This window comes from Triticum aestivum, chromosome 2B, assembly GCF_018294505.1.
Source record: "Triticum aestivum cultivar Chinese Spring chromosome 2B, IWGSC CS RefSeq v2.1, whole genome shotgun sequence".
NCBI lineage: Eukaryota > Viridiplantae > Streptophyta > Magnoliopsida > Poales > Poaceae > Triticum > Triticum aestivum.
The window spans coordinates 651,196,355-651,268,443 of NC_057798.1; the positions used below are offsets into that span (position 1 = coordinate 651,196,355).

General features: G+C 45.0%; 1 protein-coding gene and 1 long non-coding RNA gene across 3 annotated transcripts; one reads left to right on the forward strand and one right to left on the reverse strand.

The window, feature by feature from the left end:
- The first annotated feature begins 18,533 nt into the window (after nucleotides 1-18,533).
- On the forward strand, nucleotides 18,534-25,286 carry LOC123041901 (ent-kaurene oxidase-like 3). The gene is made up of 8 exons (XM_044464459.1): nucleotides 18,534-18,669; nucleotides 22,046-22,206; nucleotides 23,531-23,692; nucleotides 23,797-23,931; nucleotides 24,052-24,312; nucleotides 24,430-24,588; nucleotides 24,664-24,858; nucleotides 24,963-25,286. The coding sequence occupies exons 1-8, from the start codon at nucleotides 18,534-18,536 to the stop codon at nucleotides 25,284-25,286; spliced, it is 1,533 nt and encodes a 510-aa protein (XP_044320394.1).
- A 32,498-nt stretch (nucleotides 25,287-57,784) lies between these two features.
- Nucleotides 57,785-58,882, reverse strand: LOC123041903 (uncharacterized). Of its 2 annotated transcripts, none has more exons than XR_006418662.1 (3): nucleotides 58,619-58,882; nucleotides 58,429-58,535; nucleotides 57,785-58,253 (listed from the first exon to the last, which is right to left on the reverse strand). It is a non-coding gene; the product is annotated as an uncharacterized lncRNA (long non-coding RNA). The 2 variants fall into 2 exon arrangements; XR_006418663.1 differs by having other exon boundaries at nucleotides 57,785-58,207; nucleotides 58,619-58,877.
- Nucleotides 58,883-72,089: the final 13,207 nt, after the last annotated feature.

Genomic DNA, 72,089 nt, shown 5'->3' on the forward strand with positions numbered 1-72,089 from the left:
AAGTCGTGAATCCTATTACAAGAACATGATCAATCTCATACATCACATATATCATTCATCACATCCTTTTGGCCATATCACATCACATAGCATACCCTGCAAAAACAAGTTAGACGTCCTCTAATTGTTGTTTGCATGTTTTACGTGGCTGCTATGGGTTTCTAGCAAGAACGTTTCTTACCTACGCAAGACCACAACGTGATATGCCAATTGCTATTTACCCTTCATAAGGACCCTTTTCATCGAATCCGTTCCGACTAAAGTGGGAGAGACTGGCACCCGCTAGCCACCTTATGCACCAAGTGCATGTCAATCGGTGGAACCTGTCTCACGTAAGAGTACGTGTAAGGTCGGTCCGGGCCGCTTCATCCCACAATACCGTCGAAACAAGATTGGACTAGTAACGGTAAGCATATTGAACAACATCAACGCCCACAACTACTTTGTGTTCTACTCGTGCAAAGAATCTACGCAATAGACCTAGCTCATGATGCCACTGTTGGGGAACGTAGCAGAAATTCAAAATTTTCCTACGCGTCACCAAGATCTATCTATGGAGAAACCAGCTACGAGTAGAAGGGGGAGTGCATCTACATACCCTTGTAGATCGCTAAGCGGAAGCGTTCAAGTGAACGGGGTTGATGGAGTCGTACTCGTCGTGATTCAAATCACCGATGACCAAGTGCCGAACGGACGGCACCTCCGCGTTCAACACACGTACAGCCCGGTGACGTCTCCCACGCCTTGATCCAGCAAGGAGAGAGGGAGAGGTTGAGGAAGACTCCATCCAGCAGCAGCACAACGGCGTGGTGGTGATGGAGGAGCGTGGCAATCCTGCAGGGCTTCACCGAGTACCTACGGGAGAGGAGATGTGTCACGGGAGGGAGAGGGAGGCAACCAAAGGCCTTAGGTATGATTGCTCCTCCTTTTCCCCACTATATATAGGGCCAAGGGAGAGGGGGGAGGCGCAGCCTTGCCCCCTCCTCCAAGGAAGGGGTGCGGCTAAGGATGGGGAGGAGTCCATCCTCCCCAAGGCACCTCGGAGGTGCCTTCCCCCTTTAGGACTCTTCCCTTTTTCCTTTATCTTGGCGCATGGGCCTCTAGGGGCTGGTGCCCTTGGCCCATGTAGGCCAAGGCGCACCCCCTACAGCCCATGTGGCCCCCCGGGGCAGGTGGCCCCACCCGGTGGGCCCCCGGGACCCTTCCGGTGGTCCCGGTACAATACCGATAACCCCGAAACTTGTCCCGATGGCCGAAACAGGACTTCCTATATATAAATCTTTACCTCCGGACCATTCCGGAACTCCTCGTGACGTCCGAGATCTCATCCGGGACTCCGAACAACATTCGGTTACCACATACAAGCTTCCTTTATAACCCTAGCGTCATCGAACCTTAAGTGTGTAGACCCTACGGGTTCGGGAGACATGCAGACATGACCGAGACGTTCTCCGGTCAATAACCAACAGCGGGATCTGGATACCCATGTTGGCTCCCACATGTTCCACGATGATCTCATCGGATGAACCACGATGTCAAGGACTTAATCAATCCCGTATTCAATTCCCTTTGTCTATCGGTATGTTACTTGCCCGAGATTCGATCGTCGGTATCCAATACCTTGTTCAATCTCGTTACCGGCAAGTCACTTTACTCGTTCCGTAACACATCATCCCGTGATCAACTCCTTGGTCACATTGCGCATATGATGATGTCCTACCGAGTGGGCCCAGAGATACCTCTCCGTTTACACGGAGTGACAAATCCCAGTCTCGATCCGCATAAAACAATAGATACTTTCGGAGATACCTGTAGTGCACCTTTATAGTCACCCAGTTACGTTGTGACGTTTGATACACCCAAAGCACTCCTACGGTATCCAGGAGTTACACGATCTCATGGTCAAAGGAAGAGATACTTGACATTGGCAAAGCTCTAGCAAACGAACTACACGATCTTTGTGCTAAGCTTAGGATTGGGTCTTGTCCATCACATCATTCTCCTAATGATGTGATCCCGTTATCAACGACATCCAATGTCCATAGCCAGGAAACCATGACTATCTGTTGATCACAACGAGCTAGTCAACTAGAGGCTCACTAGGGACATATTGTGGTCTATGTATTCACACGTGTATTACGATTTCCGGATAATACAGTTATAGCATGAATAAAAGACAATTATCATGAACAAGGAAATATAATAATAATACTTTTATTATTGCCTCTAGGGCATATTTCCAACAACGGCCTGTAATCAAGTAGACTTTATGATAGTAAAGGCACTTTATGTGGGGCGTTACCAGTAACGCCCCAGACTTAACTCACCTTAAACCCTCTCCTGCGTGGGCTGGCTAGGGTCCTGGAGCACTCTATATAAGCCACCCTCCTCCACAGGCAGAGGGGTTCGGCACCTTGTAATTCATACATTCATAATCCACTCGACCGCCTCCGGGCTCCGAGACGTAGGGCTGTTACTTCTTCCGAGAAGGGCCTGAACTCGTACATCCTTTGTGCTTACAACCTCTCCATAGCTAGGACCTTGCCTCTCCATACCTACCCCCCACTCTATTGTCAGGCTTAGAACCACGACACCTGTAACTAGTCCTTTCCGTAAACTTTACTCACCAAACCCATTTTTCCATAAAAATCAATCGACTTCATTTTAAACACAACTAAACATAACATAAATTCCATGTTCACCAACTTAATGCTAAACACATCACATAAACTACATGATTAAGCATAATTAAACATGAACTCAAACCTGGCGAAGTACCTCTTGTGTCCCTTAATAGTGTGCCACATAGAAATCATCACTTATCTTTTTCTATTGGCTTCCTCCCTTTGTACTCTTTGGGGATCAACACGCATTATTGGGGTTATCATTGTCGAATGAGGAAATCACCACGTTGACATTGCCCTTCACCGTGATCTTGGGAGCCTACCCTCAGCAATCTCAACCTCTAGCTTGCCCAAACCTCCTTCTGGCCTCAAAGGCGGCCCTTGCAGCTGCCTCGCCCTTAACCATGAAGGTGGCAATGGTGGAGTTGAGTGCTTCCTCTTCCTCGACATCGGCCACTACACCAGGCTTGGAGGTGGCAATGGCTGAGGCAAGTGCCTACCCCCTCCCCCCTGCTGGAGTTGACCTCTAGCCTCGTACAATCAATAACATCGGCCTCGAAGTTCGGCATATCTTTAATCACTCCTTCGGTGTCACGACCGGTGGAGGAGGCGGCGAGTGGGGGTGGAGGGATGACAAAAGGCTAGGTCGCCGGATGGGGGCCTTGCTTCAATCTTGGCGATGACCCACCGAGGCGCGGGAGTGGTTGACAAGTGCCAGTAGGCAAGACGGTGGTCACACGGTAGCAGCAGAAGGCGAGGCGGGTCACAAATATGGCTACCAGCGGCGAAATCAGGAGCAAAAGTGGAGGGGGCATACGGTGGTTGAAAGTTCTCCCAGCTACTCCCTCCATTCCGATTTACTCGTCGTGGTTTTAGTTCAAATTTGAACTAAAACCACGACGAGTAAATCGGAACGGAGGGAGTATTTTCTAGGCTTTTGGGAGGGAGAAGAACATCCCTATGATTAAGGGCATCTCTTATTAGGACATGATGAAGGACGAGGGCACTTGCAATGGATTGTATCTTAGGGCATCTCCAGCCGCGCCCCCAACAGGCCCCCCAAGGCGAATTTTTAGCACCGGTGGCCGAATATCGGCCTAGTCGCGCCCCCAGAATCTCATTTAGCGCCGGTTTGGGCGAAATCCAGAGCCGGCGATCCCGCCCCGAACCCAAGCGGCCGGGTGTCGCCTGGGCGCGCCGGCACAAGCGAAAAGCGGCGTGAGGCCGCTCTGTCGGCGAGTGGAAGCCATTTTCCCGCAGTTTCCTCCCCACTAGTAGAAAACAGGGCTTTCGTCCAGGCCAGTTTAGCCCATTAGTCCCGGTTCAATCCAGAACCGGGACCAATGGAGCTATTTGCCCCAGTTCGTGAGCCCAGGGGGCCGGCCGGGCCACGTGGGCCATTGGTCCCGGTTCGTCCGGACCTTTTGGTCCCGGTTGGTGGGACGAACCGGGACCAATGGTCCTGGCTCCTGGCCCACCACTATTGGTCCCGGTTGGTGGCATGAACCGGGACCAAAAGGGTTACCTTTAGTCCCGGTTCATGCCACCAACCGGGACCAATGGTGCTGCCTATATATAGCCCCTCGCGCAAGAGCAGAGCACACTGCTCTGTTTTTTCTGGCCGAGGGGGAGAGGGCTTGGTGGTGCTCTAGCTCACCTCCTATGCACACAAGGTGTTCGATGGAATGCCCGAGCCACACTACTTAAGGTTTCTCCTCTCCAAGCTCGACCGCCAAGCTCCATTTTCCTCAATATTTATCTAGGTTTAGCGGTCCGTCACGCCCCGTCCCCGTCTTCACCGCCGTCGATCACCCGCGCCGATCTCATCGCCGGCACCACCGTGGTGAGCCTCTTGTTCTTATCTTCTTTCTGAAAGGAAAAATATTATTACTTGTTTGTTTAGATAGATACTTGTATTATTTTCTTACTTTTATTATTGCATCTTATATAGTGCGCCGATGGTTTTGGTATCCGCCCCCGTCGGCCCTCGTCCTGTCTATGATTCGGATGTGGTATATATTATCTTTTCATAACTATTGGTTCATTTATTGTTTATGAAAATTATGCCGACCAACGTGACATAGATTTTATTTATCTAGGAGGTTGTTGAACCGGAAATTCCAACCGACCCTATTGTCGAGAGGTTAAATTTAGTTGAAGAAGAAAACAATTTCTTGAAGGAAAAAATAAAAAAACTTAAGGAGGAGAAGATGATATTGGAGTTGCATGTTGCGGATGTCGTCGATGATCACAAGATCAAGATGGATGCAATGCGCTTGAAGATGAGAAAGATTAGAAAATATGCCATTCATACCGAGGCTTGGTATCATTATGCCGTTGGATCAGTTGTTACCTTGGTTGCGATTATGATCGCATTTGTTTTCGCATTGAAATGTTTTACATAGTTTCAATGTATGGTTTAATTAATTTAGATGCTCTGCAGAGCTTTATGTTGTTAGATGAGAACTATGTATCTACTTTGGTTTTTATGTGATGATGAACTTCTATTAATTTGGTCACTTAATTATCTACTCATGATGTTCTGTAATGATTTTTGACACACTTAATTATATATAATGCACGCAGATGAACCGGCAATGGATGTACGGTGACAGACACACCTCCGAGTACATTAAGGGCGTGCATGATTTTCTCGAAGTGGCTGAGGCAAACAAGCAGAATGGTTTTATGTGTTGTCCATGCCCTATATGTGGGAATACGAAGTCTTACTCTGACCGGAAAATCCTTCACACCCACCTGCTTTACAAGGGTTTCATGCCACACTATAATGTTTGGACGAGGCACGGAGAAATAGGGGTTATGATGGAAGACGGCGAGGAAGAAGAGTACGATGACAACTATGTGCCCCCTGAATACGGTGATGCTACTGAACATCAAGATGCACCAGACGATGTGCACGATGGTGCTGCAACGGGCGAAGCTGCTGAAGATCAAGAGGAACCAGACGATGTGCCCGATGATGATGATCTCCGCCGGGTCATTGTCGATGCAAGGACACAATGCGAAAGTCAAAAGGAGAAGCTGAAGTTCGATCGCATGTTAGAGGATCACAAAAAGGGGTTGTACCCCAATTGCGAAGATGGCAACACAAAGCTCGGTACCGTACTCGAGTTGCTGCAGTGGAAGGCAGAGAATGCTGTGCCTGATAAAGGATTTGAGAAGCTACTAAAAATAATGAAGAAGAAGCTTCCAAAGGATAACGAATTGCCCGACAGTACATACGCAGCAAAGAAGGTCGTATGCCCTCTAGGATTGGAGGTTGAGAAGATACATGCATGCCCTAATGACTGCATCCTCTACCGCGGTGCGTACAAGGATCTGAACGCATGCCCGGTATGCGGTGCATTGCAGTATAAGATCAGACGAGATGACCCTGGTGATGTTGACGGTGAGCCTCCCAGGAAGAGGGTTCCTGCGAAGGTGATGTGGTATGCTCCTATAATACCACGGTTGAAACGTCTGTTCAGAATCGGAGAGCATGCCAAGTTGATGCGATGTCACAGTGAGGACCGTAAGAAAGATGGGAAGTTGAGAGCACCCGCTGACGGATCGCAGTGGAGAAAAATTGAGAGAAAGTACTGGGATGAGTTTGCAAAGGACCCAAGGAACGTATGGTTTGCTTTAAGCACGGATGGCATTAATCCTTTCGGGGAGCAGAGCAGCAATCACAGCACCTGGCCCGTGACTCTATGTATGTATAACCTTCCTCCTTGGATGTGCATGAAGCGGAAGTTCATTATGATGCCAGTTCTCATCCAAGGCCCTAAGCAACCCGGCAACGACATTGATGTGTACCTAAGGCCATTAGTTGAAGAACTTTTACAGCTGTGGAATGGAAACGGTGTACGTACGTGGGATGAGCACAAACAGGAGGAATTTAACCTAAAGGCGTTGCTGTTCGTGACCATCAACGATTGGCCCGCTCTCAGTAACCTTTCAGGACAGACAAACAAGGGATACCACGCATGCACGCACTGTTTACTTGACACCGATAGTATATACCTGGCAAGCTGCAGGAAGAATGTGTACCTGGGCCATCGTCGATTTCTTCCGACCAACCATCAATGTCGAAAGAAAGGCAAGCATTTCAAAGGCGAGGAAGATCACCGGAAGAAGCCCGCCATGCGTACCGGTGATCACGTACTTGCTATGGTCAATGATTTACACGTAATCTTTGGAAAGGGTCCCAGCGGACTAGCTGTTCCGAATGACGCTGAGAATCACGCACCCATGTGGAAGAAGAAATCTATATTTTGGGACCTACCCTACTGGAAATACCTAGAGGTCCGCTCTTCGATCGACGTGATGCACGTGACGAAGAACCTTTGCGTGAACCTGCTAGGCTTCTTGGGCGTGTATGGGAAGACAAAAGATACACCTGAGGCACGAGAGGACCTGCAACGCTTGCACGAAAAAGAGGGCATGCCTCCGAAGCAGTATGAAGGTCCTGCCAGCTACGCTCTTACGAAAGAAGAGAAAGAAATATTCTTTCAATGCCTGCTCAGTATGAAGGTCCCGACTGGCTTCTCGTCGAATATAAAGGGAATAATAAATATGCCAGAGAAAAAGTTCCAGAACCTAAAGTCTCATGACTGCCACGTGATTATGACGCAACTGCTTCCGGTTGCATTGAGGGGGCTTCTACCGGAAAACGTCCGACTAGCCATTGTGAAGCTATGTGCATTCCTCAATGCAATATCTCAGAAGGTGATCGATCCAGAAATCGTACCAACGCTAAGGAGTGATGTGGCGCAATGTCTTGTCAGTTTCGAGCTGGTGTTCCCACCATCCTTCTTCAATATCATGACGCACGTCCTAGTTCATCTAGTCGACGAGATTGTCATTCTGGGGCCCGTATTTCTACACAATATGTACCCCTTTGAGAGGTTCATGGGAGTCCTAAAGAAATATGTTCGTAACCGCGCTAGGCCAGAAGGAAGCATCTCCATGGGCCATCAAACAGAGGATGTCATCGGGTTTTGTGTTGACTTCATTCCTGGCCTTAAGAAGATAGGTCTCCCTAAATCGTGGTATGAGGGGAGACTGACTGTAAAAGGCACGCTTGGAAGGGACTCAATAATATGCAGGGACAAATATTCTTGGTCTCAAGCACACTACACAGTTCTACAGAACTCTACCTTGGTGACCCCGTATGTCGATGAACACAAGAACAGTCTGCGCTCCAAACACCCGGAGCAGTGCGACGACTGGGTTACATGTGAACACATCAGGACTTTCAGCAGTTGGTTGGAAACACGTCTCAGAGGTGACAGCACTGTTTGTGATGAGCTGTACTTGTTGTCCAGGGGACCATCTTCGACTGTAATGATTTGGAAAGGATACGAGATAAATGGGAATACATTTTACACGATTGACCAAGATGAAAAAAGCACCAACCAAAACAGCGGTGTCCGCTTTGATGCAGCAACCGACAATGGAAATGACACATATTATGGTTACATAGCAGACATATGGGAACTTGACTACGGAGTAGATTTTAAGGTCCCTTTGTTTAAGTGCAAATGGGTCAATCTGTGAGGAGGCGGGGTACAGGTAGACCCACAGTACAGAATGACCACAGTGGATCTGAAAAATCTTGGGTACACTGACGAACCGTTCGTCCTAGCCAATGATGTGGCACAGGTTATCTATGTGAAGGACATGTCTACCAGACCGAGGAAAAGAAAAGATAAGGAAGCGAATACATCATACAATGAGCCAAAGCGCCACATAGTTCTTTCAGGAAAAAGGGACATCCTGGGAGTGGAGGGCAAGACAGACATGTCTGAAGAGTATGAAAAGTTTCATGAAATTCCCCCCTTCAAAGTCAAGGCTGACCCAAGCATCCTGATAAACGATGAAGATTATCCATGGTTACGGCGCAATAAGCAAACGACACAAGCGAAGAAAAAGTGAAGACTTTCTCCCGCAACTATTATGATGATAACATGCCAACTTTGTAACAGACGAGTATGATACCATTGTCCGTTTTGTACATGCACATGCTATGCCAACTTTTTCAGAGTTCATTTGAAAACTATGAATTTTAAAACCTCGCCAACCGAAGGGCGCTCACACCGGTTTATAAATAAAGCAACAAAGAAAACAAAAAAAGAGTTTCCAAATTTGAAAACTAATGGCACTAACAGAAAGTTTATAATTTTTTTAAAACTAAAAGCAAAAAGAATTAAAAAATAAAGGAAAAAACAACAAAAATAAATAATGCAGAAAACAGAACAAAAAACTGAAAAAAATAAAAATAGCAACAATAAGTATTTTGTTGTAAGTAGAAACAAAATAAAATAAATAAAGCAACAAAGGAAACAAAAAAAGAGTTTTCAGATTTGAAAACTAATGGCACTAACAGAAAGTTTATAATTTTTCTAAAACTAAAAGCAAAAAGAATTAAAAAATAAAGCAAAAAACAACAAAAACTAAATAATGCAGAAAACAGAACAAAAAACTGAAAAAAAAATAAAAATAGCAACAATAAGTATTTTGTTGTAAGTAGAAACAAAATAAAATAAATAAAGCAACAAAGAAAACAAAAAAAGAGTTTTCAGATTTGAAAACTAATGGCACTAACAGAAAGTTTATAATTTTTCTAAAACTAAAAGCAAAAAGAATTAAAAAATAAAGCAAAAGACCAAAAGAAAAATAAACCAAAACCAAAATAAACTAAATAAAGCAACAAATAAAACAAAAAAACAAAAAAAATGCCACCTACTGGGCCCCCACGGCCTGGATACGACTAGAAACCCTATGGGCCAGGATTCAGGCCCGTGGAAGGCCGAGTAGGCCCACAGGCACAGATGGCAGAGTTAGGCCCGAAAGCCTGCTTTACAGAGGAGCTCGAGAGGGGAGCCGCACCGCACCTTATAAATTGGTGCGGCTCCCTCTCAACTAGCGAGGTGGGACTAAACATTTGGCGCGGGGCAACACAAGGCCTTTGGTCCCGGTTGGTGGCACCAACCGGGACTAAAGGGGGGCATTAGTCCCGGTTGGTGCCACCAAGCGGGACTAATGCTCAGTGTATATAAACAACACTTGTGAAAATTTTCAGTTTCATCGCGCATTTGCCCCCCGACGACGCCGCCAGGCTGCCCCGCCGCCGTCGCCGTCGCCCGTGCCCCCGAGCCCACGCCGTCGCCGGCCGCGCCCTCGAGCCCAGACGCCGTCGCCACCCCGCGCCGCCCCGACGCCGTCGCCGCGGGCCACCCCGGCCGCGCCGTCCCGACGCCGTCGCCGCCCCGCCTCTGCCTCGCCGTCGCCTCTGCCTCGCCGTCGCCTCTGCCTCGCCCCGCGCCGCTTTGGTCAGGGCCGGCACCGCCCCCCTCTTCCCCCTTTTTTTTTGCAAATATAGTTTTTTTCCTGATTATGTGTGTATATGTATGAGTATATATGTATATGTGTATATCTGTTTATATGTCTTTTTTTTAGATTTTTTTGTTTTTTGCATTTTTATAAAAATGTATATATGTTCTCTGTGTATATATATGTTATGTTTATATGTATGTATGTTATATGTTTATATGTATGTATGTTTATATGCAAAGCATATGCAAAGAAAAATGTATGTATGGTCATATGCAAAGAATTTTTTTTTGTTTTTTGCATTTTTATAAAAATGTATATATGTTCTCTGTGTGTATATATGTTTTATGTTCATAGATTTTTATTTGAACATTATTTAAAAAAACAAGCAATACAAGAAGAAGAAAAAGAATGAGAGGAAAAAGGAAAAAAGAAGAGGAAGAAAGGAGAAGAAGAGGGGATAGGAAGAAGAGGAGAAATAAATAAGAAGAAGAAAAAAGAAGAAAAAGAAGAGGAGAAGAAGAAAAGAATAGAGGAGAAGAAGAAAAAATTGAATTTTTTTTCTTCTTCTCCTCTATTCTTTTCTTCTTCTCCTCTTTTTTTTCTTCTTTTTTTCTTCTTCTTCTTCCTTCTTCCTTCTTCCTCTTTTCTTCCTTTTCCTTATTTTCCTTTCTCGAGGGATAAGAAGAAAAGAAGAGGAGAAGAAGAAAGAAAGGAATAGAGGAGAAAGAAGAAACTTTGACACGAGGGGGGGGGTACCGATACCCCCTCCCCGATAACATTATTTTCCCATGTATATGTATGTTGCGTCGTTGTCGATATAACGAGGGTGTCGAGGATCGCCGAGGGGTCGAGGGTCGGGAACTAGGGTAGAGGGTCGAGGGTCGTTAAGGGGTCAAGGGTCGAAGGTTTCAGGGTCGAGGGTTCCTATAGTGTCAAAGTATTGAAGAAATCCAATAGCTTGTGGGCGTCGATGCCCACGTCACTTGTGGGACATAGATGTACTGTTCAACGCCGACCCCCTCCCGATAGCTTCAACACGTGGGGGGGGGTCGATATTACCCCCTCCTAGCTTGAAGCGTTGTCGAGGCCACCCCCTAACCCTTGAAGCGTTGTCGAGGCCACCCCAAACCCTAGAGAAGCAGCGTCGAGGCCACTAATATGATTCCTTATTGTGATTAGCTAGCTAGTTCTACGCTTGCCACTAATATATCCATATCTGTCATGTTTGAATAATAATTGCCATGTTGTAAATATTTGTAGAAACTATGGACACCCCCCCGAGACGAAGCACACGAAGCGTTGTTGAGGGACATAATCGCAGAAGGAAGTGATGCCCTCTCCTCGATGTTTCTCAACGACAACGATGGTCTGGAAGGAGAGGGTGAAGAAGCAGCTGGCCCTCTCCTCATTGATTTACATGGCTCCGATGACCCAATGCCGGTGCAAGAAGGAGAGGGTGAAGAAGTAGACCGTGAGGACGGCTCCGGTGATCACCAAACCGAGTCCGGCCAGGTATATATATTAGTTAAGCCTGTGCTGACTAGCTAATTGATGCATTCATTGTTTTGGTATGTACACATATTAATTAACTCTCGTCTTTGTTCTTTTTTCTAGCCCTCCGGATCGAGCACAACTTCGGTAAAGAGACGAGGCCCGAAGAAAAAGTTGAGCTCGGATGAAAAGTTTGAGATCATACAAATCGCGCGCGACGGCCAACCGATTGAACCCTACCGGACAAAGAAGGCATTTGTTGCTCAGTGTGGGGTTCTGGTTAGGGACAAGATCCCGATCAGCATCCAGCAATGGTATAAGCCTAAGAACGAAGACCCTGAGGTGTCTTATGTCAATGAGATGCAGAAAGAGAATCTTTGGACTGAGCTGAAGTCAAATTTCACCCTACCGCCGGAGGATGATCCGGAGAAGCCAGTTATAGAGCCATTAATCAAGTCTTTTGCTCTGAGGAAGATGGCAGACCTATTCAGGAATTGGAAGAAAGACCTCAATAGGTATGTCGAAAAAAATGAGACACCAGAATTCATTGGCAAATATGAGAAGATCAGAGATGACTGGCCCGCATTTGTGGCCCACAAGACATCGGAAAAGAGTAAAAAATGTCGGCGACAAACAAGAGAAATGCTGAGAAGAAGAAGCTTCACCATCGCACGGGGTCAGGTGGCTACCTCGTAGCCCAGCCTAAGTGGGCCAAGGCTGAGAATGATCTGCTTGATAAAGGGATCGAACCAGAGACAATGAACTGGCCAGAACGTTGCCGGACTTGGTTCTTTGGGGTCGGCGGATCCTTGGACCCTATAACAGGGAAGTGCATTTGGACGGAGGAACAATTGGACATACCAGTCAAGAAGCTTCAGCAATATATCGAAGCAGCGCAGCAAGGGACGTTCGTTCCAGACAGGGAGAAGGACGAGCTCACAATGGCCCTCGGCAATCCTGAGCACCCTGGACGGACACGAGGCACGCCAGGCTCCGTTTCGTGGAAGGCTGGATTTCCGGACGCAGGGGGTTACAAAACCCACGAGAGGAGGAAGAAACTGGAGCAGAGCCAACTGCAGTCGCTGCACGAAAGGGTAATGGGGCTAGAGGAACGAGAAGCAGATCGCAGCAAACGACCTGCCGAAGCTTCCCCCGAAGCTACCCCGCCATCTCAGCGGAAAAGCAGCGTGGCTTCCACCGAGCTGCTTCAGCCAGAGCATGCCTTGACGGCTCCTGCCAGCTATCCCGTGGATGCTATCACGGATGCTGAAAATTGCCACCTTATGGCGCAATGGAGCAATTTGAAGGTCAAGGCGGCTGTTGGCTCTGTTTATCCTACTAAACCCGACTCAACTTTTCACTGCCGGCCGATTCCAGAAGGATATGCTAAGGTGATGGTCGATGAAATAACGGAGGGATTTGAGGACCTCCGGCTTGACCACCCTACCGGTGAAGGGGAGTATCGGCTGGGTTCTGCTCTGAAGACTCCATGCCTATGGCGGAAGGATCTCATCAACCTTCCGAACTGGACGCCTCCGCCTCCTCCTCCTCCTCCGGCGAGTCAGGGCACTCCGCCTCCTCCACCGGCGAGTGACGATCAGGGCACTCGGCCCGCTCCTTCTCCGGCGCGTGGCGGCACTCCGCCTCCTTCTCCGCCTGCGCCGGCGCGCCCGAGCAGCCAGCCTCCTCCTTCTCCGCCTCGTCAGCAAGGGCGGAAGAGACCCGCCGCCGCTCCGGCTTCTACGGCGCGTCGCAGTCCTTCTCCTCCACCTCGTAAGCAAGGAAAGAAGACATCCGCTCCGTCTACTCTGCCGGCGTCTAGCAGTACAGCCAAAGGCGGGAGGAGATACAGATTCGGTCCTTCTCTGAAGACTCCAGAGAAGTTACCGTACGAGAGGAGCGAGGAGGAAAACGCGAAGATCGCGCAGACCGAAGTGGATGACTGGTTTCAAGGGTTGAAAGCAAAGAGACATCCACCTCCGGAGGAGAAGGTAGATCCGGTGAAAGGGAAGCGCACTCTGGCTGCCCTGACAAAACCACCCAAGTCTCCGCCGAAAGGCAACTATGAGCGCATTATTGGAAAGGCATTTGCCGAAGCGGAGAGGTCGGGAAGTACTAAAAGTGATCAAAGGATGAAAGAACGACGAGCTGGGAAACAAATTGCCCAGCTCGGCGAACAAGCGAAGCAATCGTGCCCCCCGCTCAAGGTGCCTGCTAGCGACATCGTCGATCCGAGGATGGTGCCCGGTTATGGCAATCCTGCAAATTACCTGCCCGACGATGTACATTATGATATCTTGGAGGTGCAGATACAAAGATACGAGTACGGGAAGCCTCTCGTCAAAGATGAAAGTTCTCTATCAACGATGATGCGAAGATTGCATGATTGGTACATGAAAACCTGCAAAGAGTCTGAGGGGAGGAATACTTTGTATATGAGAGTTAAAAAGGAGCATGACCTCCTTGGAATTGAACTGTTGCCTATTCCATTTGAGGAGTTCTATCAGTTTTTCAATCAATTGGCCATCGATAAAGCAACGGTCACCTCCTACTGTCTGTAAGTAGTACTACTTCCGTCATTAAGTCTCTCTATATAACTCAGCCCTTTCATTTGCATGTATTTATAATTATCCTCACTATATTATGCAGATTGAAGATCGCCGAATTGAAGAAAAGACAAGTGGGAGATATTGGGTTCATTAACACGTATCTCATAGATGCAACTGAGGTTCAATATCGTGCCCAAGAAACCGAGGCCAACTTGCTACGATCGTTGGAAATAAATGAACACAAAGATATAATACTCTTTCCTTACAACTTCAAGTGACTGTTACTGTCTTGTGGCATATTCGGTTTCCTTATTAGTCCAGGTTATAGTAATGTAATATTGATGAGTTATGCATGTGTGCGCAGCTACCACTATATTCTCCTAGAGATTAAGCTTGAGAAGGGAGTAGTAACTGTCTTAGACTCCAAGCGAAAAGATCCCAAGGAGTATGCGGACATGACTGAAATGCTCGAGAAGTAAGTTAAATCGATCATTATCCACCATATCAGCAACTTTGTTCATTTCTGATATCAAGTAATTGTTTTCTTTGTATGGCAGGGCTTGGAGAAAATTCACCAAAAAAGCTCCGGGACTACCTAAGAAGCTGCAATTTAGGCACCCGAAAGTAAGTACTATATAGTAGCATATTCCAGGCATCTCCTAGTGATTCAAGCGCTAGTTTCATCAATACCATTTAGCATGCTTGCTAATTATCAGTTTGATTGACCTCTATTTCTTGTAAAGTGGTTGTGGCAGGAACAAGGGAATGATTTCTGTGGATACTACATTTGCGAGTCCATCCGCCACACGACCTGTGAGCGGGGCTACTCCGACAAACAATATGAAGTGCGTAAATAACAATGTTCACAATTTTATTTTATTACCATCATTTGTGTTGAATTTCATTCATTCATATATATATATATATATATATATATATGTATTGACCCCCTTCTTAAAATTAGATGTTTCGGATGCGGGATGAACTCCTAGCACCAGATCGCATGCGAGCAATTCAAGAGGAATTGGCGGCATTCTTTCTTGACCACGTGATCGCTGAAGACGGAGAATACAATGTGGACCACGTGTCCGTATTTTAGGAGCTTATATATTTGTAAAAGATAATTATTGTATATATGTAGCCGGTAGTGTCGGATAGATATACGAGAACTTGTTTGTTCGACCAATCTCTCGGAGAAGGAGAGGTGGTCGATATCATTTCTCTCTGTATGCATATATGTTCATGACGATCTTCTGTTTGCTTACTAGCTAGCTAGCGTGTCTAGCTAGTCCTCTCTATACGTATGTATGTATGGTACGTAGCGTCGACCAAGCACGGACAAAAGAGAGGACACTTCTCTTTATTAATTAGCTAGCTATAGCACAATATATGAAACACCTAAATTAACCCCACAAAACCCCCCAACCCCCCCCTTTCAAAAAAAAACAAAAACCACAGCCACATAAACGCTGACGCGTGGATGCCTATTGGTCCCGGTTGGTGCCACCAACCGGGACCAAAGGCCCTCCTGCCTGGGCTCAGGGGACAGGCCACGTGGAGGCCCTTCTGTCCCGGTTCTGGATTGAACCGGGACTAAAGGGGTCAGGGCATTAGTACTGACCCTTTAGTCCCGGTTCATGAACCGGGACTAAAGGCCCTCACCAACCGGGACAATAGGCCCTTTTTCTACTAGTGCCCGCTCCCTCCCCCCTCTCTTCTCCATTCCTCCCGCCAAACCCCCGCCTCCCCCCTGCCCTTCCGCCGGCCATGCCGCTGAAGATGTACGTGATGCGGCGCACCGCGACGGATCCCACCGCCGCTGCCGCCCAGCCGAAGCAAAGGATGCCGAGGGCTCCGCTGTCCAAGCCCCCCGGCATGACCAACGCCGAGTGGAAGGTGGATGCGGAGCGCCGGGAGGCCGTCACCGCCGACAGGCGCAACAGGCCAAGAAGGCCAGGGAAAAAGCGGCGCACGCTACGGCTGCGGCGGCGGCGGAGCGTGCGGCCGAACAGGCGGAGGTGGCACGCGCATCGATGATACATCCACCCGGTGGGCACCCGTACGCGGCCTGGAGCCAGCAAAGCGTTGGCTCTCCGGCCGGGTTCTCATCGTCGCCGCACCCATGGAGCACGCCGTCGCCTGGCTATGCCGACGGGGACGCCCATGGCGGCTTCAACCCCAACATCACCTTCCCCCATGGGCGCCCTGCCCAGCGCACACCCTCGCCGGCGTGCAGTACCCGCCGTATACGTACTCCCCGCCGGACTACGCAGCCTCATCGACGCCACCTCTTCGCCACGGCCTCTACTCACAAGCCTCATCCTCGTCGCATCTCGGCGACGCCATCATGAAGGACTTCATCGCATCCGGCTCGGCTGCCACCGCCGCTTCCCCCGGATTCACTACGCAGGACGGCTCGATTGACCTCGCCGACATGGACGATGAGCTCGACTACGGCGAGGAAGAGCCGAAGGAGGAGGAAGAAGAGGAGGAGGAGCCGGCGCCGACGAGGAAAGGCAAGAAGAAGAAGAAGAAGGCGGCCAAGTCCGGTGAGCCACACATCAAATGGGCGTCCAAGGAAGAGGAGTGCCTCGCCGAAGCGTGGAAGGTCGTCTGGCTTGACCCGGTCACCGACACGAATCAGAGCATCGAGACATATTGGGACCACATCAAGGCCGAGTTCGACGAGCGGAAGCTCGTCGACTCCTACTTCAAAGGCATGCACATGAAGCGGGGGTCGAAGGCGATGGCGAACCATTGGTCGCTCATCCAGACGGCGTGCAACAAATGACATGAGATCGTCGAGGAGGTCGCGGCACCAGCGTTGAGGATCAGGTATCGCACACCGTTCTTGCTGTTGCCTTTCGACGGGGCACGCCCTGGCGCGCGCTCTGGCGCCGACTGATGTTCTTTCTTCGGCGCAGCTGCTACGCATGTTCTCCATGTTCCGCGACAACAACAGCGACGCAGACTTCAAGTACCTCCACGTCTTCAAGCGGATCGACAAGTGCGAGAAATGTGCGGCCGTCCGACGCACCATCGCTAAGGCCAAAGAGACATACAAAACGGACGCGCCGACCGCGGGCGCGTCCGACGGGCGACCGGACGGCAACAAAGGTGCCAAGAAGGCGAAATACGCCGAGTCAGCTGCCGCACGCGTGCAAGAGTCCATCAAACACTGCCTCGCCGACGCCAAGACCAGGGCTGCCGAGCGAGAAGAGAAAACTGAGGCGAGGTGGGCTGTTTTGATGACGAATAGCGTCGTCAAACTCGACTTGCTTCGGACCAGCGCCGCCGCGAAGCTCAAAGCTCAAGACGCCGAGAAGAGGAACAACGACCTTGCCTTTTTGATGGGCGGCGCTGACATGCTCCAGAGCGGCGACGAGAAGCTCAAGGTGTGGTTCTTGGCCGAGCACAGCCTCATCCTGAACCAGATACCGGCGACGCCGCCGCCGCCGCCCAGCCCGGTGGCTGATGACGATGCCTCCGCGACGCCCAGCCCCACCAACGATGCCTCCGTCGCGCCCAGCAGCACAGAAGCCGCGCCGACTACTCCCAGCCCGCGTATGCCGCCGCCGCCGCCGCCGGAGGTTGAGCTCGACGTTTGATGCACTCCTTCCGCGCCCTTCCTTTTTTGTACGCCGAACTATGTTTGATCGCCGAACTGTGGCACCGAATCGCCGAACTATTGCGATAATCGCCGGTTTGTTGTTTCTTTGAGCGGGAATGATGAATTTCGAATATGGAGCGCCTTCGGAGGCGGTACCTGGGCGCGTGGCTGGGGAGAAACGAACCCCAGGGGCCGATCTAGCGCCGGCTCGCCCCCAGGCCGCTCTTTTTCGGCGCCCTGGGGGGCCGAACGGCTGGAGATGCTCTTATTGTTATATCTAAGGCCATCTCTTATTGTTATATCTTGTTTTTAAGTGCGGTGATTAACATATAGTCCAACGTGGAGAGGCTGCCCATATATAAAAGGGTTGGATGCTTCATGTCCTTACCTTGACAGTTTTTTACTGAAAGTGGGAGAGATGCTCTTAATAGTAGTACTAAACTATCATCACTAATTAAGGAATTAAACCGACTGGGAGGGTTGTCCATCAGTGCGCAAGTTGGACAGACATATGTTGCCTGTCTGTTAGCTACGTGTAAAGAGTACACACCCAAGTGCCAATGAGAGTATAGAACGGTTTGGAGCGACCACTCGCACGCGACGACGGGAACCGATCGAGTCGTTCAGATCGGAGATGAAAGATACCTCGCTCTCGACGGTTTGTCGATCGCCTCGCCAATCATTGTTGTCCCCTCAACTAACACAGCAACACTGCACACGATAAACTGAAGCATCGACGCCGCACCAACTGCTAGGAAACACCTACTCCCTTCGTTTCAAATTACTTATCACAGAAATTCGACATTCGAGACAAAGGGAGTAGTACTATATAAGACTGAACCGGCCACCACCGACGCCTCATCCCCTCCGCTCCGCACGCAGGCGCGAACACGGACGGACAAGCCTCACCCCAGCCAACCGATGGAGGCGCTGCTGGCCGCACTCCCCGCTGGCGGCGGGGGCACGGTGGCCGTCTCCGCGGCGGCCGTTGGTGGGCTGGCCGCCGTGATCGCCGGTGTCAGGATGGGGCACAAGGAACGCGCCAACACGCCCCCAGGTAGCTAGCGATAATCTTACTGAGTCACATCAAAATGCGTCCTGCGATATGTTACGTTTGCTGTTATTGCACTGCTTGTTCCGCTGCGGCATTGTACGTAGCCTTTTTTTCTCTGTCCGTGACTGTGAGCACAACGTCAAATATTTTTTGCGATTAGGAAATCCTGGCGGGGACGCAGACACCACTAATCACACGCTGTAATGGATAGAAAACAAGGATAATCCATAAAAAATCTCACTAAATTTCCACTTCACGTTTTTAACATCTATTTAGACCCACAGAATAACTTTCCTTCATATCAATTTTCACTTCTTCTGGTTGTGAAGCGGGAGCAACTAATTAACGAGCGCTCCTTCGGGAGCCTCGCAACGATCAGCGCCACTTGGCGCGCTCACAGCCATTTGTCACGTGTCGCGTTCTGGATGCTCCCTCCGGATTTTGTTTTTTTATTTTTACGCATGCTTTTTCGGCTTTTTAAAAGGGTTTTTTCCGGGTTTTTTTGATGTTTTGGTTTTTTACCGCTCTTCCCTAGCTTTCCGAGCAAAAAAAAATTGAAATTTTTTTTTGCGCAAAAAATGCATTTTTTTCCCGCGAGAGTCACGATCTTGTTTTCGCGAAAGGCACGGTTGTGCTTTCGCGAGAGGCACGGCCGTGCCTCTTGGAAACGAAAAAAAACGTGTTTTCTGTTTTTCTTTCTTCCGCGAGAGGCACGGTTTTGCTTCCGCGAGAGGCACGGTTGTGCTTTCGCGAGAGGGACGGGCGTGCCTCTTTCGAAAAGGGAAAAAACGCGTTTTCTGTTTTTTTTCTTTCGCGAGAAGCACGGTTTTGCTTCCGCCAGAAGCACGGTTGTGCTTTCGCGAGAGGCACGGGCGTGCCTCTTTCGGAAAGGGAAAAAATGCATTTTCTGTTTTTTTTTTCTTTCGCGAGAGGCACGGTTGTGCTTTCGCGAGAGGCATGGGCGTGCCTCTTTCGGAAAGGAAAAAAAAACGTGTTTTCTATTTTTTTTCTTTCGCGAGAGGCACGGTTTTTCTTCCGCCAGAGGCACGATTGTGCTTTCGCGGGAGGCACCGGCGTGCCTCTTTCGGTAAAGGAAAAAAACGCATTTTTTGTTTTTTTTTTCTTTCGTGAGAGGCACGGTTTTGTTTCCGCGAGAGGCACGGCTGTGATTTCGTCAGAGGCACGGGCGTGCCTCTTTCGGAAAGGGAAAAAACCCGTGTTCCCGTTTGGTTTTTTCGTCGGTTTTTTTCGTCCGGTTTTTTCATGAAAAAATAGTTTGTCAAAACCTATCAACATGGGATCTAGTTTTGAAGATCTCGACGCGAGGAATCCAATGGCGAAAGCGGTTCGAGATTTGGACGCACGGTTTAAGAGATAAAACATTTTGAATAAACGGATCTACGAAAAAAGGGAAAAGTCACAGGTTGCGACAAGTGGCGCACATGCAGCGTGCCACTTGTCGCAACCGGGGGAAGTTGAAGTGATCTCCGCAAAGAATACTCCTGATTTCATTGTGAAGCATTCGCAGAAGTTGGAGGTGTGATAAAATGATTAGCGCCAGCACTTATAGATGTGGAAATAGGTGCTCGGGTAAAAAAAAAATAACAATGTTAAAAATCGCTGTTGATCTCCCTCTCCGACTCAGAACATTCAATAGATAGATGAACACATTGCGCGAAAAGAACGTCCTTTCATCACAAATCTTGCATGAAAAGGAGAAATTTAAAAAATGAATTTGTTTTGCTATTTTTTTTCAAATTTATTGTTCATGGGCTGGAGCAGATTAGCCCAGGTCCGAAACGCTGCACTCCTTATAATCTATTCTTTCCTAAGCTCAAATCATCTTCTATGTAAAAACCCCAAAATAACCTTTTGATAAGTTGTGATGGCTTCATGCCATGTTACCAATGACATTGATTACTCTTTGTCTAACTCATAAGTAACATGCATAGGTTAATGTTTCATAGCAGACAACACCGCAAAGTTTATTAGTTAACATGTTATTACTAAATAGGCAATCTTTAGTAACCTATTTCAACTTGATGATACCACGCGCGTTGCGGCGGGAACTGGTTGCAATATATTCTTATGAAATTGACTATATGGAGCTCAAATATGTGAATTAATAATATCATGTGATTATTTTATAGTGTAAAACTTATTTTCATGCATGGTTGTGTATTGAGGTAGACATTTCTCCATGCATGCATGGTTGCATGTGCATTGAGTATGCTAGTTGGGTGGAGCATGCAATTAAAAAAGAGGGAATAATAATTGTTGAAGTAGCACGTGTGGTGAGATGGCATATCTGCATGTTGAGATAAATACGATAGTGGGGATCAACTTTTTATGTATGCATGATACACATGCAACATTTTCACGATCGATGCACGGGAAAGATTCACCTCAACTTGGAACCATGCATACGAAAAGACTCAACCGTTTATCCTACTTATATTAAATAATTATCTGATAACTATACATTAATCAAACACAACATGTCATATGTATTTTCAGTTTCAGTGCTCACATTATTAATCCAAATATACATGTCCCATACAACCAAATATCATTGAAATATATTGCAACCAATTTCTACATCAACCTGCAGTGTGTCATCAATTTAACACCATTAATTAATGTCTTTAGCATCTATTGGTAGTGCTCAGTGGTATGGCAAATAGTGGATATTTGGGGTGAAGAGATGATACACGTACCTTAGTGTCTAATTTATAGGTGCTAGGGATTTGAATGCTCTAAAGATGACAATAGTTACTAATCCTAACCCCTAGCAATGATGCAATTGGACAAGGTTTAAAATTTCTAATATGCTAGTGAATCACAATAAATGTGTAGTTCATGTTCTCAAAATCAATTTGGACCATCACATAATATCTTCACTGTTTCAACTTTTATTTTGTTTATCGAGAAAAATAATTACTACTCCTCACCCCTTGGAATCATGCACATGTATAAGTTTAAAAACAGTGCAAAACTATAGTTGTATGTGCAGTAGGACTGTAAAATTTCAAGATGAAATTCAATCAGACTGGTAAGTTTTAAAGAATCAACGTATAGTACTTCTTATCGTTCATGAATACCAAGCTTCATTAGAATACACCCCTCCTTGATTTTTTTTTACATTCCAAAGAATTATACCCCGAACAATTTATTTATGCTTTATAGTTGTATAGCTGTGGCAAAAATACTTAAGAAAAATTGCATGTGTTATCTGCATGATTCTAACATTTTATCATGTATGCACACATTTGTCAGACCGACTTATTTAAAATATCAATTCTTGCCTACGAAAAGAACAATACCAATTTTACATCAAGGAAAAAATTAATTCACTTCTCTCTATTTACTTGACATGCAGCTGTTCCTGGTTTACCTATAATTGGGAATCTACTTCAGCTAACAGAAAAGAAGCCCCATAAGACCTTTGCAAAATGGTCTGATATTTATGGGTCAGTATACACCATAAGGACTGGGGCTTCATCTGTAGCTGTGGTCAACTCAACAGAAGTAGCCAAGGAGGTAATACGGAAATTGCATTTTCTTATCTTTCCTAAATTCAAATTGATAATAATTTCTGTTGTAGTAACATTAGATACATTTTGCAATTCTAGGTAACTGTCGCAGTTCGGCATTTTAGTATCTCTCCATTAATTCTGTAACACTCGTTACCAAGTCCATAATTTGTTATGGTTATCTTTGCATATCTTTCTCCTAGAAGACAACATAAAAAAATGGAATGTTGCTATAAGTGTACACCCCACTTGAAGTTTATAGCTAACGATGGTTATTTTTATCTCTCTCATTGTCTCAAGGTGGAGATAAATAAGGATTCTAACAAGTTTTGTTACAAGAAAGGATAAATATGATTTGTTAACTGACCTCCTTTCTCAAATAACTACCCAAAAAAGAACTGAAGTTAAAAAGTAGCGCGACCTACACCAAACATGCATATTTTTTCTTGATTATATTAGTTTTTTTTGGAAAAGGGATAAAAAAAACCCAGGCAATGCAACGATTGATGCACATAACCTTCTATTATTGCGAGGTCTTAACATCTAACATCTCACATGGGAGTGAACAAAGTACAATAGGCCAAGGGCCCCAAGGCCAAAACATGCTAAAACAACCAAATAAAAATATGATCACATGATACCTCATGCTTCACTAATTTTGTTAATGTGTTGCCATCAACATTCGTTGAATATACCCCTGAGCTACCGTCTCTCATAGCTAGGTTGCATCCAGAGTCCATGGGCACCCGATCCTCCTCCGCCGGGAGATCCAATTGGTAGCCTTGAATTTCACCTGCACAAAACTAGTAACTTTCGTTTTTTGAGGGAAAAATTAGGAACTTTCGGAGAGCGGCTATTCTGCATCCGGACTCATCTACACCCGTGTGCGAACAGTAAATTGAAAAACCGGTAAAATAATTCAAAAAGTATGGACATTTTTAGGCATCAAAGATGCTCATGTGAGCAAGGTTCGTGCAAAATTTCATGGTGTTTGGACATCTGAGGAGCTCGTGCAAAAAAATGGGTGTGTGAGAAACTTTGAGCAATAATACTATTCATAGCCAATTTTATTTTGGTATGAGCTCCTCAGATGTCCAAACTCCATGAAAACTGGCACGCACCTTGCTCACATGGCACTTTGATGCCTAAATATTTCAGATTTTTTTTTAAATTTACTGTTCACCAGGTGTAGATGAGCTCGGGCACTATTTTGAATTATCGGAATTTTCGTCCTTTTAAAAACACAATCATTATGACAGTACATATAGCCTAAACAAAGCAATGGTAGCTGCATGGTAGAAATATATCACAGTTGACCCTCTATTTTGAAGGCAATGGTTGCGAAATTCTCATCCATATCTACTCGAAAGCTACCTAAAGCAATATCAGTGTTGAGTCATGATAAAAAAATGGTTGCTACAAGTGACTATGGTGACTTCCACAAAATGGTGAACCGCTTTGTTATGGCGGGCTTGTTAGGTTCTTCTGCTCAGGTATATAAGTCTAAACTGTTTCAAAGTTATACGATTTATTATACCACCTCTCAAATACGCTTGCAAGTTCAGTCAATTAAGATTTAACAATGAGATATTTGCAGAGGCAATTTCGGGAGACGAGAAACATGATGATGGATAACATGTTAAGCACTTTTCATACATTGGTGACCGATGACCCACATGCTCCTCGGAACTTTCGAGAAGTTTTCAAGGAGGAGCTATTCCGCTTATCGTTGATCCAGGATAGTCTCTCTACAAACGCCATGATTTAATTAGTCTTCCTACACGATAGCACCGTACTTTCTGAATTTGAACAGTGAGGATGGTATGATTTAGCGTTCATGCTGCGCTTTCACTTTCAGAGTCTAGGTGAGGATGTAAGTTCAGTTTATGTGAAGGAGTTTGGGCGCGATATTTCGAAGGATGAAATCTACCAGATCATTGTGGCTGACATGATGATATGCGTCATTGAGATTGATTGGAGGGATTTCTTCCCGTACCTCAGCTGGATTCCAAACAAGAGCTTTGATACAACAGTTGCTACCACGGAATCTAGGCGAACCGTGGTGATGCGAGCCATGGTCGATCAACAGAAGGAAAGAATTGCACGCGGCAAGGTGGCAGAATCCACATATATATAGCTTTTAACAGATGTATTTTGTTGCTGGCCCGATTCTCGTCCGTTTGTTCACTGATGAAGTGATGATAACGCACAATCAATTTGTGATATGCAGGCAAAGGCATCCTATCTGGACTTTTTGTTGGCAGGGAACACATTGACAGATGACCAAGTAACGATGCTAGTGTGGGAGGCAATCATAGAGGGTGCAGATACTACTTTGGTGACGACCGAGTGGGCTATGTACGAGCTTGCCAAAAACCCCGAAAAACAGGCAAGCTACTCTTACCCTTCTAAGTTACTTGATGCTCTCGGGCATGCATTTTTAACACCAGATTTCTCATGGCAGGATCGTCTCTACCAGGAGATCCAGGAGGTGTGCGGCGAGGACATGGTCACGGAGGACCATCTTCTTCGGCTGCCGTACCTGAATGCCGTGTTCCACGAGACGCTGCGGCGCCATTCTCCTGTCTCGCTTCTGCCTCCAAGGTTCGTCCATGAGACCACCACACTCGCCGGCTACGAGGTCCAGGCCGGAACAGAGGTAATCTTTTTTTCTAAAGATACTGCTCATCATAACGGAAGGCGTACACTGATGCAAGTGCTGTCTGCTCACAAAAATGACTTGTATGTTTTGACCTTTGCCAGGTGATCGTCAATGTGTACGCGTGCAACATGGACAAGAAAGAGTGGGAGGAGCCCGAGGAGTGGACGCCGGAGAGGTTCCTGAACGACGGCAGGTTCGACGTCGCTGACATGTACAAGACCATTGCATTCGGCGCTGGGAGGAGGGTCTGCGCCGGGAGCGCGCAGGCGACAGGCATTTCGTGTGCCGCCATGGCGAGGTTCGTGCAGGAATTCGCATGGACGCTCAAGGAGGGCGACGAGGACAAGGTGGACACCGTCCAGCTCATGGGCTACAAGCTTCACCCCCTCTACGTGTATCTCTCGCCGAGGAGAGGGAGGCAGTGAAGCGCAGTTCTGGTTTGCTTGTTTGACAGTGGAGTTGGCCAAACAAGATAATATGGGTGCATGTTTTAATGATTTACCTCAACAATTTGTTCGGATTTTTACACTGTTTGCCTCGCGATTATTGCGCCGGAGCTTTTGGGGTTCAGGTCGGAACCAAAAAGAAGACTGTATCACGGTCACAGCTGCTTGGTTGGTTTTCGTAGCATCAAATTATTGCAGAGCAATGTGTTCAACAGTCAATAGTTTTTTAGACAATGGAATCTTTTATCAAGGAACAATGTGTTCAATGCTAGCGACAATCACATACTTTTTAGTACATAGAGGTAGAGATGCGTATATGACATAACTTCTCATCTACTACGGATGTTCTTCTCGACTCCTGTTGGGTTGAGCGCAATGGCAATCTCATCTATGTAGGTTTCGGTTCTTGACTCGTTGCCGGATCTAGAGTAGACGAAGGTTTGGTGGTATAGGATGGGGACCGGAGGAAACTTTAGTCGGCTGGTCCGGCCCGACATCGGCGGCGTCCCTCAAACATTGTTACCCTTCCTGGAGGCGATGCCGAGGTCCTTCCGAACACCTCTGTGGCACCCCGCCTCAGAGCAACCGGTTTACCATGCATTGCCAGCTCAGAGACCTTGTCTTCTGACAACACACAACATCTTGGTACAGAAAACAACGCTTTATTAATGCTAGCGGAACAGAGTTTACATTATTCCAGTTGGCGAGGCCAAGCGGCACACGCGGTGCAGCTGAACAATATGTACATTATTTAGTGAACATAAAAGGGCCTCGATCACGATAACTACGCGGCAGCGGAACAACGTCGTAGAGGAACTCCATAGCACAGGGACACTGATGTGGACACGATCTAGACTCGGACAACACTCCTTTCCAACGGGACATTCCTGAAATCTGGCATGACACGCCAGGTCAGTACATTCAATGTACTTGCAAGCTCACAACAAGCATAAACATACTGACAAACAATATCATGACAATTAACAATTAATAATAATGCAACAATATATATATATATATATACAACATGCGGTGACCATGCTCTTGTGATAATCCTCCCTCGGAACTGGCTTACCAATTGTGATCATTCCTGGATCACAAACACGCCAACCCAGAGACATCTCGTGATCCTTAAGGCGATCACAACAACGACCAATATTTGGCCTCAAACCGTGATCCTTATGGAGATCACAACCACGACCAATATTTGGCCCGTGATGCTTATGGCGATCACAACCACGACCAATATTTGGCCCGTGATCCTTACGGCGATCACAACCACGACCAACTTCTGGTCCAAATCCACACGATGGCCTTCCCACCACCACAATAATGCAAAGTTCATACTTAGTGTGCAAAGTTCATTAAATGTTGACCCATGGTGTGACCTACTTTCGAGCGTGTCCTTAACCGTGGGACTCGGCTATCGATAGATTAATACACTCTACAGAGGTAGCGCACTGGACCCACACCACGGAACCCATGGCCTCGCACTCCCATTTGGGTGGACCAACGGCATTCCGACTAAACCCCTCCATTGCCATGACACTCTCCCGGCCACTCTGACTCACTCCCCATCGGGCTAGTCCTGGGTGGCCCCATGTCTACCAAAGACACAACAACCACCGTCATGGCCAAACGATCCCACACGGGGACCCAATACCAAAAACACAACAACGGGCACACAAGGTTATGCCTGCTTACCGGGCCAGGGTACAGCACGCCCATAACCTTCCCTAGTTGGAGGCACCGACTAGAGGCATGACAATGAAACGAATAAAGGCCGTCCCGTACCGGCAACTGTGGTTGCACTGGGAAAGACTCGATTCAGCGGCACCATGACCTGGTCAACAACATATTCAACTTGAGTTATTATCAGGTTCAACTTAAAGTGAAAATAACCGGCATCATAGTGCCACGACATGCATCACTAACATATGCATCACATATCAACGAAATGACTGAGTCAACTATGCCCACACTGAGCATTACAACTCATGACACTTCTCTGTTTAAGATCAAACCTCACTTCAAACAGAATCTTTTCTAGCAAATTTATCATTTTTACTCATGCAAGAAAATAACTCCACTAATTATTTATATCCATAACCATATTATCCTTTCATCACCCAAAAACTAAATCCTTGTTAGTTTACCAACTAAGTTCACTTCAAACTTTCTGTAAATCAAGCATATTCACTTTAACAAGCATCTAACAGAATATAATTAACATAATAATAATTTAAATGCATGGATAATCATTTGTTCAAGTAGAAAATCACAAATATTGTTATGGCACCATGAAAATGTTGATGTGGCTTGCCTTAGTGTAGATGAGGTTGTTGGGGAACGTAGTAATTTCAAAAAAATTCCTACGCACACGCAAGATCATGGTGATGCATAGCAATGAGAGGGGAGAGTGTTGTCAACGTACCCTCGTAGACTGAAAGCGGAAGCGTTAGAACAACGCGGTTGATGTAGTCGTACGTCTTCACGGACCGACCGATCAAGCACCGAAACTACGGCACCTCCGAGTTCTAGCACACGTTCAGCTCGATGACGTCCCTCAAACTCCGATCCAGCCAAGTGCCGAGGGAGAGTTCCGTCAGCACGACGGTGTGGTGACGATCTTGATGTTCTACCGTCGCAGGGCTTCGCCTAAGCACCGCTACAATATTATCGAGGAGGACTATGGTGGAGGGGGGCACCGCACACGGCTAAGAGATCAAGAGATCAATTGTTGTGTCTCCAAGGGGTGCCCCCCCTCCCCGTATATAAAGGAGTGGAGGAGGGGGAGGGATGGCCCTCTCTAGGAGGAGTCCTACTCCCATCGGGAGTAGGATTCCCCCCTTCCAAGTAGTAGGAGTAGGAGTCAAGGAAAGGGGAGAGAGAAGAGAAGGAAGGAGGGGGCGCAGCCCCTCCCCCTAGCCCAATTCGGACTAGGCCTTGGGGGGCGCCCAACCTCTCCTCTCTCTTTCCCCTAAAGCCCAATAAGGCCCATATACTCCCCGGCGAATTCCCGTAACTCTCCGGTACTCCGAAAATACCTGAATCACTCGGAACCTTTCCGATGTCCGAATATAGTCGTCCAATATATCGATCTTTACGTCTCGACCATTTCGAGACTCCTCGTCATGTCCCTGATCTCATCCGGGACTCCGAACTACCTTCTGTACATCACAACACATAAACTCATAATATAACCATCATCAAACTTTAAGCGTGCGGACCCTACAGGTTCGAGAACAATGTAGACATGACCGAGACACGTCTCCGGTCAATAACCAATAGCGGAACGTGGATGCTCATATTGGCTCCCACATATTCTACGAAGATCTTTATCGGTCAAACCGCATAACAACATACGTTGTTCCCTTTGTCATCGGTATGTTACTTGCCCGAGATTCGATCGTCGGTATCTCAATACCTAGTTCAATCTCGTTACCAGCAAGTCTGTTTACTCGTTCTGTAATACATCATCCCGCAACTAACTCATTAGTTACAATGCTTGCAAGGCTTATAGTGATGTGCATTACTGAGTGGGCCCAGAGATAACTCTCCGACAATCGGAGTGACAAATCCTAATCTCGAAATACGCCAAGCCAACAAGTACCTTCGGAGACACCTGTAAAGCACCTTTATAATCACCCGGTTACATTGTGACGTTTGGTAGCACACAAAGTGTTCCTCCGGTAAACGGGAGTTGCATAATCTCATAGTCTTGGTAACATGTATAAGTCATGAAGAAAGCAATAGCAACATACTAAACGATCAAGTGCTAAGCTAACGGAATGGGTCAAGTCAATCACATCATTCTCCTAATGATGTGATCCCGTTAATCAAATGACAACTCATGTCTATGGTTAGGAAACTTAACCATCTTTGATTAACGAGCTAGTCAAGTAGAGGCATACTAATGACACTATGTTTGTCTATGTATTCACACATGTACTAAGTTTCTGGTTAATACAATTCTAGCATGAATAATAAACATTTATCATGAAATAAGGAAATAAATAATAACTTTATTATTGCCTCTAGGGCATATTTCCTTCAGTCTCCCACTTGCACTAGAGTCAATAATCTAGTTCACATCACCATTTGATTTAACACCAATATTCACATCTGTATGTGATTAGTACCCATAGTTCACATCGTCATGTGATCAACACCCAAAGGGTTTACTAGAGTCAATAATCTAGTTCACATTGCTATGTGATTAACACCCAAAGAGTACTTAGGTATGATCATGTTTTGCTCGTGAGAGAAGTTTAGTCAACGGGTCTGTCACATTTAGAGCCGTATGTATTTTGCAAATATTCTATTTCTACAATGCTCTGTACGGAGCTACTCTAGCTAATTGCTCCCACTTTCATTATGTATCCAGATTGAGACTTAGAGTCATCTGGATCAGTGTCAAATCTTGCATCGACGTAACCCTTTACGACGAACCTCTTGTCACCTCCATAATTGAGAAACATATCCTCATTCCACTAAGGATAATTTTAACCAATGCCCAGTGATCTACTTCTAGATCACCATTGTACTCCCTTGCCAAATCAAGGGCATAGTATACAATAGGTCCGGTCCACAGCATAGCATACTTTTATAGAACCTATGATTGAGGCATAGGGAATGACTTTCATTCTCTCTCTATTTTATGCCGTGGTCGGGATTTTAGTCTTACTCAATTTCACACATTTGCAACACAGGCAAGAACTCTTTCTTTGACTATTCCATTTTGATCTACTTCAAAATCTTGTCAAGGTGTGTACTCATTGAAAATCTTATCAAGCGTCTTGATCTATCTCAATAGATCTTGATGCTCAATATGTAAGTAGCTTTACTGAGGTCTTTCTTTTAAAGAACCCCTTTCAAACACTTCTTTATGCTTTCCAGAAAAAATTCTACATCGTTTTCTGATCAACAATATGTCACTCACATATACTTATCAGAAAGGATGTAGTGCTCCCACTCACTTTATTGTAAATACAGACTTCACTGCAAGTCCGTATAAAACTATATGCTTTGATTAACTTATCAAAGTGTATATTCCAACTCCGAGATACTTGCACCAGTCCATAGATGGATCGCTGGAGCTTGCACATTTTGTTAGCACCTTTAGGATTGACAAAACCTTCTGGTTGCATCATATGCAACTCTTCTTTAAGAAAACCATTAAGGAATGTAGTTTTGACATCCATTTGCCAGATTTCATAAAATGTGGCAATTGCTAACATGATTCTGACAGACTTTAAGCATCGCTACAGTTGAGAAAATCTCATTGTAGTCAACACCTTGAACTTGTCGAAAACCTTTTTGCGACAAGTCGAGCTTTGTAGATAGTAACACTACTATCAACATCCGTCTTCCTCTTGAAGATCCATTTATTTTCTATGAATTGCCGATCATCGGGCAAGTCCACCAAAGTTCACACTTTGTTCTCATACATGGATCCTATCTCAAATTTCATGGCCTCCAGCCATTTCGCGGAATCTGGGCTCATCATCGCTTCCTCATAGTTCGTAGGTTCATCATGGTCTAGTAACATGACTTCCAGAACAGGATTACCGTACCACTCTGGTGCGGATCTTACTCTGGTTGACCTACGATGTTCGGTAGTAACTTGATCTGAAGTTACATGATCATCCTCATTAGCTTCCTCATTAATTGGTGTAGGAATCACAGGAACAGATTTCTATGATGAACTACTTTTCAATAAGGGAGTAGGTACAGTTACCACATCAAGTTCTACTTTCCTCCCACTCACTTCTTTCGAGAGAAAGTCCTTCTCTAGAAAGGATCCAAATTTAACAACAAAAGTTTTGCCTTCAGATCTGTGATAGAAGGTGTACCCAGTAGTCTCTTTTGGGTATCCTATGAAGACACATTTCTCCGATTTGGATTCGAGCTTATCGGGTTGAAGTTTCTTCACATAAGCATCGCAGCCCCAAACTTTAAGAAACGACAGCTTAGGTTTATTGCTAAACCATAGTTCATACGGTGTTGTCTCAACGGATTTAGATGGTGCCCTATTTAAAGTGAATGCAGCTGTCTCTAATGCATAACCCCAAAACGATAGTGGTAAATCGGTAAGATACATCATAGATCGCACCATATCCAATAAAGTGCGGTTACGACGTTCAGACACACCATTACGCTGTGGTGTTCCATGTGGTGTGAGCTGTGAAACTATTCCACATTGTTTTAACTGAAGGCCAAACTCGTAACTCAAATATTTGTCTCCATGATCAGATCGCAGAAAACTTTATTTTCTTGTTTTGATGATTTTCCACTTCACTCTGAAATTCTTTGAACCTTTCAATTGTTTCAGACTTATGTTTCATCAAGTAGATATACTCATATCTGCTCAAATCATTTGTGAAGGTCAGAAAATAACGATACCTGCCAGGAGCATCAACACTCATTGGACCGTATACATCGGCATGCATTATTTCCAACAAGTCAGTAGCTTGTTCCATTGTTCCGGAGAACAGAGGTTTAGTCATCTTGCCCAAAAGGCACTGTTCACAAGCATCAAATGATTCATAACCAAGTGATTCCAAAAATCCATCTTTATGGAGTTTCTTCATGTGCTTTACACCGATATGACCCAAACGGCAGTGCCACAAATAAGTTGCACTATCACTATTAACTTTGCATATTTTTGGCATCAATATTTATGAATATGTGTATCACTACGATCGAGATCCAACAAACTATTTTCATTGGGTGTATGTCCATTGAAGGTTTTATTCATGTAAACAGAACAACAATTATTCTCTGATTTTAAATGAATAATCATATTGTAATAAACGCGATCAAATCATATTCATGCTCAACGCAAACGCCAAATAACATTTATTTAGGTTTAACACTAATCCCGAAAGTATAGGGAGTGTGCAATGATGATCATATCAATCTTGGAACCACTTCCAACACACATCGTCACTTCACCCTCAACTAGTCTATGTTTATTCTGTAACTCCTGTTTTGAGTTACTAATCTTAGCAACCGAACAAGTATCAAATACTCAGGGGCTACTATAAACACTAGTAAGGTACACATCAATAACCTGTATATCAAATATACCCTTGTTCACTTTGCCATCCTACTTATTCACCAAATATTTAGGGAATTTCCACTTCCAGTGACCATTTCCTTTGCAGTAGAAGCACTTAGATTCAGGCTTTGGTCCAGCTTTGGGTTTCTTCACGGGAGTGACAACTTGCTTGCCATTCCACTTGAAGTTCCCTTTCTTTCCCTTTGCCCTTTTTTTGAAACTAGTGGTCTTGTCAATCATCAACACTTGATGCTCTTTCTTGATTTCTACCTTCATTGATTTCAACATCATGAAGAGCTCGGGAATCGTTTTCATCATCCCTTGCATACTATAGTTCATCACGAAGTTCTAGTCACTTAGTGATGGTGACCAGAGAACTCTGTCAATCACTATCTTATCTGGAATATTAACTCCCACTTAATTCAAGTGATTGTAGTACTCAGACAATCTAAGCACTTGCTCACTAGTTGAGAAATTCTCCTCCATCTTTTAGGCGAAGTATTTGTCAGAGGTCTCATACCTCTTGACACGGGCATGAGTATAAAATATCAATTTCATCTCATGGAACATCTCATATGTTCCGTGACGTTTCAAAAACATTTTTGTAGTCCCGGTTCTAAGCCATAAAGCATGGTGCACAAAACTATCAAGTAGTCATCATATTGAGCTACCCAAACGTTCATGACGTCTGCATCTACTCTTGCAATAGGTCTGTCACCTAGCGGTGCATCAAGGACATATTTCTTCTGTGCAGCAATGAGGATAAACCTCAGATCACGGACCAAGTCCGCATCATTGCTACTAACATCTTTCAACATAGTTTTTCTCTAGGAACATATCAAAATAAACATAGGGAAGCAACAATGCGAGCTATTGATCTACAACATAATTTGCAAAATACTATCAGGACTAAGTTCATGATAAATTAAAATTCAATTAATCATATTACTAAAGAACTCCCACTTAGATAGACATCTCTCTAGTCATCTAAGTGATCATGTGATCCAAATCAACTAAACCTTGTCTGATCATCACGTGAGATGGAGTAGTTTTCAATGGTGAACATCACTATGTTGATCATATCTACTATATGATTCACGTTCGACCTTTTGGTCTCTGTGTTCCGAGGCCATATCTGTATATGCTAGGCTCGTCAAGTTTAACCTGAGTATTCCGCGTGTGCAACTATTTTGCACCCGTTGTATTTGAACGTAGAGCCTATCACACCCGATCATCACGTGGTGTCTCAGCATGAAGAACTTTTGCAATAGTGCATACTCAGGGAGAACACTTCTTGATAATTAGTGAGAGATCATCTTAAAATGCTACCGTCAATCAAAGCAAGATAAGATGCATAAAGGATAAACATCACATGCAATCAATATAAGTGATATGATATGGCCATCTTCATCTTGTGCTTGTGATCTCCATCTCCGAAGCACCGTTGTGATCACCATCGTCACTGGCGCGACACCTTGATCTCCATCGTAGCATCGTTGTCGTTTCACCATCTATTGCTTCTACGACTATCACTAATGCTTAGTGATAAAGTAAAGCAATTGCAGGGCGCTTGCATTTCATACAATAAAGCGACAACCATATGGCTCTTGCTAGTTGCCGATAACTCGGTTATAAAACATGATCATCTCATACAATAAAATATAGCATCACGTCTTGACCATATCACATCACAACATGCCCTGCAAAAACAAGTTAGACGTCCTCTACTTTGTTGTTGTAAATTTTACGTGGCTGCTACGGGCTGAGCAAGAACCGTTCTTACCTACGCGTCAAAACCATAACGATAGTTCGTCAAGTTAGTGTTGTTTTAACCTTCGCAAGGACCGGGCGTAGCCACACTCGGTTCAACTAAAGTTGGAGAAACTGACACCCGCTAGTCACCTGTGTGCAAAGCACGGCGGTAAAACCAGTCTCATGTAAGCGTACGCGTAATGTCGGTCCGGGCCGCTTCATCCAACAATATCGCCAAACCAAAGTATGACATGCTGGTAAGCAGTATGACTTGTATCGACCACAACTCACTTGTGTTCTACTCGTGCATATAACATCTACGCATAAAACCAGGCTCAGATGCCACTGTTGTGGAACGTAGTAATTTCAAAAAAATTCCTACGCACACGCAAGATCATGGTGATGCATAGCAATGAGAGGGGAGAGTGTTGTCCATGTACCTTTGTATACCGAAAGCGGAAGCGTTAGAACAACGTGGTTGATGTAGTCGTACGTCTTCACGGCCCGACCGATCAAGCACCGAAATTACGACACCTCCGAGTTCTAGCACACGTTCAGTTCGATGACGTCCCTCGAACTCCGATCCAGCTAAGTGTCGAGGGAGAGTTCTGTCAGCACGACGGTGTGGTGATGATCCTGATGTTCTACCGTCGCAGGGCTTCGCCTAAGCACCGCTACAATATTATCGAGGAGGACTATGGTGGAGGGGGGCACCGCACACAGCTAAGAGATCAAGAGATCAATTGTTGTGTCTCCAAGGGGTGCCCCCCTCCCCGTATATAAAGGAGTGGAGGATGGGGAGGGCCGGCCCTCTCTATGGTGCACCCTAGGAGGAGTCCTACTCCCACTGGGAGTAGGATTCCCCCCCCTTCCAAGTAGTAGGAGTAGGAGTCAAGGAAAGAGGAGAGAGAAGAGAAGGAAGGAGGGGGCGCAGCCCCTCCCCCTAGTCCAATTCGGACTAGGCCTTGGGGGGGAGCCCAACCTCTCCTCTCTCTTTCCCCTAAAGCCCAATAAGGCCCATATACTCCCCGGCGAATTCCCGTAACTCTCCGCTACTCCGAAAAATACCCGAATCACTCGGAATCTTTCCGATGTCCGAATATAGTCGTCCAATATATCGATCTTTACATCTCGACCATTTCGAGACTCCTCGTCATGTCCCCGATCTCATCCGGGACTCCGAACTACCTTCGGTACATCAAAACACGTAAACTCATAATGTAACCGTCGTTGCAATTTAAGCGTGCGGACCCTACGGGTTCGAGAACAATGTAGACATGACCGAGACATGTCTCCGGTCAATAACCAATACCTGGATGCTCATATTGGATCCCACATATTCTACGAAAATCTTGATCGGTCAAACCGCATAACAACATATGTTGTTCCCTTTGTCATCGGTATGCTACTTGCCCGAGATTCGATCGTCGGTATCTCAATACCTAGTTCAATCTCGTTACCGGCAAGTCTCTTTTCTCGTTCCGTAATACATCATCCCGCAACTAACTCATTAGTTATGATGCTTGCAAGGCTTATAGTGATGTGCATTACTGAGTGGGCCCAGAGATACCTCTTAGACAATCGGAGTTACAAATCCTAATCTCGAAATACGCCAACCCAACAAGTACCATCGGAGACACCTGTAGAGCACCTTTATAATCACCCGGTTACGTTGTGATGTTTGGTAGCACACAAAGTGTTCCTCCGGTAAACGGGAGTTGCGTAATCTCATAGTCATGGGAATATGTATAAGTCATGAAGAAAGCAATAGCAACATACTAAATGATCAAGTGCTAAGCTAACGGAATGGGTCAAGTCAATCACATCATTCTCCTAATGATGTGATCCCATTAATCAAATGACAACTCATGTCTATGGTTAGGAAACCTAATCATCTTTGATTAACGTGCTAGTCAAGTAGAGGCATACTAGTGACACTATGTTTGTCTATGTATTCACACATGTACTAAGTTTCCGGTTAATACAATTCTAGCATGAATAATAAACATTTATCATGAAATAAGGAAATAAATAATAACTTTATTATTGCCTCTAGGGCATATTTCCTTCAGAGGTTCACAAGCCTCCTGGTGATCCTCAAGACAAGCATGACCTTCTAAAAATATTTAAAAACACAACAAGAAATCATCAAGAAACCTTCTGAAATTCACCAGAAAATCTAGACAGCAGAGAAAAATTCCATCTTTGGTAAGCTTCTAGATTTTTGCACAAAGAACACAATGCACCAAAGAATCAATTCATTTGGACTTATGGTTAAAAAGTTTTGGCCCTTTGAAGTTCACTGGATTTAATTAAAATTTGAAATTAAATAAACAGACTGAGAGGGGGGTGACATCAAAGGCGTAAAGCCCCGGGGTGCCACCACTCGTACTGTTTCACACGCGTACAGAGTGGCTGACTAGCGGGCCCCGCTAGTCAGGTGAGGTGGAGGGGGAGAGGGAAACAGAGAGCGGCGGGGCTTCACCGGAGCGCATGCCGGCGGCGAGGCTCCTTGGCCAAAACAAGAGGGAGAGATCGAGAGAAGAGATGGAGGCGCACCTGCCCGTACCCGTAGAATGGCTAGGTGTGGTCGGACGGCACTGGAATCAGCCTCTCCAACGAAGGCAGAGAGCAGCGGTCCCCGGAGACGAAGACGACGGCGACCAGAGGCGACTCCAAGGGCTCCTGCCGGGTGGAACGGCACCACCGGAGAGTGGCAGAGGCCCTGGAAGGGTTGCCCTGGCCTGGGAGGGACTGGAGCTGTGGAGACGACCCGAGGGGATCGCCGGCGAGCTCGAGCTCGGGAACAGCAGCCCGCGGCCTGCCCAGCTGGGCTACGGCTTTCTACGCGCTTGTGGAGTGTGTGGGAGTGGAGGAGGGTGCTCGAAGAGGCTGGGGGTGGCCCTATTTATAGCCAGGCAGCGAGGGGGGTTTCGGGCTTCGCCGGTGGACACCTGGCTACGGCGCCCGGTGACGAACATCGTCAGTGAGAGAGGGAGAAGAAGACGTAGCTCACGTGAGGACTGTTGGCGAACGGGGACGAGCACAGGGGCAAGAGGAAGACGACGAGAACAGTGTGCCGCGTACTGTGGCATTCGCCGGACCGTGCACGTGCCCGCTGCGGCAAACTCCGACGTCGGCGAGTGCCAGGGCGGAGTTAAGGGGGTCAGGACGATGATGGTGGTGCGGTTTGGCACGCTCAGGCAAGCAGGGCAGCGAGCACGCGTGCAACAGAGCACTCGGCGGCACTCAGAGCGCGTCGTTTGCATGCCAGCACGCCTGGACAAACGCGGTCACCGCGTGAACTATGACCTCAGGCCGACCTAAGCCCAAACTTCATGTATGGCATGTTGTCTGTGGTAGTTTTGACTGTTACCATGCTTGGGTTTGGTTTCAGGTGCAGTAGAAATGATTTTACACTCCAGGTAAGTTTCTGGACAGTAACTTTGAGAGCTTACTGTGGTCAAACCACCGAGAGTTGAAGGCTGGGCTTTGGAGGCTAGCAATCATCTACTAAGGTGATGATGCACAAGAAAAACCAGCTACAATGGAACAAGTAAAATGGTAGTTGTTGTAGAAACTACCATTTCTGTCCAGAAAAGAAAATATTTTCTGTAGCCAAAATATTCCAAAAAGTGATGAAATATTTTTGCTCAGAAAGGTGCCCTGGGGTTCAAAGAATAATTGGGATTTTTCTTAGAATTTTATGGGCAAGAAAAATTGAGGTTTCTTTGGAGCACATTGAGCTAGCTAGGGTTTAGGAGGGGAAAATGAATATTTTTCATTAAATAAAAATATTCCAAATGATATTTTGAGATGAACCAGAGATGGAGTGATGGTTAGAGAGGGAGATGAAGCACTTGGGTGAAAGTCAAGGGGTACAAAAGTGGTTAAGTCCATATGAAAAGATTCAAAAACTCCAAACTTCAAATTCAAACCAACTGAAAATCGGGCAAAGAAGAGGGGCAAAAACCAGGCTGTCACAAACCTCCCCCACTTAGAATGAATCTCGTCCTCGAGATTTGGTTGCTTGGGAAAACCATTCTGGGTAGTGTGCTCTTAGAAATTCTTCCGGTTCCCACGTTGATTCTGACTCTGTGTGATGCTCCCATTGGACATTGTAAAACTTGCTTTACTACGAGTGACTCTTTCCATCTGATCCAAGATTCTAACCGGCATCTCTTCGTATGTTAAATCCTTTGCCAGCTCTATTTTCGTCATATCAGTCTTTTTCTCAGGCGGCGATATGCATCGCCGTAACTGTGAAACATGGAACACATTGTGCATATCCGACAATTCAGGGGGTAGTTCCAACTGATATGCAACAGTACCCACTCGTGACATAACAGGAAATGGACCAATAAATCTGGGTGCCAACTTTCCACGAGTCTGAAATCTCTTGACTCCTTTCATAGGCGTGACTCGAAGGTATACGTGTTCTCCGGGTTCAAAACTAATCTGTCGGTGCTTTGCATCATAATAACTCTTCTGTCAAGATTTGGCCAACTGCAATCTGTCTCTGATTTCTTTGACTTGCTTCTCGGCTTCCAGCATGAGATCCATTCCAAAAATACAGCTATCTCCTGTTTGAGACCAATTTAAAGGAGTGCGGCACTTACGGCCATACAAAGCCTCATACGGTGACATCTTTAAACTGGTCTGGAAGCTATTGTTATAAGAGAACTCGACTTAGGGCAAACAGTCTTCCCATTTCGGTCCTTGGGCCAAAGCACAGGCTCACAGCATATCTTCGAGTATTTGGTTTACCCTCTCTGTCTGTCCATCAGTCTGAGGATGATAAGCGGTACTGTATTTCAATGCTGTCCCTAAGGCTTGATGGAGACGGGACCAAAAAGCAGAGGTAAAAAGTGAACCTCGGTCAGAAGTGATGATTCGGGGTACTCCATGTAGACTGACTATTCTGGATACATACAGTTGTGCAAGTTCATCTGCTCGATATGTGGTTCTGATCAGGATAAAGTGGGCTACCTTGGTTAATGTGTCCACTATGACCCAGATTTCTCATTGCCCCATCGAGTCTTAGGTAGTCCTATGATGAAATCCATACAGACATCATCCCATTTCCATTGTGACACTAGCAACGGTTGGAGAAGTCTGACTGGCTTCTGATGCTCTGCCTTCACTTTGTTGCATATGTCGCAACAGGCCACGAAATAGGCAATGTCTTTCTTAATCCCATCCCACCAGAATAGTTGTCGAAGGTCTTCATACATCTTCGTACCTCTAGGGTGAATCAAATACGAGGATTCACATGCTTCTGACAGGATCTTCTGCTTTAAATCCACTTGATTGGGCAGACAAATTCTTCCCCAGAATCGGAGGGTACCGAACTGATCCTTCGAGTAATCAGAACTCTGACTTGCTACCATATTCTTGGCACGTTTCTGCAGATCGGTGTCATCTATCTGGGCCTTGCGGATCTCTTCCTCAAGTGTGTGGGTAACTTCCAAAATATTAGCAAGGCCAGCATCAACTATGACTAGGTTGAGCTGAGCAATCTCTTCTTGAAGTACAGGAGGCAAGGATTCCAATATGACATTTAGGCCACGGGCTTTCGACTGAGCGCATCGACAACCACGTTGGCCTTACCCGGGTGGTAATTTATTCCAAGGTCATAATCCTTGACTAACTCAAGCCATCTTCGTTGACGGAGATTTAAATCTGGCTGAGTAAATATTTACTTGAGACTTTTGTGATCTGTAAAAATTTGGCACCTCTTCCCGATGAGATAGTGTCTCCAAATCTTTAAAGCATGAACCACCGCGGCCAACTCCAAATCATGAGTAGGATAATTTCCCTCGTGGGTTTGTAGCTATCGTGAGGCATAGGCTACTACCTTGCCGTCTTGCATAAGTACGCATCCAAGTCCTTGTCTGGAAGCGTCGCAACACACATCAAAACTGCGGGTAGTTATCTGGAAGAGTCAATACTGGTGCAGTTGTCAGTCGTATCTTTAAATCATTGAAACTTTTCTCATAGTCCTCAGTCCATTCAAACATCTTATCCTTTTTGAGCAGCTCCGTCATGGGTTTAGCAATCTTGGAGAATCCTTCAATGAAACGTCAGTAACATCCGGCTAATCCAAGAAAACTCCGGATCTGAGATACGGTTGTGGGTGGCAACCAATCGAGTACATCCTTTACTTTGCTCGGGTCCACGGCTATACCTTCGTGGATAGCACATGTCCAAGAAATCCAACTTGCTTGAGCCAAAACTCACATTTACTGAATTTGGTGTATAACTGATGTTCACGGAGTCGTTGTAACACTGCTCGGAGGTGTTCTTTGTGGTCTTCTTCACTTCTTGAGTAAATAAGTATATCATCGATGAAGACTACCATGAACTTATCGAGGAAGTCCATGAATACTTTGTTCATCATATGCATGACGAAGGTAGGGGCGTTGGTGAGACCAAAAGACATAACTGTATATTCATAAAGACTGTATCGAGTGGTGAATGTGGTCTTAGGAATATCCTCCTTTTTAATCTTGAGCTGATGGTATCTAGTCCGTAAGTCAATCTTGGAGAATACCTTGGCCCCACTGAGCTGATCAAACAGGTCATCAATTCTTGGAAGTGGATATTTGTTTTTGATTGTGACGTCTTTCAGCTGACGGTAGTCCACACACATGCGGAGGCTGCCATCCTTTTTGTCCATGAAGATAGCAGGTGATCCCCATGGTGAAGAGCTCGGATGGATATATCCTTTCTGGAGCATTTCATCAAGCTGTTTCTTTAGCTCCACTAATTCTAATGAAGGCATTTGGTAATACTTCTTGTGTATTGGTGCGGTTCTGGGTACAAGATCTATTGCAAACTCAAGCTCTCGATCGGGTGGCATGCCTGGTAGTTCTTCTGGAAATACATCAGGAAACTCATTGAACATGGGAATTAATTCCAATTCAGCCACTGCGGTGAAGACCATTTCTTTCATGGGTATGCTTCTGTGAGCATGGAATTTTGTAGTCTGCCCTTCCTGGCTGGTCAAAGTGACCTCTCAGGTCGCACAATTTATGCATACTTGATACTGAGTCAGCCAATTCATACCCAAGATAACATCCAACTTAGTAGACTTAGTAATTATCAAAGAAGTTGGAAAATAGACTCTGTTGACAGTGACTTCCAGATTACGGCAGCCTAGATTGCCCGTGATTAAGGATATCGGGGTTTGTACCAGCATATTCTTGCCCAAAAGTGAACAAGGAAATTTGTTTTGGAAAAAAAAAACTCCGAGAAATAAAAGAGTGGGAAGCCCCAGAGTCGAATAAAATCACTTCAGGTATGTTATTAACAGAAGACATAACAATGATGACTTCGGGGTTCTCTTGGGCTTTATCGGTGGAGAGGTGATGAACGTACCCCGTGATGTTTTGCTGGTTCGGGCATGACTCCATAAAATGGACTTGTGGCCTGAATATAGCCTTCGACTTGTTGTTCTTGGGACACTGTTTGGCATAATCTCCGGTTTGCCCACAACTGAAGCAAGAATTGTTGCACAGATGCTCCTCTTGCACTGGGTTGGTTATGACGTTCTTGACTTGAGTGGTGGTCTTGTTAACATTCTGTTGCCAATTGTGCTTGTATTCCACTTGAGTCTGTTGCCAAGTACGAGCCTTCTGCACTGGTTGTGCCTCCTTCCTTGGCTCAAACTTGCGCTTGTGATTGTTGTTAGCATACCTATTATCTGATACAAGCTTGTGCTCCTTTTCAGCAATGAAAGCCTTGTTCACCAGGGTTTGGAAGTCTGGGAAATCGAGCATACTGAGAGTACACTGGAGTTGCGGGTTTAATCCACCAAGAAATCTGTCAATCTTTCTTTCTTCAGTGGCCACGTCTTATAGGGAGTAACGTGATAGATGATTGAATTTTTGCAAATATTCACCCACAGACTGACTTCCTTGGAGGAGCGCGAGAAATTCACGCTGCTTAGTCTTCATAATTCTTGTAGGGATATGATATTTCCGGAATCGTTCCTTGAATTTTGACCAGGTGACTTCTTCATTAGCAGACCACATGGCCTTTTCATTTTCCCACCATATAGCAGCAGCGCCTTCAAGATAATGAGTTGCAAATGGAACCTTATCTCCTTCTTCAGTACGAGAAATCTCAAGCTTCTTCTCCATAGTTCGCAACCAATCATCTGCATCCAAGGGGTCAATAGCCTGACTGAAACTGGGAGGCTTGGTCCTTTGAAAATCTGACAGCTTGGAGTGATGACTGGGCTGATTTCCATTCTGTCCAACCACAGCTTGAACACTTCTTAATATTTCAATCAGATCATTATTCCATCTTTCCTCAAACATACGCAGAATTTGCTCGGTGGAGGGCGGATTTGGCGGTGGAGGCAGTGGTGGAACGTACAGCTCGGGTGAGTATCCTGCCTGTCGGCGGAACGACGAACAGGAGAACCCTCGCGAACGTTGCTACTGCTGCCTCCCTGCGTCATCCTATTGTGGTTTTTCCCAAGGCAACGCAACCGAGATGAGAAGCATTCAAAATAAATTGGGGGAAAGCCAGCAACAAAAGCCCGAGAAAAACTAAAATGACGAAGAAAATGCGGCGAATAAAATAGAGTTCCAACATAATTATACATAGACTCATACATGAAAGATAACAACATGCCAAGTTCAACTACTCATACATGAAACGAAACATCATGACTCGTATGACTACATCCGTACACCATCCTGACGATTGCGAATTCTCAGAAGCTCTAGTGCTCTGCTGGTGATGCGGGGTCCTCTCCTGAAGCAGACTCGGATCCTAAACTGACATGGTTAACTGAGACCTCCAAGTTAAAGGTGACACGACGACACTGCCTCGAGGAATCTCCATCCGGGGCAGGTGTAGGGTGAAGCATCGGGGCTATAGGAGTGGCGAGAAGTGAAACCCACTCAGCAGGAGCAATAAGCGGACTCACGGTCATGGTGCCCGAGCTACTCAGAGGAGTAACCGGTGAAACAGGGGAACTAGAACTGGCTGGAATATAGGGAGTAAATCCCACAGATGCTAGAGCAGTGACTGATCTAGTAGAGACTAAAGCAGTACGGGCATGAGTCAGCTCTCGAGCCAGCTCGTGGATCATAAGATAGCTAGCAGTGATATAACAAGAAAGGTGGCTAGCAACACTATCAGACTCCGGATCAATGACAGGGAAACGGACACGACCATTATCGTGCAGAGAAGGATGAAAGTAGAAACCTGGGTGGTTCTGCATCCGGACCTCGTTGTAGCGAAGCTCAAGAAGGACCTCAAATGCAGCAAACTAGACAACTGAGAAGCGGTAGAAGCGTAACCGCTCCGAGAGGTACAAGTGTAAGTGCTGGAATCGGGACTGGTGCACAGAGTAACCACGACATGATACTCATACACTGAGTCAGCTAGACGCTCCCGGTACACACGATAGGCTGGGTCGTCACCGAGGGGGTACAGCCGACACCACACATTACGAAGGAGATGCGGCGACGTGTACGGCATCAGCTGCAACTGGCACGGATACAGCACCGATGCCATCTACACTCACAACCATTAGCAGGTTAGCATAAAAATAAAACAAGTGCAGGCAATGCAACAACCAGCTACAAATGCTACCGACACTCAACTAGAACTCGTATCTAGCGTCTGATTAACACATTGTAGTCTAGCGTGGCCTACAGTCAGCGCGGCTCTGATACCAAACGTTGTGGCACCCCGGCTCAGAGCAACTGGTTTACCATGCATTGCCAGCCCAGAGACCTTGTCTTCTGGTAACACACAAGATCTTGGTACAGAAAACAACCGATTTATTGATGCTAGCGGAACAGAGTTTACATTACAACAATTGGCGAGGCCAAGCGGCACACACGGTGCAGCTGAACAATATGTACATTATTTAGTGAACATAAAGGGGCCTCGACCACGACAACTACGCGGCAACGGAACAACGTCGTAGAAGAACTGCATAGCACAGGGACACCAATGTGGACACGATCTAGCCTCGGACAGTACTCCTTTCCAATGGGACTTTCCTGAAATCTGGCATGACACGCCAGGTTAGTACATTGAATGTACTTGCAAGCTCACAACAAGCATAAACATAATGACAAACAATATCATGACAATTAACCAATTCATAATAATGCAACAATATATCCAACATTCTGTGACCATGCTCTTGTGATAAAAGTCCCTCAGACTGGCTTACCAAACGTGATCGCTCTTGGATCACAAACGTGCCATCCTAGAGACATCTCGTGATCCTACCAGCGATCACAACCACGAACAATATTTGGTCTCAAGCAGTGATCCTTCCGGCGATCACAACCACAACCAATATTTGGTCTCAAATAGTGATCCTTCCGGCGATCACAACCACGACCAATATTTGGTCTCAAATAGTGATCCTTCCGGCAATAACAACCACGACCAATATTTGGTCTCGAACAGTGATCCTTACGGCGAACACAACCACGACCAACATCTGGTCCAAATCAACACGACGGCCTTCCCGCCACCAACAATGCAAAATTCATACTTAGTGTGCAAGATTTATTAAATGTTGACCCATGGTGTGACCTACTTTCGAACATGTCCTTAACCATGGACTCGGCTATGGATATATTAATACACTCGGCAGAGGTAGCACACTGGACCCACACCACGGAACCCATGGCCTCGCACTCCCATTCAGGTGGACCAACGGCATTCCGACGAAACCCCTCCATTGCCATCACACTCTCCCGGCCACTCTGACTCACTCCCCATCGGGCTAGTCCTGGGTGGCCCGGTGTCTACCAAAGACACAACGACCACCATCGTAGCCAAACATAAACGATCCCACACGGGGACCCGGTACCATAAACTCAACAATGGGCACACGAGGTTATGTTTGCTTACCGGGCCAGGGTACCACATGCCCAGAACCTTCCCTAGTTGGAGGCACCGACCAGAGGCATGACAACAGAACGAATAAAGGCCATCCCATACCGGCAAATGTGGTTGCATTGGGAAAAACTCGATTCAGCGGCACCATGACCCGGTCAACAATGTATTCAAGTTGAGTTATTATCAGGTTCAACTTAAAGTGAAAATAACCGACGTCATAATGCCATGACATGTAGCACTAACATATGCATCACATATCAACGGAAGTGACTGAGTCAACTATATCCACATTGAGCATTAACAACTCATGACACTTCTCTGTTTAAGATCAAACCTCACTTCAAACAGAATCTTTTCTAGCAAATTTATCATTTTTACTCATGCAAGAAAATAACTCCACTAATTATTTATATCCTTAACCATATTATCCTTTCATCACCCAAAAACTAAATCCTTGTTAGTTTACCAACTAAGTTCACTTCTAACTTTCTGTAAATCAAGCATATTCACTTTAACAAGCATCTAACAGAATATAATTAACATAATAATAATTTAAATGCATGGATAATCATTTGTTCAAGTAGAAAATCACAAATATTGTAATGGCACCATGAAAATGTTGTTGTGGCTTGCCTTAGTGCAGATGAGGTTCACAAGCCTCCTAGTCATCCTCAAGACAAGCCTGACCTTCTGAAAATATTTAAAAACACAAAAATAAATCATCAAGAAACCTTCTGAAATTCACCAGAAAATCTAGACAGCAGGGAAAAATCCCATCTTTGGTGAGCTGCTAGATTTTTGCACAAAGAACACAATGCAAAAAGAATCGATTCATTTGGACTTATGGTTAAAATATTTTGGCCATTTGAAGTTCTCTGGATTTAATTAAAATTTGAATTTAAATAAACAAACTGAGGGGGGTGACGTCGAAGGCGTAAATCCCCGGGGCGCCACCACTCATACCGCTTCGCGCGCGTATAGAGTGGCTGACTAGCGGGCCTCGCTAGTCAGGTGAGGTGGAGGGGGAGAGGGAAACAGAGAGCGGCAAGGCTTCACCGGAGCGCACGCCGGCGGTGAGGGCTCCTTGGCCAAAACGAGAGGGAGGGATCGAGAGAGGAGACGGAGGCGCACCTGCCCGTACCCGTATAATGGCTAGGGGTGGTCGGACGGCGCCGGAATCAGCCTGTCCAGCGGAGGCAGAGAGCAGCGGTCGTCAGAGACGAAGACGACGGCAACCAGAGGCGACTCCAAGGGCTCCAACCGGGCGGAACGACACCACCGGAGAGTGGCGGAGGCCCTAGAAGGGTGGCCCTGGCCTGGGAGGGGCTACAGCTGTGGAAACGACCCGAGGGGATCGCCGCGAGCTCGAGTTCGGGGACGGTGTCCCGCGGCCTGCCCGGCCGGGCTACGGCTTTCTACGCGCTTGTGGAGTGTGTGGGAGTGGAGGGGGGTGCTCGAGAAGGCTGGGGTGGCCCTATTTATAGCCGAGCAGTGAGGGGGGTTTCGGGCTCCGCCGTTGGACACCTGGCCGCGGCGCCCGGCAATGAACGACGTCAGTGAGAGATGGAGAAGAAGACGTAGCTCACACGGGTACTATTGGCGAACGGGGATGAGCACAGGGGCGAGAGGAAGACTACGAGCACAGTGCGCCGTGCACTGTGGCGTTGGCCGCACCGTGCCCGTGCCCGCTGCGGCGAACTCCGGTGTCGGCAGGTGCCAGGGCGGAGTTAAGGGGGTCTTGACGATGATGGTGGCGTGGTTTGGCACGCACAGGCAGGCGGGGCAGCGAGCACGCGCGCAACAAAGCGCTCGGCGGCACTCAGAGCGCGTCTTTGCATGCCAGCACGGCTGGACGAACGTGGTCACCACGTGAACTATGATCTCAGGCCGACCTAAGCCCAAACTTCATGTCTGGCGTGTTGTCCGTGGTAGTTTTGATCGTTACCACGCTTGGGTTTGGTTTCAGGTGCAGTAGAAATGATTTTACACTCCAGTTAAGTTTCTGGACAATAACTTTGAGAGCTTACTGTGGTCAAACCACTAGGAGTTGAAGGCTGGGCTTTGGAGGCTAGCAATCATCTACTAAGGTGACGATGCACAAGAAAAACCAGCTACAATGGAGCAAGTAGAATGGTAGTTGCTGTAGAAACTACCATTTCTGTCCAGAAAAGAAAATATACTCTATAGCTAAAATATTCCAAAAAGTGATGAAATATTTTTGCTCAGAAAGGTGCCCTAGGGTTCAAAGAATAATTGGGATTTTTCTCAGAATTTTACGGGCAAGAAAAATTGGGGTTGCTTTGGAGCACATTGAGCTAGCTAGAGTTTAGGAGGGGAAAATGAATATTTTTCATTAAAGAAAAATATTCCAAATGATATTTTGAGATGAACCAGAGATGGAGTGATGGTTAGAGAGGGAGATGAAGCACTTGGGTTAAAGTCAAGGGGTACCCAAGTGGTTAAGTCCATATGAAAAGATTCAAAAACTCCAAACTTCAAATTCAAACCAATTGAAAATCACGCAAAGAAGAGGGGCAAAAACCAGCCTGTCACAACCTCCCGGATGAAAATAGAGACGATTTGAAGATATAATTAGCAGGGTTAGATGGGATGGTCCCTTCAATGGCTAGTTTGTTGCGAGTATTCCATAGAGCCAAGCTAAAGCTCTAAATGGTCTCCAAGCTAAGCGATGTTGTTGGCCGCAAGAATTATTGAGAAGCGCAAGGATATCTAACATTGAATTTGGGTTCCAAGATTGCCCAAAACACAACTCCACAGGGATTTCACGGGAGCACATTGTAAAGTAATATGATTGGATTTCTCCGGAGAGTCACAGAGAGCGCAACACCTATGGTCCGAACCTTATCCTTTTTTGGGTTTAGAGCTGAGGTAGGCGATCCAAAGCCGATTGCCAGAGGAAAATACGAACTTTGGGAGGCACTTAAGTTGCCCACAAGCCTTTGACATACCAGACCTTGGGGCCTCGCACCAACTTGGCATGGGTGGATTTGATAGAGAAGATGCCCGAGAGCTCTATCTCCCAGCTGATCGAGCCTTTGACAGAACTAAGAGTAATGTGATCAATTAAAGAATGTAGGTTGTCTAAAGCTAACAACTCCACCGGCGAGAGAGAACTAAAAAAACCATGGTGGCCAAAAAGATGAGGGCCTGCAGCTTGGCCACGATAAGAACATGGAAGGATATAAGGTGTAAAGAGGTTTATCCGAAACCCAAGCCGATAGCCAGAATTTTGTATCTTTCCTGTTCCCAATTGTGAATTTCGCCCTTTAAGTTAAAAGAACTTGTTTACATTTCTGATTCCCGTTCCAGATCAATGACCCCTTCACATTGCACACAAAGGAGCAGTTCGGGAAGTACTTTTCTGCAAAGATCCTAACTCAAAGCCCATTATCATTTTGCCAGATCCATTTTGTAATAAGGTCAAAGTTCATCTTTCTCGAGTTGGAAATGCCTAATCCTTCCTAGTTTTAAGGGCGACAAAGATCAGCCCATCTAATCATATGGTATTTGCGTTTTTTTGCGTCCGTTTCCACGAAAAAATCTAGCACACACTTTATTAAATTTCACATGCACCCCTTCTCCTAAAATGAACAATCTCATTGCAAAAGTAGGAATGGACAGAGAGGCAAGCGTTAGTCAGAGTAAGCATAGCTGCTGAAGACACGAGCTTCCCTTGTCACGGATCACAAGGGTGAATCACCTCAACTGTGAGATCCCAGTCCGCTTCCATAAGCAATTTATGCGCACAAAGAGCCTAAGATAAGCGATGGCAAAGGGAGTGTGGCATTTCTGCTCCCGAGCTCATCTGCACCCCCCGACGAAAAAAATCAAAACAAATACTACAAAAATTCAAAAAATTCCAATTTTTTTGTGTGGTAGACAATTTTATGCGTGAAGTGCGCTGCAACTTTCAACTCATTTGGACGTCTGAGCAACTCTCAGCAAAAAAGACAAATTCATGGTCTATAAAAAAGTTTACTGTTCACACACTGTTCTGACCCGATTTTTTTTGCTGAGAGCTGCTCAGATGTCCAAATAAGTTGAAATTTGGAGCGAACGTCACGCATACAATTATCTATCACACAAAAAATTGGATTTTTTTTGAATTTTTTAGTATTTGTTTTGAATTTTTTTTCTGGCCGGGTGCAGATGAGCCTGGGCACCGAATTGGATTTTTGTGGCAAAGAGTGCGGCGTTTCTGCTCCCGACCTCATCTGCACCCCCTGACGAAAAAAATCAAAACAAATACTACAAAAATTAAAAAAAATCAATTTTTTTGTGTGGTAGAGAATTTTATGCGTGAGGTGTGCTGCAAATTTCAACTCATTTGGACGTCTGAGAAACTCTCAGCAAAAAAGACAAATTCAGTGTCTGTTAAAAAGTTTACTATTCACACACTGTTTTGACCCGATTTGTTATTTTTTCTGAGAGCTGCTCAAATGTCAAAATAAGTTGAAATTTGAAGCGAACCTCACGCATATAATTATCTATCACACAAAAAAATTGGATTTTTTTTAAATTTTTTAGTATTTGTTTTGATTTTTTTTTCAACCGGGTGCAGACGAGCCTGTTATATAACATAACTTACTATAATGTTTATTACAAAGTTGCCAATCAATGCCTCGCCAAAAAGTGGGATACAAAAAATCAAGGCAATCCAACCAAATAAGGACGTAACATGTCAACAAATACCATTCTAAATACTAAGAAACCCATCACTAGTACGCCATCCTTATCGGGGACATAAACACAAGGTGCTCGAACTTCTTGGTCTGAAGTTACATCGCCTCCTTGTGTCGCACCTTTTTTAAGAACACCGATGACCACAACAAACTGGTAATTGAAGACAATGCCATTTCTGCATAGCCAAATAGACAAAAACATGTTGCCACCACGACCAAAATAAGTGGACTTAACAGTTTACACACCAGCATCATAGCAATGACCTAAATTATAACCACATTGGTGATATCAAAAGCTAAGTACATTGCGAGCCATCCAATAAAGGGTTAATTTGAAAAATGCTACTCAAATTCCGGTGATTCCGAGAAAAGCCACAACAATTTTCAAACTTTGAAAAATGCCATTTTCAGTAGCATTTTTCAAAGTCTGCAGTGGCGCTTTCCATAGTTTACAAAATTTGCAGTGGTACTTTTCGAAGTATGGAAATTCCCATGGTGTTTCTGGGAATCGCCAGAATTCGAGTGTCATTTATCCAATTAACCCTCTAATTAAATGCCAAACCACAATAAAAAAATATTGGATTTCATGCTCATAAGAGAAGCTACATTGTGTGCCCCTGCCATTTGCATTTAATCAAATTGTCTTTAGTAAAGATGACTTTTCGACATAGAAACTGAAGGAATACCGTGTTATGTAGAGGTAATTTATATCAAAATCATTTGGATGTAAATCCAACTACTGTATCCAATAATGCCGAATACACTAAGTGCATAGAAAAAAAATCAGTGGTATGAAGCTCATCCTACTTAAACAAGTCCTGCTCTCGAAGTTAGTTCTGCCTCTGTAACCTTGTAGGACAATTTCATTCCGGTCTACTAAAATACTGACCAATTTGGTCACTCACTGCGTACTTTTTTACTTCCAAATCTTGAACACTAAGGCCACCTTGGTCTTTAGGAGTAACCAAAATCTCCGACGTGCTAAATGGTATTTTGTATGCTGATTTGACTGCCATAATAAGTAAGAACAACAAAAATCAAACCTCTTCCATTTGGGATCTAAAAAAGGAGATCACAAAGATTGGGAGGCTCCTCGACACTTAATTAATTAAGAACAAACACCCATGATAGGATAAGTTTTTGGATCGCTAACTCAGGCGCTTCTCTAAATTATCTTTTTGAATGCCAAAGTTCTTAATAGGGAATGAACCATGCCCGCAACACAAAAGGTATATATACTCTTATATGGGGTTATCCATCTTTTTTCCCGCGAGAGTAGAGTCGAGATTAGTAGAAACAGAAGGGGACCATGATGTAAGAAACCGCCTGAAAAGTAGTCTCCCAAGTCGTGTAAGCAACAACTTATTAACGTCAACTACCATGTCAACTACCCATTGACGTTGGAAGTGAGAGACCCAGAACGCATGATGTCATGTTGCCGGCGCATTTGTTGGGCGATCTAAGGTCAGAAGTGTTGTTGTACCGTGGAGTACGGTCGCAGCATCCACATGTGCACCATGTTCTTACACTTGTTCAAGGCCATCTGCCCCAGGGCCTATTGCTATGCCTTTGGTGGCATCTAATGCCTCAACCGATGCGGCAATTCTCATTTTGCCCACCACAACCTAATTGCTTCGTCACTATCAAACACTTTATATATTACTGAATCCAAAACCTAAATGAATAATTGGGTAGAACATGAATGCATGTTGAAGCCAACCAGCTCTAACGAAATGGTATGACGAACACACAACTTAGGACGTACACAATGAGCAGCCTAAGTGCCTGACAAGTCTTTAGACAAGAGGAGGTTTGTTATTTAGTTCTCTTATAGAAACATGCAAATTCACCTAATGTGGAAAACAAAAGCAATTGATCTCACCATAGTTCAATTATGAAGGAAGAAGAGACGCACACAAAGAGAACTATGCTAAAAACATTAATACAAGCTAGACGAATATGGTGGTGTTGGTGCAATGGAGCATTAGAACCCTTCCCTAGGGTTGACGAGCCTCTCAACGCGCATGATGACGTGTTTTCCGGTGGGTATACTTGACTAGGAGACCCAAGGTGGGCCTCACCATGTCTATGAACACGTTGAACTGCCACTCATTCACCGCGTCAATCACCCGTTGCACCAAATAATTGGCATATTAGTGGATCATCATACCCTACATGACCAAGCAACCACAAAAAGATTAGTCATGTACATATGGATAAGTAAGATCTTAAGAGGCGGACATAAAAAAATCGTCTTGTATCCTAGGAAAGCCTCTCTGGTCACTCCTGGGACTCACGGGGCGAACATCGCCGCCGACCGAGGAATCCTCCCCAGCGCTCCTTCCCCTTGCCTCCACCGATGGCGGCCTCCGGCCGGCCCGTGGCAGTGGCGGGCCGGGGCGCCTCCTCTCCTCTCCCCTGCTCCCTTCGCGGGCCCCTCCCTCTCCCACCATGTTTGGGCTGGATCTCGCCCCTGCTGTCTCCTCTCGCCGCGGCGGCCGTGGCCTGCTGCGTGGAGGTGCATCCCTCGACGACTGCGGAGGTGAGCTGGGCTGCTCCCACCGGGTCCTGGTGGCGCGGCTCCTTGCGGGTGGTTGGCGGTCGTGGAGGTGGTTCCCGGCCACCACTAGGGGCTAGATCCACCGGATCCTGCGGGCTCCAGGTCCGATCTGGTGGCATCCTTGGGCAATGGCCCCTCCCTTGTGGGAGAATCGATTATAACCCTCCTAGTTCATCTGCCTTTGCTCATACACCCCTTTCTTTGTCTGCCTTGCTTATGAGCCCCTTGTTGCTCAAATTTCTTGACCATAGCGCCCTCTTCATGTTTAGCTAGACCATTATGCAACTAACAACGATTCTCACCCCTCTGCGTCCACTGCGTCCATTCCCATGAGCTTGACAAACTCCGTGCAGTCATCCCCGCACCTCGGCCGCGCCTCCCACGAGGGACCTAAACGTCCTGTTGGTGCTTCTTCTACCGGCAACCCCAGCCCAAGCTCCTCCCGCCGGCAGCCCCAGACCAAGCTCCTCCGCCGCCATTCCCGTGAAGCTCAACAACCTCCGCGCATACGGGGCGGAAGGCCGGATCCCCCTTGAAGCCTCCAGCGCCATGGTGGCTTCTCCCTCCATGCTGCATCCACCGCCATTGCCCGTCTCCAACCGAATCCAGCTCTCTCTCCGTGCGCCCCGACTCGAATCCCCTCCCCTTGTGGAAACGGACCAGAGTATATGCAGGCCTAGTCCCATGAAGAAAAGACCAAGGGAGAATATTTCAGTCTTTTGGTTATCTGTATAACAACTGATTCGGAATTAGGTGATGAATTAATGCTTAAACGTGCAAAAGGGGCTTATGATCAAGAAGCAAATCAAACAAGGGGGTTCAAAAGCAAGGCAGACAAAGAAAGGGGCGTATGAGTAGGCAGACGAACTAGGGGAGTTATAATCGATTCTCCCCTCTCTTGTGGGTGGCCCTCGTGGCTGCTTCTTCAGGGTGCCCGATTCCCAGATCTAGGGTTCGTCTTCGTGCGGGTGCAAAGGGCAAGCTTTGGGTGCAGTTGGTGGTCGATTTGCGCAAGTGCGGTAGTAGGGCGGTCGGCTGCGTGCTTGCGGTCCATCGTCATGTGGGTGGTGGATGAGGGTGGTTTCTATTGGTCTCCAGAACGGCAGTTCCGGATGGTGGGCAGGATGACACCATTTCAGCGGGTGTCGCCATGCGGGTGCTCTTATGTTGCATCGACCGCTTTGGCAGCGAGGTGGTCCATTTGGGGGCATCCGTCGTGTGGGTGTGTTCTTCACAGCCATGCCGCTTGCTTCGGGCGTTGTCTGCATCTTGCCTTAGCCGCCCATGGCTAATGGACCTGGTAGGTGTGGTCTTTTCCCGAGCGGAAGTTTTTTTCGGCGGTGTCGGTGTCGGTGATAGCAACGCTTCTGTGTGCCGTTCCCTTCCTTGGAGGTGTCACCGTGGGTGACCTGCATCAACCATGGGCTCTGGGTGAAAACTCTTAGTTTGACATGTTCCAGACCGGGTGGTGGTGGCGTTGTGGGGTCGTTTCCTCCTTGGAGGCTCCTTCCTGTGAGCAAGTTCCCGTTTTACTGGTTTCTCGGGTAATCTGTGTGGATGACAACTTCTCCTCGCCATGTGGAGGAGCAATGCTTCAATGGTAGCGCATTGTTGAGGAGCTAGGATCTACAAGGTGGATGTGCTCGAAGGCCTCCCTCTATTGTCTTGGCATTAGCTTCCATTTGCGCTCTAGGGTGGTGAGCACTCCATCTCCCGACGGTGCGGCGCCCTTCGAGCTGGGGCGAGGAGCTAGGGGGCTCCTTCTGGCGATGGAACAAGATGGCACTGATATCATTTCACGAATTACAAACCACTCCATACTTTACCTGTACAACATAGTTTCCATATGGGTCTTTTTTTTGAAAAAGGGAGCAAGCATCGGCTTCTATATCGAGCGATGCACACAGTCATATTATTAATTATTCAACAAAGATCTGACAAAAACATAAACCAAACAACTCAAAGCCATCACCCACACCTAGAAACTCAACAAATGGGGAATGCCCCCATGCCCGGTCACCGCCGATCAGTCTGCATGACGTACCAGAAGCAAACATCTGGTGCAGTAGAGCCAAAGCATACACCACCTGTACACGCTTCAGAAGCCGCCGCCACCATCATACTGCTAACCCATCTTCAAGAAAGAGATCCACATCACCCTTGCCAAGCCGGTCAGCCGTCGAGGCCGTCACGGTGCCAAACATCACCACTGCCTCTGCACTCGTCCATCAAGACGCATCCACCGTTGAGACTCCATTGCACCATGCCTTTGAGGTCCGACGGCATTGACGCAGTAGATACGACGCCGCTCCACCTCTGGACCCCTCCAGCCAACACTTGCTCCAACAACGATGCGCCCCCAAGAGGGGGTGTGCTGCCAGACACCACCATCATCCAAACTGGGAGACCCAAATTCAGGGTTTTCCCAAGAGAAAATGACCCTTCTTGGCAAGTCTACGCGGTGATCCAACGCGGCTACGCCTTCGCCCTTTCTCCGGCAAAGATGAGTTTCAAAACAGTGCCTCCAATAAGGTAGATGATGCCACAGGCTGCCACTGTCCGGTTCGGCAAGCCAAACCTGAGGTTTCCCTCTGAGCTTGATGGGACCGCCACCGTGATGATGCGCTCCAAGGAGGTCAGCAGCGTCCGTAGACGTCGCCGCACCATCTGCGCTGTGAAAAGAAAACAACGCATAAGCTCTTGCTCCTGATACTGTTCGAAAGTAGTGCAAAGAAAAGCGGTACTTCCCAGCAGATCCGGGCAAAAGTTTTCTCCTCGGCGGTAGTCCCTCGAACCAGGAGAGCGGGAGGCAGAAGTGCTCGTCGGAGACGCCCACTAACGTAGAAGGAACGACTACTTCAAGCAAAACAAATCCAGGAACATTGCATGTACCCATCCAACCCGACTCGACTTGAGGAGCCGCCGTCACCGGAGAGAGGATCCGGGCACGCCAGCCCTGGATCTGTTAGGAATAAGCCATGCGTTCATGTGTGTGTGTGTCTGTGGCCGTGGCGATGTTGAGCAGGCCGCCTCCTGCGCATTGGGCGCGCCGTGGGCGTGGTCAGGCGGATCACCAGCACTCGTTTCTGTTGGAGAGTTTCCAGGGAGTAAGTGCACGTAGGGAGTAGCCACCGCATGCGGTTAGTGACTAATGTGGTGGTTAGTCTGTTGTTGGCGAACTAGCGCATGCATGGGTTAGTGGCCGGGTCTTGCGTGAGTGCGTGAGTGTGCTGGTGTGTGTGCTAACCTGGGTATAAAAAGCCCTCAGCTGTACTGCTCGGGTGTGCGTGTGGCTCAAGTTGTTGCTCGAGGAAAAGACCATCGTTGCGGCAGGCATATGTGCGCCGGAAAAACACCACCGCACCACCGAGTCTTGTGTCTCCTCTTTCTTCTATATTCGTTCGTGCGAGAGAGAGAGAGAGCGAGAGGGACCTGGGCACCAGCGCAAAGAGCAAGCTAGGGCTTGGCGCCAACAGGATCTGCCTCCAATCCCTGCGGCCCATCACCGTGCCATCCTCCACGCGCCGGATAACTCACACCCCATGATGCCCGGCCTGTGCCATGCCCTAGCCGATGACACTGGCCTGCGCGGGTCTCCCCGCGCAAGAGGACAAGAAAGCCCTGCTGCCGCCAGCGCCAACCAGGCTTCACCCGTCCACGCCCTTTGGCGGCGGTGAGGAAGTATGGAGGAGGGGAGGGAACCGATGGTGGTCGGAGTTGGATGCCGCGGTGTGGCTGGAGGAGCCGCACGGGAGCAATCCCCTTTTTTCTTGGAAATTCTTTTTTTTTCATATGGGTCTACCAATAGCTCGTTCATGTAATATCAAGAATCTTCACTATAAGGCATGCATAATTTTTGGATCCTTGAAGAACTTGAGTATTTCTAGGAAAATCAAGATGGGAAGAATAGTTAGTGAACATCTAAAAACAAACATCAAAATATAGAAGCCAGTCAAAAGTGCAATGCTCAAACTGAAAACCTGAACGACATGGCATCTAAAAGGGTGGGAGGACAACAGTTTAGCCTTACCACATATGCGTCTATGGATGAATAGAATATATATTATGGAGGCACATATTCTATACATTTCTGAACGAGGTTGTATATTATGGATGAATAGACTGGTTGATCACAGACGCATATCGTTGCTACCAAAATCCTTAGCCATCTCTATCTACTAATCAATGTCACTTATTTCAGAAGCCTGAAGAAACCGACACCGGATTAGTGACAAAGCTCACGGCAAAATGATATGGCATATCATGGTACACACTAAAGCAGAAACAAACAAAACCAGTCTAAACTATTTTGTGCATTTCACACAATATGATATGATATTTATAGCAGAAGCTATCTAAGATATAAGAACACCTCAACAAGAGAATAAGAGATAATCAACAGTTCATAATCAACGTCTTGGTTAAATTACGTTGTAGCTTACATGAGCATTACACAACAGTCACATTTCCTATTTCTTTCCATCGCAAAATGTTTGAAAAATATAGTGTCCAGTTTACCTTCTGGATCACTCGACGACTACAGAGATGAAGGCTTTAATCCAACACATGTCCAATTATATCATCGATAAATTTCCTTTTCTAGATCGGTGGTCCATGCTCTAGAAGCTGTTGAAAAAAAGGTAAGAATGTTATTTTGTTTACATTGAGGAAGCCCAACATCCTAGAGCCTTAAGTTACGAAAGTGTGGGAATTGGAGAAAGAAACCTTCTGGATTACGTAATTAGCAAGGACGTCCATGATTAGTGTATAGACATGAAGTTGGATTTCATTGGAGGCAAGTTTGCGGCCATAGGTAGGCTCTAGAAGCTTCTTGTTATGCCTTGGTGCCCTCCTATCACCCCTTGGTTGTGGGCGCCTAGGCACCCTGTGGGCCCTCGTGGCCCAAGTCCAGGTCTCCTAATGCTCTTGGGTGCAAAATCCATCCTCGTATTTTTATGGATTTTTTGAAGGTTTGAAATACCTATTTTTCTTGAAAATGGAAAACAGAAACTCACACGGGGTACTATATTCATAGGTTAGTCCAAATAAACTTTTTTACATAAATGGTGGAAATGTGGTATGATCAATGCAGAAGATTATAGATACACTGAAGGTGTGTAGATCATTTATTTTTAAATTTAATATTGTCTGAAGCAGATGCAATGAAACAACATTTTATCATGAGATGGAGTTAACCTTCCTCATGTTAATATGTGTTAATATATTGCCATATGAGGCAATTGTAAGCAATTCTTATTATTATACAATCAGACTTCCTAAGTTGCAATCATGTTCTTCCTTTCTTATCAATTTCAAAACTTACAATGCATTCTATCCTCCACTGTGTACGTGATATCATGCAATTGAATAATATTAGTGCTTCTGGCAAATCCAATGAGTTACATTTTATACAAAGAGCAAACATATTCAAGTAAACTTTTGTTATTAACCACACATCCAGATATTTTACAGCAAGATAGTACATACTTTCAGAAAAACAACCAGGATTACAACGATTCAGTACTCAAAATATATTTGAAGTGCCAAATTATTTCACAACACAAAACTTATTCTTGGCGCCCCAACTTTAGTTCGCCATAGAAACATATCAAATATCCATAGCAACGAATGTTAGAGTTTTCAAGTCAAGGAGAACACATGAATTATGCATTACAAAAATATTGCATAGAACACTATGCTATCTATTTCATACCATCCACATAGTATGACATCTATAATAAAGTGGTTACTATAACCAGGTCATCATTTCTCTTAGAGAACTGCATCATGATGGCTTTATTCTTCATAATACCTGCTTGCTCACAGAAAGCCTTCCATCCAGTCACTAGCACAATTCTTCCATCTTTGGGTGGTGCTTTCTTGTATGTTCCGTCGATTTAAAGATTGAAAGTCTTGTACGTTACTAACAATGTCATTCCTTCATTGCAAACATCTAATTCATCAGCAACTTCTCGTGGTATTTTCTGCAATTGTGTGTTTTTCAGTTAGTAATAAACGTTAGAAACATCATACAAATATAAGATATACATCATTTCTTGATTTTCATATCAGAGCTAAAATCATTACTATTTTTCCCATGTCGCTTTGTGTTATCCTATGCACAAATGAAGAAATCGCGAAAGCACCATAAGTTCTTACGCATTAATTGAACCAAATTATCATCTTCATCCACCATAGACGACAACCTCTCGTCATCACAACATCATCTATAATACGTTTGACATCATCTTCAACACTCTGTGCAACTAAAACATAAAGAAAAGTAATCAGTTTCTCAATTTATTATTCGAAATAAAAAAACACATGTATAGTGTGCAAACCTACGAACCTGCTGTCGGTGACCTGATTTTAAAAACATTTTCCTTACTTATGGCAGCAACAAGCAAACCATATATTGTAACTATAACTAGAACTTTATCTCCCTCCAATAGATTGTAATCAAATAGAAACTCGTTCCATCTAGCACCATGAATACTCGTGACATCAATCCTTTTAGTCACATTGACCTTATAGTGAAAACCTTCAGGGGTACATAGGACAACTTTATTTCCTGAGATGCTATTTACGGCTTCTCTCATGTCACATGTAATATTCTGTAATTGAAAATAAATTAACTACAACAACGCAAATAAAACTAAAATAAAATAAATTTTTCTTCAGACATAGACAATTTTATTACATACCACACTTTTACAAAATGTCTGGCGCAGAGTTACTTCAACACAACGTTTTGTTGTTCCATCATTACTGCAATTCCCACGGTCATTCTTGCATGTCCGGCAGCATGACTTCAAACATTTGCATGCATAAACATGTTAGTGATGCCATATAAAAACTTAAATTTGTTAATCCATATTTATTTATGTGATTTAATGTTAGATATACAGTATGCAATGGAGGAATTTTTTTTGTGAAATTCGAGAGATTAAAATTCAAACACATTTAGTGTACATAAATTTAAGAACTAGGAATCCAATATTATGTACATTTCTCATATTAAGAATCACATAATTGGTAAATGCATGTGCTTTGTATAGCTGTCAAGTGGAAGGCATTATCTTAAAAAGATCAACATTCAAGAGCTACATGCGCTAGAACACGAACATTCATCAAAAATCGGACATCAAAGATGTATTTTACACATTTAGTGGAGGTTCTATATTAGTTCTTTTGTCAAGTTCTGTTTACATGGTATTAATATGTAAGAGTGCCATAGTTGTATTGATATTTTTGTGCTACATATATATTGAGCAGACAAAATAAAAAATATTACCTACAAGATAGAAGACGATAGAAATGTTCTTACTTCTTCAATTTAATATGCGAACATATGTAGACTTTAATTTCGCTAATTCTAAGAAGAAAGAACCAAATATATTTTTATGTAATTACAAGTAACTCAAAATATAAGAACTTACCCTGTAAATAATGTCTGTTATATATTTTAATCTTATAATCCCATTTTGTTCCACAATCACTATCATGCATCAAACATAATATAGCTGCTAGGGAGCCTACACACGTCACGTTGGCAACCGACATTCAATCCTCCTGAAAATGTTGCTAAATGGCATCAAAATCAGCATAAACCTACATAAATCCTCTCTCTCTCTCTCTCTCTCTCCTGGAAAAGCTCACACTATTTCACACTATACTTACCATTGTATCTTCTGAGAGAAGACATCCTGAAACTGATTCTCCCCTTGTTTATAACTACGCCACTAGTAACTAAAATATTTTTAAAGAAACAATAATTCACCTCCTCCACACACTAGTTGGTTATAAGACACATGTTGTCAGGCAATCTTAGATGTTCATCAAACACTAAGCTTAAATACATCTTGAAAATAGATACTTTCCAAGTGAGGAGCTGGATCGGAAGATCATGCGAAGGCACTAATCGATGGGCATGAGAACTGTGTCACTTGACATGAAGCAACCATGTATCAAGTATTGGGAGGTATGCAGCCTACGGTTGGCAAGGAAGATGTCGTAAGAGGGGTTACCAAGGTGCAACAAGGGCGAGGAGGAGGGGCTAGGGCAAAAGTTGGCTAAGGGAGATGCAAATAAATATGAGGTAATGAAGGTGGAGCTGGTACCATGCACCAATGCCATTGGTTGGGCCTTGGAAATTTTCAATGCCTATAGTTGATATGAGACTTGGTTCTAAATCTCAGATTTTAAGCATACCTATTCCTCTGCCTCTCCAATCATCCTAATGGACTAAGAAAACAAACCTAGCACATCGGTAGTTAGATAGCTGACTTGCAACACTAATTCATGAAGCCGATTCTATATGAACAACTATTTAAATAATAGAGCTCATTGCCTTCATATTGACTATGTCGAACCCTAACTTCATCCTTGAGCATTCTACATTGTTGCAAATTTCCTCTCTTCCCGGGCAGGCTCACTGTCTAGGTGCATCCTAGTTCTTGCTACATGTCTGCGCACTTTCTGATAGTAGACAACCCACGACACCTTGCCACCAATGGCTAGATCATATTTGAGAAACCAAGAACCAACACTCTAGTTCAAGATACTAGAAGGGTTTCAACCTCACATGTAGCTTAGTAAAATTTACACCCTGATACTAAGTTGGTAGAATTGTCATTTTCTCTCCTCCATTTAGTTGATTTTCTCACTACGATGGGGGGGGGGCATATTGATGCATTTTTGTGGTAATTTTTTCTATGCCTTGTTATGTGGTACTTCTCAAGGTAGTTATTGAGACTTAGTTTCTGCTTAGCTTGGGGCTTGATCGAATCCTGCCTCTGAACACTTGGAGGGGAGTGGATGTGATATCTTAAATAGATCATATTGTTTTGTAACAATCATGGCATATACCTAACTTGACCTTTATGTCCAATACATTGTAACTATAATCATAGGTGACAAAATTCTCCCTGCAAAGTTTTAAAATCCTAGGTCATCCTAATATATCTAACACAATCATGTATCACTCTAACTCAACAACAATCCCAAATCTAGAATCCAATAAGCCAAATCTCACTTCTAAAACTAGATTGAGTCAGTTGGGGATGAACTAGGAAATTGCGATAGAAAGGACTGGTAGCATACAGAAGGGGACGCCTTAATCACTTTCCACAAAATAAAGATATTTAAATTACATGTACAACAACACAACTATCATTGGAATAAATTTATAAACTTGTAAGGAAGATCAAACAAACCAAGTGGTTGGCTCACTCATTAATTGGTTAATCCATGAGATCAACAACAAATACAAATAATACATATGTTTGTCATTACATATTGCAATGACTTATTATCAATTTTGGTTTTATACATATATTAACAATAATGGTAATTTAGTATTACAATTTTTAGAAATTTATCCAAGAACATTTTTTGATTTGGTTATAAATTAAGTGGCCCCTTAATTTCTCCATGGTAATTATCAGGGTAGCTATCGACACTTAATTTGTTTTCCCCTTACATAGCTTAAAGTTGTGCTTAATAAATGATATAAGGGGAAAACAAATCTATGATAATCTATTGTCATTATAAATATTTAATAATTTCTTGTAGTACTATCGTAGATTTGATATATACATATTTCTTTTTGTAGGCGCTAGGCAACATACCCATGTTAGAAGCTTGATTACATGCAATGAGTAGCTCTGCCTTCATTAAGTGTAACACAACGAATTCAAATCCCAACATACACAACATTCTTAGTAGATATTTTTTATGAACTAGCAATGGTGTTTGTTATCTCCCCCCCATAGTTTGACATTATTTTAATCTAACAATGCTATGAGGAACTAGGTCTCCACATAGACCCTATTATTAGGATCCTTGGGGATCATGAGCTCAAAAGGATCTGGGCCCACGCCTAAGCCTAATCCACAATGTGCTCTTATGTATATATAGGTGTATGATTGCAACACTAAATCATGATGTGATTTTGGTACTAACATTATAGCTGAGGAAGGTTGAAATTTATATGCCATGACCTTTAACAAGGCATGGCCACAGAGAGTCTTGTGATGCTAACATCGACATAAATTTTCTAGAGATGGGTGTAAAAAAATCTATAGTGAGCCAGGGTTCCATTCCATCATGTAGGTGAGGAATGGTTAGCATGTTACGTTAGGTTTTGTTCACTTGAGAATTTCCAACATGAATGGTTAGTAGCTTGAATTTATAGGAAATAATTGTATGATGATGGTGTAAGATATTAGCTTCATAAATGGTATCTTCCATAGATGGTATTAGTATTATAACCTGACAAAGTTTATATAAGACACTTTTGTAGAAGTAAAATAAAACTTGGTCAAATTCACTACCATTCATGGAGGATGTCCTTTGATAGGATCCTTGTCATCTTACTAAAGTCATCCCCATAGTGTTTTTCTACCTTGCTATTTTATTAGTGGAATTTATGCTATTGTTTTTAGTGGAGAGTTTTTGTGCGTGTTAATTCAAATAAAGTACAGAACCTTCCTTCACATAAGTCACAAGGAAGGACTCTAGTGCATGACAACGCATTCAATTTTCCCTTGATTCAAACGAGGTTAGAGATATGCTTAAAATCAATGAAATTTAGTTTATTTCTTTGAACAACTCTCTTATTGACAAGATAATTACCTCTTCAAATATCTTATCTAATATCACAAATAAACATAGTTACTCAACATAATAAGTTATTAAACATTACAATGCAATGTTAGTAAATGTCACATAAGTTACTGACCGATTGTGAATGTTCTACAAAGACACACAAATTCGGATTTCTGACATGACCTTGCCAAGTTAATCTCCTGATTAATGATCCTTAATGACTCTCGCTGTCGGTGAGGAAGGATACCCACTCTACGAAGGGGCACACACACACACACATAGAGAGAGAGAGAGAGGGAGGGAGGGAGAAAGAGAGACGACACACCTGGACCTTATTACAGGACCCGGTATATAAGTACTCCCAAATCTTGCGCCCTCTGCACTCGAGTAGGAACATGTATGGGATAAGGGCCAGGATACCTACTTTAGGGATTATATGGTCACGGGAAATTTTCACCTCATAACAGCGAAGCGTCTAATCGTATCATAACCATTGAAGATTGGTACCAAACTATCAACCTGGGCCTGGCTATATAAGGGCAGTACCAGCCCCCACCAAAGGGTGAAAGATACATGGGAGCTCATACTCATATCGTAACTCAATAGATAAGAAAATGTCATTGTAAAAATCTATGGTCATCAATAATCATAGATAGGCATGATATAGGTTGTTATGCATACGGGGTCCTAAACCAAGGTAAAACGATTATGTCATCGTCATCACTAATGAGAACCCTTCGGGCACCATCCCTCTCTCTACAATCTTCCATGACAAGCTTTAAATCGTAAGATCAGTGAAGCATTATTCATCAACAGTCACATCATAGAAGAAGGCTTGCATTTTCATTAGTTGATAATGGAATAAGTGTGACTTACGGGTGTGCTTCCATGTACTAGTCATAACGATTCAGCTAAAACTAGTATGGATAGGATCTTATAGATGCAAAAGAAGCAAGTAGAACCTTTTTTGAGAATTCATGATCTCATATGCAACCAACTCAGCCAGTATAACCATACAAGATACTCAATTTTGTACACTCGACTATAATTGATAGCAGTCAAAGCATCTTGATACATGTGTTTACTTACTAACAAAGTTACGACAAGGATGTCTGGTGTATTCATCCGACCTATGACCATGGGAGCTTCAATCACTACAACACTACAACTCACATCCTTCATAAAGCACATTACTGAAGAGGTAATCATTAAAATTGGGCTGGTTAAAAATTTCACCATTGCACATCACTCTTCGCTCCAATAAGCAGTCTTCGGTAATTGAAGTAGGACTTTGAGGTTGCATGATCCTTTGGGCATGTTGGGATACAAGACTTAAAGGATCAATCATGCCTTGTATTAAAAGCACCTCGAAACGAAGTATATTGGTATTGAAGCATGCATTTGAGGCATTGGTCGCAGGCCTATTAAGGAGTTCCACTTTTGATGCATGTTTCTCCTTCAACTTACATACTTGGAGGAAGCGTGTCGAACTAAGTAGTTTATTTACCCCTTTGACCAACAGGGGTGCTTCTAGAGAAATCATCCATTAACAATGAATGATCTAACGTTGGTTGCCTAACACCCAATGTTGAAGCCAGCAATCGCTTCACTTGGACACTGCCATACATAAACTTTAGTGTGAAAACCATGAATGTATTACTAGTATGCTACGTGTTTGAAGATTTGAACTAAGTCGTGCACCTGTACCAGCTGGTCCTGATTGTTAATGTATTTTTTGCTAATGCCCGACTACACGTATGCACACATTAAAACTACTAACAGTTACACGGGATGAACCTCAAACCCTCACGATTAGGAGGCCACTTGTATACATGTGATCTTGCACGAAGATGGCACCAAAACAGGGCACAGACTAGCGTATGCGTTGGCATGGTAGCAAGCAACCAGTGATAATGAGCAAAGATCGGAGACGGTCTGGTGGGGCCATTGGTTGGCGAGGCAAGGTGGAGACCAGCGAGTCAGCAACGCACAAGGCCGCGGGTTGATTATGCAAATGGTGTCGTAGAAAAGGAAGGGCATGTATATAACAAAAGGTAATATGTTATTGTTGTGACTGAAATAAGCTCTACCAATCCACTATTCAGTCCATCTAATGTTGTCCAGTTGCTAATAGAATAATTAATTAGTTTTCTCTTATGATCTCCTTATACCTTTTCTCCTTTATAACCTCTGCCACACCATAAAAATATTGCTACCTCCGCCACTGCTCACACCCTAAGCTTCATGGTCATTTAAAGATTGGTGTCAAGGAAGCCATCCACACATCTTGAAAGACAATTACATGGCCTGTAACTCAGTGGTTTTCATGATAAGTAGGTGCCTATGGCACGAGAGGAATGCTAAGGTCTTCCATAATGTGTTGATTGGTAGTAAGCCCTCAACAATTTTCATACATGAAAACAATAGGATAAAAAATTTGAAGACTTTATCAAAGTGTAAGATAAATTTAAGATACATGCATTGATCAAAACCATTGCGGGAATGGGTGCTTCATTTATAGTGCCTAACAAGGAAAGTATCGTCTTGCTGCCTGGGAGTGTATTTCCCCGGATGCCATCTTGGCTTCCATGGAGTTTGTGTCGCACAACAAGCGAGTTATGTTCCTGAATCTATGGTTCTTCTCTGCTTATCTCCTCCAACCCTCGGAACATGAACGAGGCCTTCCATGGAACCACCATCGACTTATTGCCTAGTCATGACCCCCATATCTGCGGCATGTATAGTAGATTAATTTCCAGCCCCGTCAACTACGATGGAACAATCCCATTGTCAACTTCCTGCTACAACTTGCATGCCATCACTATTCTTTATATTCTAATGACTTATTTGTCTCCTAGCACATACTCAATGGGGCTTCCTAATCTAACACGCTGACTAAAATAGAATTTTATTTATGTTTTATTAGGGAGGCTATTTACTGGCCCATCAAGGGAGAAAGTGAAAGACCCTATACTATTTTTCCATAATAAAATTTGTGCTTCAAATAATGAAAATTTGTTTCTTTCTAGGGATAATTCTACTGTTGGAAACATCATTAGCTTGTCTAATATATTACCAATTGAGTATCACAAACTAAAATAGTTACTCAACTTGACAAGTTCAACATTACAACACATTGTTTGTAAATGTTACACAAGTTCCCAACCAATTGGAAAAATTTTACAGACACATAAATTTAGATCCTTTCAAGGGAGCTCACTAAATTAACATCATGGTTAATGGTCCCAGATGGCTCTCACATCATAGAACAAGGTTGCAATTCAGTAGTTGATAGTGCCATGAGTGTGAACATAGAGGTTCTTCCATGCCCTAGCCATATTGATACATTCGAAGAAAACATGACAAGAAGTTGTATATGGAAAAGAAGCAATTAGAATCTTGTCGAAGCACTCATAATCCTATATGCTGCCATCTTAACTAGTATAACTACACAAGATTTTTAATTACACTTGACTGGAATTGATACCACTCAAATAATCTTGATACATGTTTTACTTAGTCATAGATTTATAATGTGGATATAAGGTGTTTGCACCCGGTCCCAATCATACAGGTGGAATCACTACAACATGGCCAGCTAAAATAATATCTTCTGAAGTATGCATCGCTATTCGCTAAAAAAAGAAGGCTTTGGTAATTGAAGCATGACTTTGAGGTTACATCATCGTTTTGGAATGTTGAAAAATAATGATTGAAAGATGGGAGCATGCCTTGTATTAAGAACACCCCAAAAAGTAAGATCTTGGTCACTGAAGCATGTCTTTGAGGCATTGGTAGTGGACCAATTGTGGAGCACCATTCTTGATGCCTTTATGTACTTTAACTTCACATATTTGAATGAACGGTATGGATCAAAGTATTTTGTTTATCAATTTTTATCTCTTGGGGCTGCCACTAGAAGCAATACTCTATTAACAATAAGTGGGCTAACCTTAGTTCTCTAACTCCCAATGCTTCATGTTCCTTTTAAGATTAGTGTCATGCATAGGAGCCAAATGCAGATCAAGAAACACAAGCTCCAGGTATACGAAGAAGTGGTTGTAATGAAGATTAGGTCCCTATGGCATGTGACAAACGCCAGCGTCTTCCAAAATGAGCAGATTAATAGTCAATCCTCATCACAATTCACACTTGAAATCAAAGGAAGAGTAAAAAACTAAAGACCTTTGCTTTAAGTATAGGATAAAAATGTAGATATATGTGCTAATCAGGAAAATTGCAGGTGGATTCTTGGTTTTAGTACATACCTAGAATAAGCCAGACATTGTCCTTGCTTCTAGGAGTGTCCTACAACTGAGGTGGCTTGGCTTGCATGGGAGTTTAAATAGTTCATGAAATGACTGCAGTCCCTGGATCTACGATTCGCATCTCCTATTGCTCGGCCGTTGCTTTGCGCTCAAGGCCATCCATGCAACAAGTGAGCGATTGCGCATCCATGAACCCGTGTCTCCATGGCACGTGCGATAGATGTATTTTTGGCTCAACCAGATGTGTTGGGATCATTATGTCGCCAACTTTTTGCAACCACATACCTCACCACTGCCACTATTGTTGCTTCCGAAGTTCTTTAACTTGTGAAACAAAATAAATGTACTTTAATATTTTGTAGCACTGGCATGAATAGAAGATCTTTCATTTCACCAAGCAGGCTATGAAGTGGCCCATTAAGGAATAAAACACAATATGCAAAAACAATTATGTGAAAAAGGTAAAGATCTTGCCCAACCCATTCTCCTTCACTTAGGAGAGAGCAGTCGACACATATTTGTTTGCATAAATTTACAAACAGAAGTACAAACGACACAACCAATATGTCATTGTGCATGTGGTTAGGATGTGCCATGTCGACCTATCTAAATGGGTAAAGTCCTTGTCAGTTGGTCGAGCATAGCACTCAGGCTAGTGCACCAGCCTAATTGGTACTCACATAAAAGGCATGGAAGTTGGAGGAGACCAATGCACGGCGCGGTTCGGCAGGACCAAAGGGTGACCCCACCAACGATCTGATCCAAGCCATGCAACCCCAGCCCATCCAGATATATAAGTATGGCTAGGGACCTTCTTGGGGCATCCAAGACATTATAGAACACACAGAAGCTAGTGTTTCTCACATATTCCCTCCTTTATACTCTCTGCCAACAGTAACCCAAGCAATCACTCTCTCTGATGGTCCTCCCTATTGTTGGTTAGCAATCGAGCAATACAAACTACCAAAGGTAGGATTAGGGTCTTGCCTTCTCCAGCAGGGTCCAAGCATGGGTAAATCCCCTGTCTCGTGTCATACCAAACTGATCCTCCTCTTGTACCCCTTCAAACAAATACTTCATCGCTCGATGGCATTGTAGGTCTCAAAACACCGCCAGTTCACTTAGCAATTAGGGGGCGGTGAGCAGAGATCCTTTCATCGCCTCGGGATGGCTCTCTCGACCAAGATTGACGGACGCTCTCTAGGCTAAAATCTTGACCTCTGTACTCTTTGCTTCTCCTCTAAGAGAGTTGATTCCCAGATCCTCGTAGTCCCCTTCACCAAGGGCTAGACTTTTCGCTACAGAGGTCGTAATTTTGTCATAGAAAACTTCAACAAATTTTGGTCCTATGACCTCGACCCCGATAGAGTTGATGGATCGACAAGCTACGATTCCGCTCACAAAGTCTTCATGATGGAGGCAGGCACGGTATGATTGCCAACTTTGATACCTTTTTTACCCCCATCACCAAGAAGAACCCGGAGCGGGGCATCAGCTTGAATCAGTGCCCATCCAACTCACAGCCGAATGGGACAAATTCAACTACCAAATAAATGAGCTCGCGGCCTAGTTTAGCGAGCGGGTGCAAGAGATGTGCAATCGTGCTAGTCGGGTCAATTCTAAATCCCCCCCCCCCCCCCCCCGCCCGGAAGAAGAAGAGCATCCTCATTGTCGCCTCCCCAAAGTAGAATCTCCTTGTGCCCGTAATATCCATGGAGGGGATCTAGATACCCCCAAGGGCTTTTGGCCATGACAAGCTCCATGAAATATGCATGCCGCTTGAGGAGACCATTGTCCTATAAGAGCAATTCTCCAAGTCTAAAGCATGTTTAATTTTGGCAAGATCCAAGACTAGGCACATGAAGAACCAGCAGTCCTCAGGCCCTTCCGCTCACCGCTCAGGGGCTCCGATCATGTCCACATCTAATCCCAGGACATGCACGAACTCGCCATTGTCTGCCTCCCATAAGGACATAAGATACCCTTAGAAGGGAATTGAAGAGCATCCACTACATGCAGCACAACCCCTGAGCCTTGACACAATGCGTCCATTGTGTGGGTGAAACTCTTAGAGAATACATTGAGCATTACTCCCATGTGAAAAACTAATTGTTTTGCCGACTGATGCGGAGGTCAATCTCCTTATCCACCAAAATTGGGTGCCTAAAGATATTCCACAAGATCGGGCGCATGGCTCTCTGGACAGTGCAAGACCTCCTCGACCTTGCCAATAGCTATGTGACCAAAGATACGGCGGTCTATAGCAACCATTACTGCAAGCACAAGCATGAAGGAGAGGACGACTAGGCCACTACCATGAAGCGCGGTCCATCACATCATAATTCCCGAGCAACCACCACCTTCGATGAAATCATGGATGGGCCCTACATCTTCCATACTCCAAAATCCAGCAGCAAGATGAGGAGGTACAACTTCTGTGACGAGATGACGAGGAACAAGGTCCTGCCATCATATTAGGGCAGCAAGGTGAAGAGGTGCCCTAGAGGATAAGGTGATACTTTTGATCTTTGTGGTCGCAGACACTACAAGTCCAAGCACAGGAGCTAGGAAACAACTTGCGAGGTCCTCATTGTCGAGCATGTGGTATCACACTACCTAAGGTGGTCAGACCAGCCAAGGGTCAGTCCGATCACGTGCTCGGATCAGGACGTTCCTAGTGGTGGTGTATCCTATTCTCGAGGGAGTTAAACTTTCCAATATGCTCATGGATGGTGGGAGTGGAGTCAGCATCCTCTACCTAAGACCCTCAAAGGAATGAGATCTCTCTCTCTCTCGAATCAAGACCAATGGATTGCCCTTCCATGGGATCATCTCGGGGTATGAGGAATCACCCCCTGGATAGATTGCTCTTTGTGTGAACTTCGGCAACCATGATTACTTTAGGATGGGAGTGCTTGCTCTTCGCGATGGTTGACCTCTTGGGCTGCTACTACAGGATCCTATCGCATATGTATTACGCCAAATTCATGGTGGCAATCCCTGACTATGTCTACTTCAAGATAAAGGTTCCAGGCTCCAAGGGAGTCATAGATGTGCGCAACAACTTCGAGAAGGCATACAAGTGTGAACAGTGTGAACCTCGCTGATGCTTTGGCCGCGGCAAAGTGGAAGTTCCCCATGATCCAGGGACAACCCTTGGGTGTTACAACCCAAGAAATCCTAGGTCGTAGTTCCACACCCTGAGACCCCAAGGTCTTATGTGCCACTAATTCCTTCTACGGCTACACTGAGGGTGGAATCTATCAGGACATGATTCAAGCGCCTTGGTGAGGATATTGCGAAGGTCGCTGATGAGATCCTATTTTTTCCTAGTAAAGTATCCTTGTACTTTCAGATTAAAATATGTGTTCTCATATTCACTACATGAATAAAAAGTAGTTTATCCTAAATTATGGACATTACTCTCTGCTCAAGCCCCAATGGTTGAATGCTTTGCTTTGACAGCCACGGTGTGTGCCCACCAAGCATTCGGGGGATTGACTTACCTCCCCTTGGTGTATCTCACCGCCTTCAATCAATTCCCACCTCTCTATCATCTCTCCTAGGAGCATGTAAGGTACTCAAAGTGTATCCCCTGACTCCGACCAACATTCTATGCCTTAGAGCTACTACGAGTTGGTAAGAGTGCACACGGAAGGTCCGCTTTACAAATTAAAGTGCAATGAAAAACATGCAATGGATACTAAGGGTTTGCTTTTTTATTCAAGTCATATTTTGCAAACATAACTTCGCACCACGAGTGTTGTAGCTACAATAATACCAAGAAGAGACAATCCTTGATCTTTCTCATCATTTCCTATGAGATAGGGACAACTTCCTCTACCTTCATCGCAGTGATGATGCCCCCCCCCCCACAATCTTGTGGTCAGCACACATGCTTGGTCGCTCAGGGTCACCACCTCTTCTTGGGGAGTCCCTTGGGCAATCCCCATCCAACAATCTTTGTATCAACCCTCGTGTAAACAGACATGGCGGTGGTGATCACTACCTCAGCACCCTATGTATCAGCCTCCATCACAGGTGCCTCAAACTTTGGGGGCTCCACGAAGCGTCTGCTACAAGAACGACGGACTCGGGGACACGCAACCGCCTCACCAAAGTACACCGCGGGCACGAACACCTCCCCCAGCAACTATGCCATCTCAGCAAGGGCCCTTTGTAGTTGCCAAACAAGCTACTCTGCCTCGTTCACCTCTTTAGACGGAGTTTTGCCAAAGATGGAGTCGCAAGAACCCTGGCAATCTGGTGGAAGAGTTTCTCCATGCCACACGCAACATCAAGATCCAAATTTTCCCGAGTCGACAGACAACTCGGATCAAGTGAAAACCCACATGAGGAGAAGGACATCACCCTTAACAAGAGATGTCACCCATTTCGATTCCTAAAGAGTGGTGTCGCTCTCCAGCTCAATAACGCAGTTTTGCTTTGCTAATGCTTTGAGTTTCTTATCGAGATCCAACTCCTTGAGGAGCTTATTGGCATCCACCTAGTCGTGCTCCTATCTAAAGGTACAAGCCTTCATAGCATCAAGCTCATCTCAGAGAGCTCAATCTAGGTCATCCTCCTTTATCAATCCTAACGATCTTCTACAAAGATATCATCCAAAAGATGCTTAAGGACCCTACACTCTCCCTTGTTGGGTGAACCATCGGCTCGGGGGCCTACACCAAGTACAAGCGTCACTCAAGAAAATTGGCGAAAAAGGAGGAACTTACATGAGCTAGAGAAGGATTGCAAGCTAACTCTAGGTGAATATTCCTCATCATATCCAACAAACCGGGGAGTTGAGCAACGCTTCAACCTGCGCCTACAACTCTGCCCCTTGTCTATGTTTGACTCATGGTCCAACTTCTTAGCCACAACTATCAAATTAAGTTGGCAGGGGAGTACCAAAAGCGCATCCTTTATCGTCCATCCCCGACC

What these genes read in the sequence shown, in the direction of transcription:
- LOC123041901 (XM_044464459.1), top strand. Translation starts at nt 18,534, where the DNA reads ATGGAGGCGCTGCTGGCCGCACTCCCCGCTGGCGGCGGGGGCACGGTG. An exon ending in TGTTAGGTTCTTCTGCTCAG is followed by an intron (nt 23,693 to 23,796) that starts GTATATAAGTCT and finishes AGATATTTGCAG; the next exon opens with AGGCAATTTCGGGAGACGAG. An exon ending in CCAAAAACCCCGAAAAACAG is followed by an intron (nt 24,589 to 24,663) that starts GCAAGCTACTCT and finishes TTCTCATGGCAG; the next exon opens with GATCGTCTCTACCAGGAGAT.